A 72089-nucleotide genomic window follows, 5' to 3' on the forward strand; every position below is an offset into this window, starting at 1 on the left:
TGATGAACTTGGGCTGACCACTGTCTACCTAACCTACCTCACAAAGTTGTTGCGAGGATAAAATGTGGGGGTCATGTGTACTTCCCTGAGCTCATTGGACGAAGAACAAAGTTAAAAACCTAACAACCACATGAAACTATCTTATGGGAGACTAACGACTAATGACTCTTAACTGGTAATCACTTTCCAGGGCCTTGTGAAGAGAAAAGTCTTTCTCAAGTCTTTTTAATTTCTAAGCAAGTTTACATAGCATTGCAGCATTATTTGTCACCACACCAGAACATCATCAAAGCAAGGGACCCTTCTCACTGACCGTAGCGTTTTAGGTTTTCAGCGATCAAATAAGGGAATATTTACAGACTGTGCTCAGTTCTGTATCTGTGTGTATTCTTTTGTGCAGCATGGGTGAAAATCTCAAACAAATAAATATCCGTGAGGAATCAGTAACTAAAAATTAGCATTGGCATTTTTATATCCTTAAACCTGACCGAACTTGTCAAGACCTCGTTAATGTGGGCGTTACATTTGGTCTTGCCTCAAACCTAAAAGTAAGCCCAACTACAAGTAACCTGGATTTGCACAAATCCCTGTTCCTTGTCTTTCTATTTCTGCCTTCTGTTCTCTCTGCCAAATTTTTAATTCTAAGTTCCCTAGATACAAGAAGAAACTAGTTTCCCCCTGAATTAATATTATTACACTTTAAAGAACCATGCACATAAATGGTATTACAAGAATCCTGTAACCTTTAGTTGTTTCAGCATCAACTGAGAAGTGTATTTTATTTCTGGGGAAACATGTTCTAGCTCAAACAACCATAAAGATAGACAAATTATTACTGTTTCACTCATCACTTGGGGAAAGGTCATGGCTTATGTATGTGTTTATTATTTATTTAGATATTTACACTCCACTTTTAGCCCCAATGGGGACCCAAAGCAGCTTGCGACATCATTCTCCGCTCTTCCATTTCATCCTCACAACAACTTTGTGAGGTAGTTTAGGCTGAGAAATAGTGACTGGCAGAAGTTCATCTGGTGATTCTGCTCATTGCAGAGTGGGGATTTGGACCTCCCAGATCCTAATCCTTATTCTAACCGGGGCTTTTTTTCAGCAGGAATGCGGGGGAACGGAGTTCCGGAACCTCTTGAAAATGGTCACATGGCTGGTGGCCCTGCCCCCTGATCTCCTGATCTCCACTAGAGCGCTAGAGCGGCGCAGAGGGCAATTTAAACTCCCCTCTGTCTGGAGATCAGGGGGCGGGGCCACCAGCCATGTGACCATTTTCCCCGAGGGCAACCCACTGAGTTCCACCATCTCTTTTCCCAGTTATAATATCCAAGTTATTGCATGAGCAGATGAAAACTTCCAACACCAATCTGTTGTGAATCTACTGCAGATATTAGTTTACACTGATACAGTTTGCAGCCCAAACTGGTAACAGACCAAGGTTCCTTAGAGAGGGTTCAAGCAATGCTGTTCATTGCTGGTAAAACAGGCTTGAATTAAGCTCTTCACAGCTTGTGAAGAGCGGACTTTGTTAGCATAACATTTTGTTGCGTGCAGCTTCTGAGCTGGAGCGGATGGGCACCTGTGTTTGTACTTTCCACATGCAGCTTTTCACATTTGGCATCTGATACAATGATAGTTGTTTCAACTTATCTACTGGCATAATTATCCATTTAGAAAAAAAGTAAACCAAAAGGGATTACTGAGTAAATTTCCAGGTCTCTGTCCCCATACTTCTAGGAGATCCAGCAAAAACTGGAAAGAAACTGCCCAGAACTGCAATGCAAGGCAGGGATAATTAGAAACTGCCCAGAACTGCAACGGGAGGCAGAGATAATTAGAGCAAACAGAAGTGAATGAGAAAAGGGAGGTAGGATTTAAACTTATTAACATGACAGCATGTTAAGCTATAGGATTCAGTTCCTTAAAAAACAGAACAATGGAAACTTATGTCACCTTTAAAAATGAATGTTTCTAAATATACCAGTGGAATAAGTCTTGTGGAGAAGGAACAGAAAGCCCAAGTAGGGTTATTCCAGAGAAGCATCAGTCTGTTTCCAAGCTTTAAGCTTTTGATGGGGTGGGGGGATGTAGATGCTTCTCCTCTTTATGAGTACCAGCTCATACAAGACCAGTATTTTTAGTCCCTTGCACTTCTTGCAAACTTTTGTACATCCTTGTTTGGCTCTCAGACTTAAGATACAAGGTGCCATGATCAAAGTTTCCTGCATACTTAAAAAAATACCGTTCAGGAGGAAGAGTTTGGAGGCTTTGAAATGTCATGGTCTGTGGGAATGGGAGGAGGAGCAAGAATGGAGAATTGAATGATGGGAAAACATGCATGTTGTAACTTCATCAAAACTAATTTTCTTTCAATAGATATGTATAAATTAACAGAATACAAATTTTATTAAAATAAATAAAATACAAATATCTAGCTTATTTTCCATAACTTGCTATTTTCCATAACTTGCAGTTTTTCTATGAGCAGAATCCCATATCTCGGCTTTGAGGTGTTTTATGAGTCATATTTAGACATGGGCACGAACAAAAAAAATTTAATGAACCAGCAGTTCATGGTTCGGTGCCACTGCCGAACCCGAACTAACGAACTGAAACGAACATTTTCTGCTGATGAACTGGTTCGTGGTTCGTGGGCGTCAGAACGGCCCCTGTTGGACTTAGAGAGCCCATATTCCCAGGGACTGTTTAGCAGGCTCTCCTCCAGCCGGCACCCAATTTTGGTCAAGATTGCAATAGGGATCTTGGAGTTATACCTTCTCCAGTCCAAGGCCTCCAGGAAACTCCCATTCGATACAATTAGAGCCACCAGTTGACGTTGGCCCAGTGTACAAGGGGTTGGCTGTCAGAACTGCCTATCAGGGTTTGCAGGGATGAGATTGGAGTGCCCATGGCTACAGAACACCCCCCTTCCCCCTCCCTCCCCCTGGGTGTCTTCTCCCATGTAACCAATTGTAACCAATTTGCAGCTCAATGATTGGAAGTAAGACCTGCCGATCAAGGTAAACTGGGCTTCGATTCTGGTTTCCAGGGTGACAGAAGGAGTGCAGACAGAGTTCAGGCATTCCCCCAGCTCCATTTCCAAGGGAATTGATTGATGGCCTGACTGTCTGGCTTCACGAACCACGGGCGAACGCAACAAACCAGGCTTTCCAACGAACGCTGGTTCATTGGCCATGGACCCTCACGAACCACCGGTTCACGAACAGACGATCAGGCAGTTCGTGGGTTTTTTTAGTTCGTAATGTGGTTCGTGCCCATGTCTAGTCATATTTTCTTACACCTCCTTTGGTTGTCTTGGAGGTAACATGTATCAGCTGGATATTGCATGTTACAAATACCTCAGCTGAAATTTGAGGAACTTTCTTTATTTGTGCAGGACTAACAGCCCAGACATTCATTTCCATGGCAGACAGAAATACTTTAGCTGATAGAGCCTTTTATGTGGTTAGATGGACCCCCTGAATGGCTCAGCCTTTCAGTTCCTTTATTCTAGATGTGTCCTAGAAAACAGTGCAGCTAAATTAGCAGAGAATACAAAACATGATTTTCATGGAAGGAATTTCTTCTAATATCAAATAGCAGAGGAGGTAGCTGTATTATTAAGGAATTGCATGGCTCCTTAAAAGGTTGGATCCAGCCAATTTTTTCACTCTACCGTACCTAATTCCTCTGCTTACTATAATGCTTGTCCCAGATGGCTTTTGCTGAAGAGGTCCCATGATCCTCAGCATAGCCTTTTGGTGGTTAAAGGGAAGCCCCTCCTCTCTTTTTCACCCGTAAAAATGCTGGTTGGATCCAGCACTATGACTATACATTACAAACATCACAGCCTACCATCTTGCATTTCATTGTGTATAGGCCCCATTCTTAGTCTAGGAGAGTTTCTGCCCCAATAGATCGATTTGTCTTTTAACATGCCACATTTGTTACCATAATATAACATTAATGAAAGTGTAGAAGATATTAAGCAAATTAAAAGATTTGACAGTAGCACTTCTGGCTGTTACTCAGCAACCTGAGAGCATTTTTCAATTTATTTTCTTAGTGCATTTGTCCATTCACCGCAATCTCCATGTCTTCCACACTTCATCCACTTAATCTCTTTTCTGGCAAAGTAGGGGTGATCCTCAAACAAGTTTGAGCAGAGGTTCCAGTAACACACTCCAACCTAACCCCATAGCATGTTTAGCAGTGCTATTTATTTCTTTTATTTTACCTCATTTATACTCCACCTTTCTCCCCAGTGGGAACCCAGAGTGACTTACATCATTCTCTTCTCCTCTATTTTATCATTACAACAATCCTGTGTGATGTATGGTGAGGCTGAGTATACATGACTGGCCCAAGGTCACCCATCAAGCTTCCACAGCAGAGTGGGGATTCAAATCTGGGTCACCAAGATTCTAGTCTGACATTCCAACCAGTACATCACATTGGCTCACTTCAGTTCTAAACAGCATTATGCATTTCTAAGTCCATTGATTTCCATGGATTTAGAAGGATGTTATTCTGGAAGAGTTGTTCTGAAAGCTATTTCATTATATGAAACCAAGGTCATTGTCTTTCTCATATACATCCAAATCCAACACATTCAATAGGACAGGTTTTGAAAATCTGGTGAAACTCTTGAACATGTAAAATGAACATCTCATCAATAAAACCAACATTGGGCATTTCCACACATATTGAATAATGCACTTTCAATGCACTTTCGCAATCCGTTTGAAGTGGATTTTGTGTTCCACACATGGAAAATCAGTTTCAAATGTTCACTAAAGAGTATTGAAAGTGGATTATCCAATGTGTGTGGAAGCAGCCATTGTTTTATCTGCTGAGTGGTCCATAAGCTAACTTTGGCAATGGAGCTACGTGTCTGCTGTCTTTAATTCTTTTCTTGCCTTTAATGGTGGCTTCTTCCAAAAGTGGTCAGAACTCAAGGAAAAGCATGCTTCCTTCTTTGACCTGTGTTATCTATGAGTGTAGAGTCTGCTGCTAAACCTAATTTCTCTCATTCTGCTGTCCTCATTGGTTGCTACTGCACTGCTGGGAAATTAGAAGAGAGAATCATCTCCCACATATACACATCATCCCAAAAGACTGAGGGAAAAGGTGTGGATTAGCATGCGGGCTAAGACAATGGGGGAAGCATCAGATGAGAAGAGTACATGACACACTGCCCCAATGCCAGCACTATAAGTGACCACCAGTTAGGTAGTTACAGTGATCTAAAGCAAGATCCAAACCGAAAGCCACATATTACCTTTTATTAGAACTGATTAAAATTACACAAAACAGTGGCTGATTCCGCACACGTTGGATAATGCACTTTCAATGCACTTTATCAATCGTTTGAGGTGGATTTTTTGTTCCACATACAAAAAAATCCATTCCAAATGATCTATAAAGAGGATTGGAAGTGCATTATCCAACATGTGCAGAATCACTCAGTCGTGCAAGCCTTTGAATCCTCCATAACTCCATCTTGCTGGAAGCTGACAGTCTAGTCTCTGACCATTGGTGTATGTGCACCAATTTTCCATGTACATAAAATATAGTATGTGTACCTAAACCTCATTGTTTGTCTTTCCAGACTTCATTCCATTCCCACTCCATTCCAAGATTGGTCTCCCTTATACTTTGTTTTCCCTGAATTGATTGAGACAGTATCCCACCAAATAGACCCCAACAAATTAATTATAATCAAAAATATCATAAATATTGTGATCTCAGAAATATGAAAAAAAGACTTCAGAGATCTCTTTTTCTGTAAACTAGGGGTGATCCTCAAACAAGTTTGAGTAGAGGCTCCAGTAATATACACCAACTGCTAACCCCCCTATTGTGACAGGACAAAAAACTTTGTGAGACTACCAGAGTTTTGTGCATTCTAAATACAGATTTGTTAAATTATGCTAGAGACACACATTCCCAATCTTGTCTGCACTGCACACAGCCAAATGTTAATCCAATGATTCAGTACCATTACACAATGAGAACAGCAATTAAAATTTGGAGATGGATTAAACCAAATTAAGGTTTACTGTCAACTCTAATTTGGGTTAATCCATGTTTTGCTCTCACTTTTTCCTCTTTCTCTTGGCACAAATGTTCCATTAAACTTCTCCCTGGGTCTAGGAATCCAGGGCGCTTTTGAAATCTAAAAAACTGTGTTGGAGGGGGAGGGGATTTGGAAAGGATGCTTTATTAGTCTGCTTCTATATGGAAATAAAACAATAAAGACACTAGAATGATACAGCAGATTCTGCAGCCCCCAAATAGTAATTCAGAGCAGACTCATCAAAGCCTGTAATAAAAAAGGTGGATTTTTGCAGCCCTTTTGGAATGTGATAAAAAATAAGCTAGTCCTGGTTTCCATAGGGAGGTAATTCCCGAGCTTTAGGACTATTGCAGTCAAGGCCCTGCTCCTCTCTATCACCAGTTTTATCCACATAACAAAGTTAGGCCTAATTAGAAAACCTCAACAGGGCTCTTGACTGTGAGAGATGGTCTCTCACCCTTCTGTGCTTGCTACTTCTTTGCACTCCCGTCAGCTAAGTTTCTTCCAATAGAGGAAAATGAGGAAGAAACACACGGGATTCTTTGAAATCATATTATTTTCAAGCACTATTGCTGAGTATTTTCAAGAGGTGCCGGAACTCCGTTCCCCCGCGTTCCCCCTGAAAAAAAGCCCTGCTTTTTTGGTTTGGTTTTGTGTTCCCTCACTCTAGTTAGCCCTCTTCCCTCTTTGTCTGTGTGTTTATATTATATTTTATTTAACTTCTTTAAATATTACATATTTTCAGACCTTTTCAAAGTCTGAAAGTTTTAATATTTACCACCCTGGGGTCCCTGATTGGGAAGGAAAGGCAACCTAGAAATCTTTTAAATGAATAATTCTTTTGTTTCCCATTCACAACCACCATGTGCAGCAGATAAGGTTAGTTAGAGAAGCCCAATTCATACCTGAGTTGCGATTTAAATCCATGTATTGCCTCTAGCACTGTGGCTCAGTTGGCCCAGGCCGCAAGGTATGTTTTTCTTCACAGGGGGAGGGATCTGCTCATTCCAGAAGGTGGGACCCCAGGGGAACAAAAGACCCACAGAAATGAGAGCACTCTGGAGCTAGGTGGTGGTGTTTTCTTGGCTCAAAAGGCTATTAAAATACAGGAGTAGATCTCATACTCTTCAGTCATGAGGTGGAGGCAGAGAAGCCACTTCATGGTCCCTCTGTCTTAGCTTAAATTAAGAAACCACAAGAACTTGCAAGTAACAAAAAGAGATCTGTATCTTTCAGTGTTCTTATTGAGGTGGCAAGCTTGTGCCTGGGCTGCCTCACAAAGCCTCATCATACATAAACATCAATTCCCTCTGACAGAGAAATGTCATGGAAAAGCCTTCTTCCTGACAAGCTAGCTTTTTATGTTGAGGCACTATGGAGGGACTTTTACAGTGCAGTTCTTCCTGAGAGTAAGTCCCATTGAATAGACCTGAGTTGGATTCTTAGTGGACCAGCTTAGGATTGTCCTCTGGCCGTTGGGTTAGAGGATCTAGTTTGAAATCCCTGATCAGTCACGACTCTCACTAGCTGACTTACCTCACAGGGTTATTCTGAGGAAAAAGAGAGGGAGAATAAAACCATGGAGTGCCGCTCTGTGCTCCTTGACGGAATGGTAGGAGAGTGACTACAGCACTTTTAACATACATTTAAGAAGTCAGTGTTCATCATCAGACCTGGATCAGGAGATTTAGGTTAACATTTGGTAACTACAAAGCAGTGGGGGTGGGAAAATGCAAGTCATAGTAACGGAAGGTGCTCTTTCCCCATACACAGCAGGCTTCCAGTGCAACATTCTCTCCTCAGCTACTTTTCCTTTCAATGTTGTGAACCTCTAGATCTTGGGAGGCGGAAGTACCTAAGGTAGAGAGGATTGCAGGGACAAGTGGACAGGGAAAAGGTTATATACTGCTACCTTGGTTGCAGCTGGTACCACCTTCCTACCACCTTGCAGCTGTTTGGCAGCCAACCCATATTCCTATAGTGTGGTCTGCTGCTAAACCTCTAATTTGGCCTTCACAAAAGCTCAGTTTCTGGGGTTTGTAAGGGCACCTATAATGCAGCCAAAGTCATTTCAGGTCACTTTTCATTTTGCAGCATTGCCATGCACCTATTTCAGGATTAATTAATACAGAGTATAAGGATAAGAGATCTCTCTCTTCAAACTTCCTCTCTGGACAGGCAGTGTTCATGCTTGCTGAGGGACAGAGAAAGAGGAAACCAGACAAGATCCTCTAGAACAGTTTAAAAATTAACTCCCATATTAACAAAAGGAGCGGGGGGAGTCAAAAGAAATTCCCTCTAGAACTAGGTCATAACTCCCAATAGACCATTCTAACAAACATTGTTATCTTGTGTGTAATGCAAAGCAAATTGGCCAAGCCTTTCATTGTAAAGTCAAATGGCCTTTGTTCGTACTCTAAATAAGGCTGTTTATTCATCTCTGGCGGCCATCTTTAATCTAAAATGAAAGAACATCATAATCTATACTCAAACAAGTAACTATATTCAGTGGAGTTTATATCCACAGTGAAGTACTTCCCTTCCAGCTTTCAATTACAAGGAGGGGAAAAAAAACCTTTATCCTTATATGAACCATGTATTAAGATCCACCTAGTTCAGATGAGGTAAAATAAAGCCTAGAGGCTGTAAAGGACATTTTGTGGGTTTTAGTCATCACTTAACTATGCTGAACCCAGTGCTTAAAGAAACCATCTTCACCTTTACTTCTGGATAATATTGCCACTTCTCAGAGTTGTCATATTGACTGGGGAAAAGAATTTCTACTCAGAATCGGGGCACAGGATTGCAGACACAGGGTAAAACTTGAGGAGAAAATCTTCACTTAAATGTTTATTTGGGTGGAGGAGGAAAACAATTTAGAGGAAGAGAAAACAACATTTTTGAAGGGAGAAATGCTTATTAACACTTGTGGGGAAAGAACTCTTTGGAGAGGAGCAGCACTTTGGTGGGAGGTGGAAAATTTATAGAAAAGGAAGATTTTAATGTCTGCGCTTCAGTGAAAAGATTGCAGCCAATGGGATCTCTGAAACATGCGTGAAAAAGGAGTCTTGCCTTCCCCTTAGATCCATGGCATGAGAATGTGTACTGTATGTCCACGGGATGTGGGGTGGGGGGGACACTTCCCATCCCTGGAAACTCCGAATGTATTGAAATACGCTGTTTGATGTATGAAAAGTCAGAAGCATTGGTACCTCTACTCATCAGTGTGGATCTCTAAATTCATTGATAGCCAAAGAATTTTAGCAGCTTCTGGGTGGAAAATCCAGCTCCCTGTCTCTACTCTGGGAGAGCCGCAACTGTGTGTGGAACCCGGCATAGTCAGTATTCGTTAACTCTTCTTCTGTTTGTCTCCAGTAAATCTCATGAGGTAAGGATACCAGGGAAGTACACCTTCCTTTATTGCACTTTCATTTTCCTTTTTAGGCTCATGGTAGTGGGCTTGTCACAGGCAATGGTTATTATGTTCTATCTGGAGAGGTGGAACTGGTAAAGGGCACAGAAGAAGAGGAGGAGGAGGAGGTCAGAGCACAGAGGAGGGTGGGTGAGTGGTTCTGGCCCGGGTGCAGGCATGAAGGGAGGAGAAGGATACAGTTTACTGGAACCCAGAGATCCGGGGTGCCAGCTCTGTTTGCAACCCCATTATGTAGAAGGGAGAAAACAACCTGAGGCTAAATTGTAGATCGTGGTTGAGGACATTTCTGGAAACATATTTCCATAAATCTATGACATGTAGTTATGTGGGGCATCCCAATCTTGTTAGATTTCTCAGAGATGAGACATTTAATTCTTAAAAAGACAATAGTTGTAAAATTGCTGGAGGCAATGTGTGTGTGGGGGTGTGTGTTATGCATCTTCAAGTCACTTCCAACTCATGCGACCCTATGAATTAACAATCTCCAAAATAGCCTATCATGAACAACCTGTAAAAAAATGTAGCGGTGCTCAGTTGCCCCAGCCCAAGCCTGTTGATTTCAGGAAGTTAAGACTGGAGTGACTCTGCATTGGATTGAATGATCATCAGCATCATAAAGCACACTGTAATATTTGCTACCGCAAGCTTTGCAAAATGATGTCATCGGAGCCCGAAATGTGGAATAAACACATTTTACTTAACACAGATGGTGCCTTGGAATAATTTGCTGTGTTCCCTGGAACTGCTTTCTTCTAAGCACACACTTCCATTCCTATAATCATTACACACTCCCTGATCAAACAGTTATGCTTCACTGCAATGACTGCATTTGTAGCTACAATGACATCTTATTGCCCAATGGCAGGTTAGGCAAGTCTATCTGGCTTTGCTGCCCGTCTGAAAAAAAAGTTGATAACATTAGATATACAGCTGGCTCCTGGGTGCCCCAACACTTTAGAGAAACCACAGAGGCACACCCAATCCCACCATGCCTGTCCTTGCTGCATAGCACTAGGTTGACACATCAACCCTTGCAGGTACAGCCAGATTGAGAGAAGTCTTTGGAAGGTTTCCAACACCAGCCGACCATCACAGCTTGGGAACTGCCAAATGGAGGCAGCTTGTGTCCCTAAGAGCCGCCATGCCAACAAATAGGAATAATACAGAGTACTTTTGGAGTCTTCATAAACACCAGGAATTTAAAATTGGCTACCTACAGTTATGATATCATATCATTATGTTACCCTGATTGTTTGGGATTGTGCAATCAGGGAGAAGAAAATGTCAACAGAGCAGGCTGTGAACAGCACACAAAAGAAAAAAATTAAATTAGTTTTTTGGGGAACGTTTTGCGCTCATCAAGACCCCCTTCTTTTCACGCAGTGTTTTGTGGACTGAAATTCAGTACAGCCATAAATCTGTTCATTTCCTCAAGCAATGATAATGATCATCCTCTAAAATCTTTTATTGGCGCAGTGTCTCGTATCCTATGATGCTGCTCACCCAAGTTTGAAATCTTCCTCTGACCCAAGGAGCCTTCCTCTTCTGTCACTGGAAGGCTCTTGGGGCTGGAGGAAAGCTGTAAACTCAGCTAGCAAGATTGAACTATGGAATACAGGCTAGTAGATTTCACATCACTGGAGAACTGAAACTCGTCTAATGCCCCTCGTTGAATTTATAACTGAGGCGAGATTTGGATCATATATCCTTAGCCACTGCAATACAGCAGCTCTAAAATTTGCACAGGCTCCTAGTATATTGCAATAATAAAGCTATTCCACACATTATTTCCTCTTCCTGCATGGATATGACCTTTATACAGAGAAAACTGTGTTCACTTCAAAGTATGGAGAAAGTGCATGGGGCACTTTCCACGATGGTTGGGAAGCTGCTGGCCAAAAGCTGCCTCCTAGCTCTATTATTCAAAGATTACTGCCTTTGTATATGGAGGTTCCCTTTACTCACCATGGCCAATAACCATTGATAGAGTTCAGCTCCATAAATCTGCCTAGCCCCCTTTTAAAGCCCTGTATTCTAGCGTCCATCACTACCTCTACCGGCAGTGAATTTAACAATTTAATTTCAGGTTGAGTAAAGGAGGACTGCCCTGACCTGGATAGCCCAGGTGAGCCTGATCTCGGCAGATCTCAGAAGCTAAGCAGGGTTGGCCTTGGTTAGTAATTGGATGGGAGACTTCCAAGGAAGACCAGGGTTGCAGAGACAGGCAATGCCAAACTATCTCTGTTAGTTTCTTGCCATGAAAACCCCTCCAGAGGTCGCCATAAGTCTGCTTTGACTTGAGGGCACCACACACACACAAACACACACACACACACAAAGGAGGACTATCTTGTCCAGCCTGCATTAATTGTTCATCAATTGTCCATCAACATCATTGGGTGCTATCCACGTTCTACTATTATAGAAGAAAGAGAAAAAAGTTGTCTCTGCCCACTTTCTTCACCCTGTGCATAATTTTATAGACCTCTATCATATCTCCCTCTTCCCCCTCCCCTTAGTCATCTTTTTTTCTGAACTGAGAACTTCCTAAGTTTCACAGAACCCAGCGTGCTAAATCTTAAGGCTCTTCCGTAGATTTGGAATCTCATGGTTCACGAGGTAATTGCTCAAGAATGTCTGAAACTTTGCCACAAATTCAAGAAGAGGACCCATTATTGCCGCAACTGTTTACATTAGCAAGAGACAATGGTTTGCTATTGTGTGGCGCTCTAGATGTTTGTTATGCAACAGCCAGACTTCATGAGAGGCTCCATTATAAGTTTTAAACCTATTTCTCACTTCCCAGCTTTGCTTTCTCAACCTATGCAACCAGCTTCTCATACTGTCCGGTTTCCTCTGGATTTACTTAGGAACTGGATGCAGTTATATAGGTTTAAATCCAGAGTAGTAAAGGTAAAGGTAGTAAAGTCCCCTGTGCAAGCACCGAGTCATTACTGACCCATGGGGGGACGTCACACCACGACGTTTTCTTGGCAGACTTTTTACAGGGTGGTTTGCCATTGCCTTCCCCAGTCATCTACACTTTACCCCCAGTAAACTGGGTACTCATTTTACCAACCTTGGAAGGATGGAAGGCTGAGTCAACCTTGAGCCAGCTACCTGAACCCGGCTTCTGCCAGGATCGAACTCAGGTCCTGAACAGAGCTTGGGCTGCAGTACTGCAGCTTACCACTCTGCGCCACGGGGCTACTATAAATCCAGAGTAGCTGATCAGCAATGTCTTCATTCATTAGCAGTTAGTCAAGGCAAGAAAGACAACCTTTTTTCGCTTGGTCACCTCATGGTGGAAGAACCATAATTCAGTGGCAGAGGATACATCTGTCCTGCAGAAACTATCTGGTTCATTCTTCGGCACTGTTAAAGGATCTCAAGTAACAGCTGCTGGAAAAAACCTCTGAGTCTTCAGGGAGCTATTTAGTTATTTATTTAAAACATTTATATAGCGTCTCTTCCAAGATCCGCTTAAGGTGGCTTACAAAATAAGACAAGATAAAATCATTTTAAAAAATCAAATCATTAACATTTGCAACCATTAGAAAGCCAGCCAATAAAAGCCCAGAAGCTTAAAACATTTGGCAGCCTGAATTATCCTCATAACAGTCCTCAGGCAACGGAAAGATTGTAATGATTTAAAAAATCAAATTCCTAAGTTCAAAGCCTGGGTAAAAAGAAATGTTTTGGCCTGGCACCTAAAAGAGAGTAGGGTAGATGTCAGGTAAATTTCAAGTGGAGAGCATTCCAGGAGACCATGGTGGAACCACCACTGAAAAGGCGTTGTCTTTCGTCACCACCCACCTCAGTTCTGCAGGCCAGGGCACAGAGAGCAGAACTGGCGAAGAGGATCTTAACTGGTGGGTTGGATAGTATAGGAGGAGGCCGTTGTCCCCTGTCCCCAAACCTTTTAGGGCTTTATAGGTGAGAACCAGCATTTTGAATTGTACCCAGAAACAGACAGGCACAAGGTGCAGCAGATCTTTCAACACAGAGCTCATTTGCTCTCTATAACCTGCCCCCTACAATAGCCTCCGTGTTCCCCAACCCAAATCGCAGCAGATTTAATTTGGGCTTCTGCATGATAGTCGTGCTTCTGCTGACCTTCCGCCAGTTCTCCCCAGCATTGCTGTAATTTTTCTCAAACCTGCTTTGATGCAATCTTTACTGGAGGGTTTTGCCCAAAGTGAGTTAGGGAGAGTGTGCAGGGGGAGACGCCACAGCTGGCAGGCACCATTCTCCCCCCTCCCACACATACACACACCACTACCACCAGCCTTTTTTGCTAGACTTTTGAAAGATGATCAGTAGTACTGTTTTAACATTATAGCAAAAGTAACATTCGATTTACATACCACCCTTCAGCACAACTTAACAATCACTCAGAGAAGTTTACAAAGCATGTTATTATTATCCTCACAACAATCACCCTGTGAGGTGGGTGGGGCTGAGAGAGCACTGAGATATATATACTGCCAATAATTTTTCTTTAAAAACCTGGTAATAAATTTCTTGGGGTGGGGGAGATTGAAGGCAGCAGGAGAAAGCAGAGCATAAATTCTCTGCACAGAGGCACTTTTGCTGCTGTGAATACCGTTGCTTTCTTAGCAGCCATCAGAGCAACACAGGGAATCATCCCTGTGCGGAAGCCACTTGTGTGTGTTAAAGTGCATGTGTACACACTGGTCCCTGGCTTCTCTTTTCTGGTTCTGGTCTCCTCCCACCTTATACCTCCTTTACCTCCTCAGCCAACGGGGACAACAGAAGCTACTCAGGTTGCATTCCCCATGCAATCCAAAGTGCAATGTCAGACACAGTTTTTGAGCACCAGCCATAACAAAAACCGCTTTTCAGAGAAATCCTCCTGACCTTGTTCATGAGCTGAAACACTGAACTACAAGCCAGTGCTCGACACTACAGGATTGCAGGTGACTCAGAGGTTGTGTAACAGAGGTTCCGCTCTGAGGATTTAACACACAGTTTCACAAAACAGTTTGGGTAACTATTTCGGCCTTGCAATCATGTTCTCCTTTGCTGGGGGTGGGGGTGACCTTTGGAAGCTTAGAGGTGCAAATACAAGGAACCCACTGGACTGTAGCTGCTTTTGCCAACAACGTCCATTCAACGTGGACAGCACACACATCACTGTTCTGTAAGAAACCATGTTGCCAGGTGTTAGAGCAACAGAGCAGTGGAAAATTTTCGGAAGAAGGGAAAGCATGAATCATATCATCCCTTCCAACATTAAGCAGAACTCCAGCAGCATCTGAAAGATTAACCCAGGGATCCCAAATCCTTTTGCTCTTATAGATACATTTGGAATTCTGACAGCGAGTGGTGGGTGCAGCCACAAAATGAATGCCACAGGAGGTGGAGCCAGCCATAAAATCACAGGGACTTAGGTTATGCATATCTCTAATAGTAGCTCTGCAACATTTCAAGCTGAAGCTCTGTTTAACAGGATGTCTAAATGAACATATTATTTCAAAATATTTTCTTCCATACACACAACTTACCTTTAGTCTCAGTGAAGATCTTTGTGCTGCGGTGGCAGCTGCTGTCAAAGCAACATTTTTAAAGATCTGCACAGGCAGTCAGCTGTCCAATAGCCAATCAGAAACCCTGTTGGGCAAAAGCCGCATCTGGCCCTGCCCGCTTTCTAAAAACACTTGGCAACGGCCAGGAAAGGTGTTGGTGGGCACCATATTGGGGAAACCTGGACTAAGATTTAGTCCACCATAAGGTTTTATGAATCAGAAATCACTTCATCAGATACATGGGGGTTTACGTCCACAGGGTAGGTGTTTAATTTTGCTGCAGCAGATTAACACAGCGACTGCTCTGAAATTGCTTAAGTGTATAATAATAAAGTTTGACCAAGTGGTATAGACAGCAGGAGGACCATCTCCTCATTATGTGAAATTCCATGCAATCCCCCACCCCAGTATTTTTTTTTAATGAAATGCAATCGTTGGAGGCTGTAATTAGCATAAAAACAAATGTGGGCAAGAGTGAGGGGAAATGGCCAACGAGGAAAGTCCTCCTTTCCTCTCTTCTTTTGGATCACATTGCAGACCTCCGCAGCTTTCCTTGAAAAATCCATCAGAAGAAAATTAAACAGAACTCTAGTCATTTGACATGACTGGCAGCGTGTTAGATAGGCATGTACGCTTCCTTAGAACAAGAGATGCTTTGAGAAACCTTGATTTGTCCCATTTTTTAAAAAATGCAGTTTTTTCAACTGTGTTTGAAACTTTCACATGCTTTAAATGGAAGAGATTTTTTTCCAGCTTCAACCACTCCTTGGCCGTTTCCAGACGGCTTACCTTCTGCCGCTCCATGCCGCAACATCATGGCTCGTGCCGGAGAAAACACGAAATAGCGTGTTTTCTCGCACGAGTTTTGCGCAACATCGTGCAAAACTCGCGTGAGAAAACGCGGTATTTTGCGTTCGCCCCAGCACGAGCCGCGACGTTGCGGCATGGAGCGGCAGAAGGTAAGCCGTCTGGAAACGGCCCTTTTATACTCACTCAAAAGACAAGAACTCCTTGCAACTACCCAAAGAGTTCCTACTTGATGGATATTTGTAGATTAAAATTTCTGGCCCGAACGGGATGCCCAGTTCCTCTGGAGAACTAAAAATCATACATTAAACATAAATTTCAAAGATATAACACATCATCTGGGTTATCTTAAAAATACAAGTAGAGCCTGCTGAATCAGACCAGTGGCCCATCTAGTCCAGCATCCTATCTCACAGTGGCCAACCAGTTACTCTGAAGGGCCAACAACAGGGCAGAAGGGCAGAAAACTTCCCCTGGTGTTGTCTCCTAGCAGTGGTTTTGAGAGGCAACCAAACGTGGAGGTTCCCTTTAATCACCACTTTAGTAGCCACTGATACATCTTCCAATGCACATGCGGAGCTCCCCCTACTGGCAAGGAGGATTGCTTACGCCTCCCTCTCCCCCAGTATGCTCGTCTGCCTCCATCAACGCAGATATTTAACGGGCAACTCTCCATCTGGCCCTGAAGTGAGGGGGAACGTTTTACCTGGTAGGCATTTGTTTAATGTGCAGATGAGTTCTATACAAAACTTTGCCAGGACTGATGTGTTCATTTCAATTAGGGAATCTAATCCACATACAGCTGAATTTTGTAATTTCATCTTTAAAAAATCTACCTTTTCCCATATGATCAAATTGCAATTGGGCTCCCATTGCATACAACAGCACATGTAAAATCCAGACCAGGAAGTTGGGATACACTCATGCTTCAAAACACAGAAAACTAAAAATGGCCGTCATCACACATAAATTTAGCGCCAAACTAGCGCCATCTCCCACTGAATGCTCACCTTATTCCGTCTCTCTTGCGATTTCGCCATTCTCCCCAATTCATGCCTTGTGACTCTTTATGTCGTCTTTATCCACTTCTATGTGAATGTCCTGGATCGACTATGAACACTTTGCAACACCAAAACGCTTACTCTCCCCGATCATCTGTCTCACCAGCACTGATTCTCCTGCCCTACACTCCCACAAGCCCCAGCGCAACCCGCAATTAAGCCTCAAAGTAATTTTTTAAAAAAACGTCAGCCTTATAGCGCTATAGCGCTATAGCACTATTCTGCCATGAGCGGGATACCTCTGCTACCTATTACGGTTGGCTTTTGGGTTGGCTCAGCACAACATTGGTATAATAGAAGAGTGATATAGTGCAAATATGCAAAAAAAAAAAATTTAAGGGCGGGATTTTTAGGGCCCCGTTTCCAGAGGCACTTTGACTGACTGTCAAATTGTGCTTTTCCCTTTTAATATGACTGACTGGAAGCACAAGCAGTCATCAAAAGATGGGAGAATCCGTTCTAATAACGTTAACAGAAGAAACGATTTCGAGTGCAAAACTGATGAAATTAGGGCCCGTGTGATGATGGCCAATGGCTTCAAATTCTTCCATCTGCTCTTTGTTGGTGGGAGTTAGTTAATAGAACTAAGTACATTATTTATCCTAGCTACAGTTCAGAACCATATACAACATCTATTAGCCTTTTGTGGGGTTAGGCAATGTAGAATTTCCTTTGCTGTCAAGGTGGCCTGGCATGTAGTTCCATAGGCTTTTTAAATCCATTTCTTTTTAACAGAATGGAGCACCTTGGTGGTTGCAGTTTAACACGGAAGATCAGCAAGGGGGGGACCTTTTCTCTTTGGATCATTTTTCAAAATTGCCACCCCACTGCTTGCTGGGAAAACCTATACATTTGTTTGTGCATCGTTTGGGAGATTATCTGTTTCCCCCCCCCCCTGAGTTGGTCTCTCCTTCAAAATTGAAACTGCAACAGTTGCATTCTGTTTACAACAGGATAAGAAAACCACAACAGATCATACGGCTCCACCCTCGGTGGTGGGACTTATCTGTAACCCATTGGCTGTTCTTTACCTGCTTAACCAACCTCTTGCTTGAGAGGTCTAAATATGGCAGCTTACCAAGTTTCTGCACTTAATGGAATTTCCTGAATTTTTATTTATACATTTATTTACTGGAAATATTTATACTTTCCCCTTCCCTAAAGCTTAAGGAGGCTTACAGTGTAAAATAAAAATAAGTGTGCACAGCAAACTGAACAACATCTTTAAAAACCGCTAAACCAAATCAGATAAATGGCGTCCAGCCCTAAGTTTATCCTTCTCATTTACAGGGCTGTAGGGCAATGGTTCTCAAACTTTTTGAAATGGGATGGACTTGTAAGCTAACAGTGCCAGCCGAAGAACATTTTCCCCGGAGTAAGGGCCACGGAATAGACCATAGCAGGATTCTGACTAGACTTCCTTAGGATTGCTCTGATATAGGAGTAAATATCATTGAACTTAATGAGACTTGCTTTTGAATAGACATTACACTGTTACTTTGCAATTGGGTCCTGAAAACGACAATAACTCCATGTTCCTTCCTCCTCAAAATAAAATACAGGAATCTCCAAATAGTTAAAACATGGAACAAATTTATTATTTTATTTTTCATGTTTCATCTTTATAAATATATACCATTATAGTAGGGTTGCCAGCTCCCTTTAGTCCCCCGGTGGGAGACTTGGAGCCTGGCACTTACCCTTTGGCTTTGGAGTCTTCTCTCTCTCTCTCTCGCACTCCCGGCGTGCATGATGACATCACTTCCAGGAAGTGACATCATCACACGAGACAAAGGGCAACCCGGGAGCACTCCCACGCTTGCCAAAGGACTGAATCGGCCCCCCCTCGCGGGCTTGATTCGGCCCGAAACAGGTCTGTTGTGGGGTGTAGGAGCACGCTGTGCTGCCCAGGGGTGCGCTGCGCCACTGCGGGTGCCCCGGGGTCGTGCCCCCTGCTGGCCAGGTAAGTGGGGGCAGGAGGGAGGAGGTGGGAGCAGAGGATCCCCCCATCCCCGGTGGGGGAATGGCAAGCCTACATTGGTCAGGTGCATTGACCAAGGCCATTTCAGATGTTCTGCAGAAGTAAACCTAAGTTTGCCATCCAGCCACTCAGAGCTTCCTTTCCCAGCCCATCCTGTTCCTCTTCCTCCCTCTTGGCCTTGCAATCCACCCACAAGACAGTTGTGACTCACTTCTGGGGCCTGGCTGCAGTTTGAGAAACACAATTGCAGAAAACCTTTTATTTATCAGACAACAGTGGATTACACTAGCACTTAATCTGTATGGAATAAGTGCAATTTGGTCTAATATGTATTATTAATAAAATACATTCTTTAATTAAAGGATCTTCATGAAAATGTAAAAAACATTTTGCATGACATGAATAAAATATGGCCTAGTTCAGGGGTGCTCGATATTGTGCCCAAGGGCACTATCGCTCCTTCTGATACCTTTCCTGGCACCCACCAAGTATTTTAGAAAGTGGGTGGGGCCAGGTGGGGCTCTTACTCAGCAGGGCTTCCGATTAGCTATGCAGATTTCAATAACATTGTTTTGGCAGCAATTGCTATCACAGTGTTTGTTTTATTCTCTCTCTCATGCCTTTCCCCCAGAATTCCCCAGATAATTAAAAAAAAAACTCCCCTTCTCCCCTGCACTTAGGCTTCCTCTGTACGTGTGCATGGTTCCACCTCCCACAGCAGCCATTTTGTGGTTTGCTCTGCCTCCTGCAGCAGCCATTTTGTGGTTGCTCCTATCACCCTATGTCGGAATTCCAGAGGTGCCCACAGACTCAAAAAGGCTGGGGACCCCTGGCCTTGTAGGTAAGTATAAGTCATGTAACTTGATACAGAGCTGTATTTCTCAGCATCTAATTTTTATGATCCCACAAAATTGGATAAAGTGGGAGGGGGGCATCCAATTCTGCTGATGAATGTGCAATTGCCAATTCAAAGCTTCACTGAGGGCCAAGCTACACATGACGAATGACACTTGAACGGCAAGTGGATTGAGTGGCGGGCAAGTGAACAGGGAGAAATACACTTGCTGTTCAAGTGTCATTCGTCATGTGTAGCTTGGCCCACAGAGTCATCAGACCCGTCCTTCAAGCTGTTCTTGAGCTAAAGCTGGTGCTGTTTGCCTTAACAGAGATGCTATGAGCAATCTCAAGTCAAAGTTGTTTCTGTCACACTGAAAAGAAACCCCAATATATATTGATTATTGTTTTACACGGGGCTTTTTTTCTGGGAAAAGAGGCGGTGGAACTCAGTAGTGAAACTCAAGACCGCACAATGATGTCACTTTGGGTCAGCTGGAACAAGGGGAGAGTTTTTAAAATCGGCCTTGGCGAAAGTGGTCACACGGCCACTGGCCCCACCCCCTGATCTCCAGACAGAGGGGAGTTTAGATTGCCTTCCACGCTGCCGAACGGGGCGGAGGGCAACCTAAACTCCCCTCTGTCTGGAGATCAGGGGGGCGGGGCCACCGGCCATGTGACCATTCTCAAGAGGTGCCGGAACTCCGTTCCACTATGTTCCCCCTGAAAAAAAGCCCTGGTTCTACAGCCTGCCTCTCCTCCCAAGAGCTCCGAAAGCCTGCCTCTCCAGCAGTCTCCTGCCCACTTAGTTTTGGCATTCGGTCCACCTCATGACTTCAGCCCCTCCTCTGGACTATTGCCAAGTTCATCACCGCCACTTATTTAAGTGGATGTGATCAGACACATTAGGAACATTCAGCACTATCTTATCCATCAGACCAACGTGCCCGTTCAGGCGGATCAGAGCCTCTGAGAATTCACCAGACTCGATTTCAAGCATAGACAGTAATAACTCGCTCCTTACATCCAACCAAGTGGTTACTCATAAGCCCTCTTGAAACTCTGCAATTAACAAAAGTTCATTTGAACCCAGCTGCCCTGCAGGGGGTCTTGGCTTCCTTGCGTTTGCCCTTACAATTTGCTTTCCCCAGCATGTGTCCTTTGTTGCTGCTCCACAGGGCAACCCTGGCCTTAGGTGCCTTTTCCCCTTCATTTGCCAAGTCTTGGCAATCTCCTCTCTCCCAGTATGAAAAACGAGAGCGCCACAATACATTTTAAGAAGAGCCAACACTAGACTTCCACTGTGCCCTAATTCGAACATCTCAAAGATCCATCATTATTAACAAAAAGGACTCTGATGGTTATGAGCAGAGGCAGTGGGTGACTTGATCTCTTAATCCCATTCTCCTTTGGTTAAAGTCACGGAGCGGAAGTGGGTGAGACTCTGTCATCTGTGACTGCAGGCCCGGAAAACACATGAATCAATGCCAGCACACAGTTACCATTCACAGAGACACTTGTGAATGACGTGCTATGCGAAAAGCCGCTCAATTCACTGCATTGGTCGGGAGACTTCATGCCAAAGGGCTGCACTTGCTGGCAGACAAAACAGCCACAACAGTTTGGGCAGCTCTCTCCCCAAGTCCTAGGCAAGTGTCCAGCAAAGCACGCGCCCGACTGGTCACAGTGGGGAACGAAGTGATTGTTTCATAGTCCTTCTTGGATAAGATCTGCCGGGAGCGCAGGACGTCCAAGATGTGGTTCAGGCGCCCTTCCGTCATAAAGCTCAAGATGGTTTCTCGCCCACAAGCCAGGATGGTACAGCAGCTTCCTTGGCAGCACAGATCTGAAGCACAGAGGAATATAATGAACCTTTCCTACACTTTTTGGGGTCAAACACTCACCCCATTCCCCTGCAGCCATACCACTGTATTCCACATATTGCTGCATAAATAAAATGGGGCAATTCTGACTTGTTTCTGCCCAGTTTTTTTAATTGAGGGTTTCATTAAGAGGGCACTGGAGTAGGGTCAAGCTACAAGTGACGAATGACACTTGCCTGGCAAGTGAACAGACTCACGTGTATTCCTCTCTGTTCACTTGCACTCCACTTGCATTCCACTCGATCAAGTGAATGGCAAGTGAACAGGGAGGAATACGCTTGAGTCTGTTCACTTGCCAGGCAAGTGTCATTCGTCACTTGTAGCTTGACCCTTAGAGCCAAGCTACAAGTGACGAATGACACTTGAATGGCAAGTGAACAGACTCACATGTATTCCTCTCTGTTCACCTGCACTCCACTCAATCCACTCTACATGATCAAGTGGAGTGCACGTGGAGTGCAAGTGAACAGGGAGGAATACACGTGAGTCTGTTCACTTGCCGTTCAAGTGTCATTCGTCACTTGTAGCTTGGCCCTCAGACTTCAATTAAGATAGTGGGGTGTGTACAAGAGAGAATGAAGCTGTAAATCAAAGTTCCTAGGAGGTTTAAATTATGGAAATTCTTGTTTAAAAACACAGCAGATGTTTTATGTTGATGCAACTATCAAAGTATGGCGAAATTAACCAATTAGGGTGTTTTTTTAAAAAATTGTACTCCTAGGAGACCTAAAAGTAGAATCCTCAGAGGTATTAACACTGGTGATGTCAATAGACACCATAAATAACACTCCTGTACAACTGGATTTCACGGCTATAACACAATCCTTAATACAATTTCATACTTTTATATAACTTGAATGACCGCAACTAAAGTAATCGAGCTTCTTAAAGGACAAGTGGGATAAAAAGTGGGAGATTTCATTTTTCTTTCGAAGTGATAAAATTGTGGTTTATATGAATCTATCATCTGATCTGTAAAATGTTGGATTCATTCAGAGGTCCTAGCAGTGAGAAAAAAATTAGTAGATGGTTATTCTCAGATATGCCACACAAGCATAGAAATTGCTACTGGGCATAAGAGATACTCTCTCTCCCCCCGCCCCCAGGCTTGAACAAAGACTTGGGTTTTCTCACTCACTACAGATGTTAATAGTTTAGCATGATCCCCCCTCCCTAAACACTGCTGTTAATTAGTTCTGCTTATTTTGTTTCACACTGTGCTTTCCTTGACTAGATTTAATTAACTGATTTCTCTTTGACTGGTTTTGTTTCAAACTGGCCTCTTTGTAACATCTCCCACCACCTGTCCATTTGTTGCTCGTAATTGTATGTATAGATAAGTACTGAGGATGTACACTCCAATGCATCAGATGAAATGAGCTCTTTCTCACAAAATGTTGGGATGATTTTCATTAGTCTTTAAGGTACCATTAGACTTCATTTTTATTGTGTTGCTTCAGATTAACACAGCTACCCATCTGGCATCAATATCAGAAGCAGCTAGAAGTTTTCACAGTTCAATAACATGTTTGTTTACTTGGAAGTAAACCCTACTCAGTTCAATCAGACTTGCTTCCAAGTCTGCACAGGACTGCAGCTTCCGCTGGTTCTCCAGCTACGTTTAAAAGCGAAACCAATTTGTCGTTGGCCATTTCCACACGACTTACCGGCTAATGAAACGTTCCGCAAAACACCCAGAAGATAGCGTCTTCTCACGCAAAGTTGCGCCAGGAAGACGCTACTTCACACAAAACTCCTGGAGGAAAGTGTCTTCCTGGCGCGATTTCGTGCAAGAAGACGCTATCTTCCGGGTGTTTTGCAGAACATTTTGTCGGCCAGTAAGTCGTGTGGAAACGGCCATTGTTCCTGTGACTTGGCTCTTTCATTTTGAATGAAGGTTCTGGATCTTATTACTTGGACCTAGTTTCAGGTGGGTAGCCATGTTGATGTGCAGTAGAATAGCAAAAATTGAATCCAGGAGCACCTTGAAGACCAACAAGATTTTCAGAGTATAAACTTTTGAGAGTCAAAGCTTCCTTTGTCAGATACCGCATGTATCTGACGAAGGGAGCTTTGACTCTCGAAAACCTGTACCCTAAAAATCTCGTTGGTATTTAAGGTGCTCCTGGACTTGAATCTTACTTGGACTGAATAGCCCATTCTCCCCCACAAGCTGTATTGCTTATTTCTCTAGCACAAACCACAGCAAATCAGTAATAGGTGGCAGTTCAGGATGGATTGATTCGAAACAGGGTTGGCTCTTCCCAATGAATGGCTTTTTAAAATTCATCTGTGAATCGACATTCAGGCCAGGTGCTGGAAAAGTTACCTTGGGAAGGGCTGTGGTGGGGTCCCTGCAGAGGAGGTGGCTGCTGCCAACCTTCTGACTTCCTGCGAGAGGGAAAGTTGACTTTTTTACTTGGATCCGGTGTAAGAAGAGTGGGTAACGAACGGCGAGGGTTTGATCCTTTGCTGCTGCCAGCTGGCTGACCTGCAGAAATTAGTTCAAGAACTGAATTGCAACAAAAAACTGGAACCAGGTAAAGATCAGCAAACCACACAGAATCTCCAATGAGTCTAGAGACTGCTTCCTTTAACTAAAACACTGTGCTGTCATTAGATCTTCTTCCTGAGTGAAGTGGCAAGAGCTTTTTCACAGAATCAGCTGCCCATGTAATATTTTTAAGATGCTTGTTTATAAATGATTTTGGAAAAAAGTAGAAGCGTTCAAAGGCATTCAGAATCAATACCAATCCAATACAGCAACTTGTATTTATTGTCTCTACTTTACTTTTCTCTTCAAAGTAGTTCATAACATTGTTCTCCCCTCCTCCATTTTATCCTCACAACAATCCTATGAGGTAGGCAGGACTGAGAGTAACTGGCCCAAGATCACCCAGTGAACATCTGTGACAAAATGGGGATTCAAACCCAAGTCTCCCAGATAATTTTGTTAGTCTTATAGGTGCTACTGGACTCTTGCTTTTTTCCACTGCTACAAACAAACTAGCACAGCTACCCATGTTGATATAGATACTAGTTTGAAACTCAAATTACTACACCAGTGTCAGTGTTGCTCTTATAAGGGGAGGGTTCTTTGCACATAGACTCTCAAATGGACAATGAAACATAAACAGCAGTAGAACACCACCCAGGCAGGAATTACCAGAAACTAGGAGCTCAAGGACTGGCCCTGCTGCTAGGATACATTCCACTCTTGGGTTAGGGCAGGGATTCAGGTGCAACCTATCATGTCTTGTGTCAACAGAATGGCAACAGAAATACCATCTCAGCAGACAAGACTTCATGCATTAGAAAGGTTTTTTGCCAGTGTGCCACCGCAACCTAGAGATCACCCAAGAAGGCTAGCTCGCATTAACACTATTCGCCTCTTCCAACTGGACTGCTCAAACACCTGAGCTGCTCTTAATTTTGAATTTTTTAAAAAATAACTTTTTGTTGTAATAATGCTTAACAAATAAAAACAGGACTAATATTGGGGTTCCGTTATAGTCCAATGCTCCCCTCAATTTAGCTACCACAAGGATCTTTTTTCTAATGTTCCCATCCTGAAATGTAGCTATGATGTCTCTGGGGAACTTTTTCTTTCCGTTGTTCCGCAGACCCACTCTATAAATGTTTTCTATTTTTGGAGCCTTTTGGAGCCTTGTCCTCTTTCCACTGCAGCTGCTTTGTTAGCTAAGAAGCCAAAAAGTTTGATAACTTTAAATCCTCTAAATTTTACATTTCTCTGTCTTGCTGCCATTTCCAATTTTAATAATCTTTCATGAAGATAAGTGTTTGTACAATGAAGTTCTTTGACTTCCATCTGAACTGCATTGCTGATTTCCACAGCTTTACTAGCATTTTGAGTTGCCTTATTTCTGTTTTCATTTCAGCGAATTGTGCTGTAAATTGTTGCAATAGCATTTTCATATTGTCAGGCAAGTTTTGTTCCATTTGCTTTATTAAATCAGTAAGATTGTTTCATTGGGAGAGAGGGGTTATGCTGGTGATTTTAGCTGCGTCCGCCATTTTGTTTTCCTCTCCCTGCATCTTCCCTGATGCCACTACTATTTCCCGGTTCGGAAAGAACTCCTGAAAGTTTTTTACCGCTTTTACCTGATGCTTCTTTTTCTTAGACATCTGCTTCCCCATACTTTATGAACTTCATTTCGTTATGATTATTTTAAACAGGATGTTGGGGTGGGGAGGGACGGAGCTCTTGCATTAAGCATCCTTCCTCCTCTGCACCGACACCACACACCCCTTAACTTTGAATTTAAAACTCCTAGAAACAGTTCTGTACTCGTGTCAATGCCTGCACTGCCAAGAACTGCTAAAATATACCCTGAGAGAGGCCTCCCACTCAGCCAGAGAAGGAGCAATCCAAGACAGGAAGTGGGGGAAGCCCAGGTGTGCAACCAGAAGTGTTTGCCGGCTCCTAAGTAACTTTTAGGTTCCACTTTTATTTTAAACAAGGCTGCATGTATTCTGTAGTACATTAATTAAAATTCAGCATCAAGCTAACTCAATTTTGCAACGTATTTAAATTGTGCAATTTTACACAGTTTGAATCATCTTTGATTTTGCACTGTTTATTGTGGCTTTGCTTATCAAGAAAAAAGACACCAAAAGCCCCACTCACTGGAAGTCTTATTCTCTACCCAATAACAAATGTTGTTTTCTCTGTACCACCACAGAATTGCAGAACACGCGTCCTGCCTTTCTGATTTTCAGTGTTCATGATTTTAAAAAATAAATAAAAGGGGTTAAAGCCCTACTACTTCGGCCATGTTTAAACCTGGGCAGAAAAAAAAATCCTTCCATTTTTACATAAGGCCTTCAAGCATTCCTACTGGCTCATTAATGTGCATGAAGCGAAGCAGCTGGGATGAAGAGCTTGAGTTGCTAACAACCTGGAGGGGAAAAAAGGCTTTTCCCTTTAACGGAGGCTTGATGTGTGGAAACGAGCAGGCAAATTCTTTTATGGCATGGAGGTCAATAACATCCCATTAAAGGAGTAGGACACTGGGCAACCCTGGGGAGAACTCCACTGATGCTCTCTGAAACACAGATTCAGAGGACTAGCTTTGGAGAGAGTTATAGAATGCCATTCTTAACTTCTTGCATTTTAAGGATGTTCTGCTTTCCCAGGCTTTCCTCTGTACATCTTAAAAACAAAGTAAGTGGGAAGTGGCTCTAAGATAACCTTCAAACTTTAGACTTGTTTGTTCAGACTTGTTTTGTATCCTGCTGACCTGTTAGCAAAACACTGCTCTGAGATTTCAACTAGACCTAGATTTTGGCTGTATACTTAACTTTTGGATTGGATGTATGCATATTTTTCTTCCCTCGGATCAACTGAGCTGACTAAAGAAGAGCCAGCAGTATCTGGTCTGCCAGAGGAAGGATGACGGAGTCAGTAGCCATTCATTTGGTTAGAATAACTGCATAGGACAGGTCCCAAAGCCGTGCGTTTGCTGGATGATTGCTCAGTGATTTTTGGAAATGCATCGATCAGTAGATCCACCAGTGGGATAGGGATATAGGAGACATAAACCCTTCTGAAGTCTTCCAGTTGCGTTTTGAATATAGCTCTTTGCAGGGCTTTTTTTCTGGGAAAAGAGGTGGTGGAACTCAGTGGGTTGCCCTCGGAGAAAATGGTCACATGGCTGGTGGCCCCGCCCCCTGATCTCCAGACAGAGGGGAGTTTAGATTGCCCTAGAGGGCTATCTGAACTCCCCTCTGTCTGGAGATCAGGGGGCGGGGCCACCAGCCATGTGACCATTTTCAAGAGGTTCCGGAACTCCGTTCCACCGCGTTCCGGCTGAAAAAAAGCCCTGGCTCTTTGGTTCCACACCAGCAGAGTGCTGCTGACCATAGAAGTGGGAAGCACAGAATTTCACAACCTGATTGGGGTGGGGGGGCAACAGAGTCCCTACTCATTGCTGTGCATATCTTTCCAATTGCTGTGCATATCTTTCCAACCTCTCTGCAAACAGAAGCAGATGGCAAAGGCTCCCAACTATGGCATCACAGACATGAAAGCAGGAGCATGTTCAAAGAGCCAGCTGGGATGTATGGAGCCCTGCTCACAAACCTTAAGCACAGCTGTCTTGTAGCCAACAGGCACTTTGGCAAGCTATGCGGAAGGATGCAGTTTTGATCCTTCACACGTGCAGGGATGGAAACGCATTACTCTGTGCCTTAAAAAGAAGGGGAGCATTTACAGAGGAGAAATAGGGTGCGGAAGGAGGGAGTCCTTATTCCTTGCCAATTCTTCCCCCCAAATCCCCTCCCAATGTTGTTTTCCCTCCAACTGAGGGCCAAGCTACAAGTGACAAATGACACTTGAACAGCAAGTGAACAGACTCACGTGTATTCCTCCCTGTTCACTACGTGATCAAGTGGAGCACAAGTGGACAGGGAGGAATACACGTGAGCAGGGGTTATTTCGTAGAAAAAGCTGGAGGAACTCATTAGCATAACTCATTAGCATATGCCACGCCTCTTGCCATTGCCGGAAGTGTGTCATTAGTATAACTGATTTGCATATGCCACACCCCCTGACATCAGCTATTCTGCCTGTTTTGGACCCAATCCTGGTCATTCAGGGCCGAAATTGGGTCAGTGTGACCTCATCAGACATAAGGGTAATTTTAAATAGTAATTTAAAGATTAATTTTGAAAAGTTTCTCATGAACTACTGGGCATTAGCAAAAGGGAATTCTGTCTAAGTATGGATGTTGGAGCATGACTGGCAAGTGGGATATGAACTAAGTGAACCCTGAATTGGCCACTTATTGACATTTGGGAACCAGAGATGCACACGGAGAAGGGAGGGGAAAAGACAGTTAATAATAATACCTTTTTCCAAGGTTATATTAGGAAGGGTGGCGAATGGTATCTGCTTAACGACCTTTTCTTGCCTGTGTGTGTCGCTTTCAAGGTGGGTGCCTGGCAAGCATTCTGGTTTCAGAGTAATCTGTTTGGTGGGCCTGTTGTGGTTCTGGGGATGAATTGCCTGCAACAAAGAGGGAAACCTACAATTATTTAATATAACAGCAGCAGCAATGTTGGTCTTGCCCTGATGCAGCGATACCGTGGACTTTGGGGCAAGCGTATGTTCCACCCCCTCACTCCCATTTCCCCTTGATTAAGAAACAAAATTGAGTCCGGCAATCCCATTAAGCTGTTTGTTATTATATCCGGCTGGGAAAGAATGCATTTGTTCCTATCTCAAATGTTGAGTTGTTCAATCATTACCCCCCCACACACACACCCAATTTCTTTATTAATGATTTCAACATCTGCTTTCCGTATTTTTTTTTTTGCCTTGAACCTGAAAACAGATGACAAAAATTCCTTTTTATCCAAACACCATGGCCCTTTTCACACTACTTACCAGGACGCGCAACGACACGGAACATCGCGCTACAAATGCGGAAAATCACATTTTCTCACGTGAGATTTGCACGACATCGCGCGAGATTTGCATGATGTCGAGAAAATCTCGCACGAGAAAATGCAATTTTCCGCATTTGTAGCACGATGTTCCGCGTCGTTGCGCGTCCCAGTAAGTAATGTGAAAAGGGCCAATGACAGGCTACCCAAGAGAAACCCCCAAGTAATGTAAAACTATGCTGACATCCACGTCACATCTCCCCCTATAGAACAACCATATTCCAACATTCTTACAACAAGGCATACTTCTAAGACTTCCCAGGAAAAATGAGAACCCAGTTCTGTCTGTGTCCACAAGTAAACATATATTTTGGTCTCTGGCAATACCAGCCTTAGCAGACAGCAGCCCCGTACTCTGGGAGAACGTCTCAAACCAAGTGAACATGCTCACCTCCAAATTGCGCAAATCTGTTTCAAGCCCATGAGAAACCGGGCTTTTTGCAGCATCTGTAGCACAGTCCTGGAAAAGAGAAGCATAGCATGAAAACGCCTGTCACTAAAAAGGGCAAACATTTACAAGGGTATCACAGCAAGAAAATGGACCCGAGTCAACTGCCAGGAATACCTGATTCTTTCAAGGAATTCGGGGGCAGGGGAGGAATCCATGACGTGGTCAGCCATGCAAAGTTTATGTTTAAGCCACTTCACATATTAGTTTTCAGTCTTGGGAGAATTCCATAGCATATGAACCAACAGTCAGCAGGGAAAAAACCCAGCACAGGTATTGGGGTGGTGGGGCCCATCTGTCCCATTTTCCTTCCCTCAATGTCTTCTGTTCACACCTTCGTATGAGAAGAACCTTTCTCTGCCCATTTTTAAATCTCTCACACTTCTACCCAACCTCTCCTCCAAAGGCGTTCAAGGCGATTTACATGGTCCCCTCTTCCTCCAGTTTATTCTTACAACAACCCGAAGAGGCAAACTGGGCTGAGAGAGATGACTTCTCAGTTGCTACACTTGAATGTGCATACGAGGAGAGAGAAGACATGCAATCCTTCCGATATGCACAATCCCCATTTTTTTTTAAGTGCCTGAAAATCTGAACTCAGAAAAATCTGGTTACTGATAACACATGTACCAAAGCTGAAAAGATGCACCCTTTCAGACAAAATGGCTACTGCGTGTATGGGTGGATTGCTTGAAGCACACGTGAGTTGGTGGACTCTCAGAACACATTATCATAATGAGTGAAGAGGGATAGAATGACTGGCCCAAGCTCACCCACAAAGCTTTATAACCGAGGGGGAGACTTGAACCCAGTTTATCCTTTAAACCACTACCCCATACTGGCCTTTGTCTTCCTGTGGCTTCAACAGCAACCAGGGAGGAGGAAAGAAAGGGAGAAACCAAGCTTGACAATGTTCTTAGAAACCACCTACTTCCTCTGCTGACCACTTTCCTGTTGAGCAGGAAAGGATAAAGAAATAACCCATGAAAAAGGGGGCGGCAGATAGGCACACTGTTGCTGATTACTCTATCATCATTATATAGCCGTAAGTAATTAGGGATTGCATTAGACAACCTTCAGGTTTAGTCCAAGATCAGTCTTGGGCCGGACACCTGGAATGTGAGAACTGGCCCTTAAAGCAGCAAAGACATTCACAGAGGTGTGTATGATGTATCAGTTCCAGATCATTTGCATTCTGTAATACCCTAAACCAGGCTCTCGTACGTCACCGGTGACTTTTCTGAGTACCATTCCCCACTATGGCATCTACTCCATGTTTCAGGAACGTGGGCAAAGTCCGTACTCAGTGACGCTTGTGGTTGGCAGGTAGCTCCCCACCTTGAAACAACCACGGCTAGAGGAACGGGCAAGCTGTGAGCCTCTCTGAGGATGCCAGGGTAAATACGGCTCTTCTGGTTGATGGCAATTGCAAATAAGACTTTCCACAAGCTGCAAAGTGAGTTCCAGTGCCCTAATAATTCTTCTGGCTTCCGCCATTGCAGGTGAGGGTTACTCTGCAGCTGACTTGGTTCTTTTTCTTGCCATTATAGTTCCATTTTCTGCAGGTTTATCCAAACTCATCCAAAAATCTTTTCCCGCTTTTCTAAATCTTGAAGGACGTTGTGCTTCCCAGTTTCAAAGGGGTTCAGCTGACCCTTGCTAACTCAGTTAAGAGCCTGGGGTTATACTGGATCCAGCACTGCTGCTGGAGAAGTGAGTTAATGTAGCTGCAAAAAACACTTCCCCCCCCCCATCTTCATTTAGTCTGGAAGATGGCTCCCTAACCTTGACATGACCACTTGGATCCACACCAGGGTAACATCGACTAGACTACTGTAATGCTCTCTACATAGGTCTCCCCATGGAGACTCCAGCTGGTGCAAAACGTCATAGCTAGGTGACTATCAGTTACTAGACGGATTATCAGGAACTAGATCAAGATGGATAACCATGTTTGTTTGTAGTAGCAGAAAACAGCAAGAGTCCAGAAGTTCTGAAGAAGTGGGCTCTTGTTCTTTTCTTCCATCAGGAACTAGGTGGAAGTACTCCCATTCGGCAGTCACTCCATTGGCTGCACATCAATTGCTGGGCTCATTTCAAGTATTGACCATAGGCCTGAGGTTTACCCTGGTGGTCAGTAACCAAGCCTTTTATGGTGTGGCAGGCAGCCGGGGTGGCGTGCAGGCAGCTTCCCGTCCCTCCCGGTCAGCCGCCCGCCCGCTGCCACCGCCAGCTCTGTGGTGCGCGCCCCCACCCCTGGTGCTCCCTCCGACGCCTCAGCACTGGAGGCGATCACTGAGCTTGCCTCAATGGAGGCACCGGCCCTGCTTGGGAGATAAGTAGGGTCGGTCACAGTCAGTCCTTGAATGGGAGACCACCAACAAAGACTAGGGTTTCTACATGGAGGACGGCAAACCACCTCTGCTCATTTCTTGCCTGAAATGCCCTATGGATAGGGTCACCATGAGTTGGCTGCAACTTGATGGCACGTCCTTCTGAAGCTCATAACCCCAAAGGTAAGGCAATACAGTCACGTGAGATATCAACCCACCAACGAGTGTCACTCACCTTGGCGTGAATCAGACTGTAGATTGCGTCAGAAATCATCTCCTTCCTAAACATACCAAGAACATCCTGTAGCGATGCTGTGCAATCTGTAGGGAGTTGGGGAGAAGATGCATGAATATTTATGTGTGCACGGTCAGCGTCCCTGTGTTATTAGAGTTCATTTATGCACACACACAGACACTCCAACTGCACTCGCTTTTAAACTCTGACATTGCCTTCACATGTGCTCCAAAACAACACAGAGGCTGTTTCCACAAGGCTTACCTTGTTCCAGAAAACAGCAAAATCTTGCACGAAATCACGCAAGAAGATGTGGCACGAAACTGCGTCTTCTCGTGAGGTTTCGTGCGAGATTTCGCTGTTTTCCAGAACAAGGTAAGCTGTGTGGAAATGGCCAGTCTTGTGGCACATTAAAAATGAACAGACACAGGCTTTTGCGAATCGCAGCCTATCCACCTTAATCTCCTGGGACGCTGCTGCCTCCAACATGGCACCAACAACAGCCCAGACTTCCACCCACATGGTTCATCCCAACAGTACTTGCGTATCTCGCAACTGCTGCACCTCCTCCGGGGCTGAGTGTCCTCAGTGCAGTATGTAAATATGGAATCAAGAATCATCTATACCAAGTGCAAGGGCCCTTTAGTAGCATGGGAGTAAGTACAGAGGCAGTGGCACCGGCACTTATGGAGTAAGAGGGAAAGGGGGGTGGAGAGATAGCGATGGAGGAGGTAGGGGTTGGCAACCGCAGTGGGTCTGAGTAGTTCATTTCAACCAGCTATGTCTCACAGCTGAGTCTTAAGTCTCTGCACTGGTAAGATCAGGGCTTCCACCTTGTGGAATGGCCTATCTAAGGGGGACAGGCAGGGCCCCCCACTTCTGCCATTCTGAAAAATGTGCAAAACAGAATTGTTCAAAAGTGCACTTTAATAAAAGGCTATAGGTTAGGGAATGGGTCGAGAAGGCATTTTTATAAAGGGAATCAGGACTGTAGTTTGTGACCCTGTTTATGGTATGTGTAATCTTCTTATTGTATATCCTTCCCTATTCTTGCTACACCGTTTCCTACTTCTGTAATTCTACACTCCGCTTTGTTTTGACGTATCATGTCCGATACTTCTTTACATTGTTTGTAATAGTTGTAGTCCTAGCCCTATCGCATTGCCGATTAAATGTCTTGTGCTATTTGACTGCATTGACTTGCGCTGTGTAATCCGCCTTGAGTCTTTGTGCAGAAAAGCGGGCTATAAACAAAGTAACTATGAAGTGTTCCCGCTGCCATACAAGCACAGATATCAGAAGTTGTGATGCTGCACTAATGTTTCAGAAAGTTTGATAAACCAGGAGGTGCATATGAGGAGATGCAAAGAACTGGAGTGCCAGTCACAGAACAACATGGACCAGCAGATGATCAAAATGATGTGCAGCGGTGGTCTTCCCTGCATCCTCAAATCCCAAAACAGTTTGTGCAAAATCCATATATTTTGTCAGAGCCAAGCCAACATACCTGCAGCCTGCGGCCTGTAACTGGGCTCTTGGTGCCAGCAGAGAGCGATGAGCTGCAGCAGTCTGCTTCGATGAGGGAGGTCACAGGGAATAAAAACTGGGTCAAGGCCAGGGCGGACTCCGCTGCAGATGCTAGTCACAGCTTCGAGCAAGGTCTTCTTGCCTGGGGAAGCCAAAGAAAATGTTCCTTAACAGAACCTGTTGATGCAAGCCTTGCTGCTGTGTAAGTTTCATGCTGGCAATGCATACAAAGCAATCTTAAACAAAGTTGCACCATTCTCAATTCACTTTCACATGCAATTATACAGACAACACACATACACTTGACCACTAGAGGGCAGTACACACCACCCAGACTTTTAACTAGGCAGGATACAGGAGTTTTGTAACTGGAATGCCCAATGTCTTTTGGCTCTTAAAAGCAGCTGGGGAAGTTTGGTCAGAGCAACAGCACTCAAGTTCCCAACTGACTTACGGTAAGCCCCCTCAAGGGCTTTTCAAGGCAAGAGGCTAAGGGCCAAGCTAGAAGTGACGAGTTACATTTGAATGGCAAGTGAGCAGACCCACATGTATTCCTCCCTGTTCACTTGTGCTCCACTCGATCACTTCTAGCTTGGGCCTAACAGAGATGGATCTTGGACTTCCTTGGTGGTCTCCCATCCGAGTGCTAACCCTTCTTAGGGTCTCTCTAAATGATATGTTTCAGTACGGGCATGCATTGGTTTTAATGTGCTCCCTGCACATCAGCTGAAGGGAATTGCTTCTTTTAAAAAAGGAGCTCCGAATGGCTCCCCAAGGGGAGGGGATGCTCCTGCCTTCCCTCAAGCCATTTTTCTGTACAAAAACAGTATGGGGTGGTAGTGGTTGTTTTGCTGACTTTACTGCTCCATGTGGAGAATCTGTGAAATAACTCCCCTCACACACAGAGCAGAACCACAAGTGACAAAAGGCACAGGTTGGACACTTGCCAGCTTCCCTCAAGTTTTGATGGGAAATGTAGGCAGCTTGGCGGAATGTTGGACAAGTGACAGTTGAAAAGTCCCTTGGACAGCAGTCAGAGAGCAAAGCTGCGAGACCAGGATGCCGACATTTCCCATCAAAACTTGAGGGAAGCTGACAAGTGTCCAATCTGTGCCTTTTGTCACTTGTGGTTCTGCTCATAGTTTTCATGTGAGAAAATAGCATTGGGGAAGGGCGCGAGCCTTTCCTCCCCCTGTGGAGCTGTTCTTTGACTAAAATTTTCTTTATTTAAACTATACACACCACAAGACAATAAACAATAAGCATAGAGAACAAGAAAAAACATACATTTCTAAACATAACACACTAACAATACATATATCTATAAAATTAAGAGGAAAAGAAAAAAGAAAATAAAAAACACCTAGATTACACTACACTGGGTTCCAATTTTCTCCGCCACAAGTATATATCGTTTCTAGAGTCCCACTTATTCTGAGTTAGTCACAAACCCCCTCTTTTTTCTATTGTTCCTGTTTCTTAATCCATAAATCCAGATGTCATCAAATCCTTGTTATCCATTTCATGCAAAAAGTCTATTAGCGGTTTCCATTCAGTCAAGAAGTTAATTAATGTCCTTTCTCTAATTAATGCAGTAAGTTTTGCCATTGACACAAACTCCAAAACTTTTGTCAACCATTCCTCCACTGTAGGCAATGTTGTAGTTTTCCATTTTTTTGCATAAAGTACTCTTGCTGCTGTTATAAAGTATAAAAACGGCGTTCTAAAACTTTTTTCCAACTGGCTGTCACCCCTGTGGAGCTGTTCTGAGCTCATCTAAGCTCTCCTTTTTTAAAAAAGAAGCAGTTCCCCTCAGCTGTCTGACTGCAGGGAGCATGTTAAAACCACTATATGCCCGCACAGAAACATCCTGTTTAGAGAGACCCTTCGCTTTCAAGAGCCAGCGAGACTGGGCTAGGCTGGGCCGTCCAGGTCAGAGCAAGACTAGTACTCTATACTGTGCCTGCATTTCCCCCTACTGGGGCTTAAAACAGCCTCCCCAAAGCTGCCATTAGCCCTGCGGCGGAGTTTATACCAGCTCAGAGAAGGGGGATTTAACTCTCCCTGTATTGTGTTGCTCCCGGCGATTTGGCAGCGCTGTCCCTCCCCATTGATTTCAATGATCTTAGACTGGAATAACTTTTCTTACAATTGCTCAGTAAGCCTGAGAACAGCCTTACTGATTTGGGAGCCACCCAGCTCAATCCCAGATAATTGCCTGGAAGACTCCTCTTACAAGAAGCAAGGCAAAGAACCAAGGAAGCAAGGCAAGACAACCTAAAAGGAGGCTTGGTAAAGCTTTGGTGGTTCCCACATATTCACAGTGACAGGGGACGTAACCACACTACTTACATAAGTTTCACAACAGAGCCAATGGAGGCTCCGTGGAGGGGTTTGAGGACACAAAAACTGGGAGAGGGGGGATACAGCTGCTTCTCCCTGCATGCAGTTGTCCCAAACAAGCTGCAAGGGATATGGTAGGCACAAAACTCTCATCACACATATGATACAAAGGCCTGCTAGTGTTCCCCAACAGACATGATGACTTCGTCATGTGGAGCCTTAAGATCACGGATAAAGAGAGGGTCAGGTAGTTCCTCTTAGTTTTGACACTTCAGCCGAACACTCAGAGCAGCAATGATGCTTGTGCAACAGTCAAAGGTAGCAAGTTGGCAAGCTTGGACGTTGGAAGCAGGAGTACTTGGGAATGATGCAGGCCACAAGAGAGCCAGGAAGGATGGAAGAACCAGCAAGTGGCATTCCTGGTAGAGACAAGATTTGGAGAAATAATTCCTCCACTCTGTATCTTCCCTACCAGGAGGCAGCAGATGCATGAAACAGGAACCTAAGCCATGTCCTACAAATAGCATGCCTGGTACATGACACCAGCATCCTTCCCCCACACTGTGTACCCCATACAAACTAGAGGAGGCACAGGAAGGCCACAGAAAGCTGGTCATGCAGGCTAGCTAAGTTCAAGATCGGCACTAGTTCCAAGGACGAGCCAAGCCTTTCCAGTGCTTCCAAGCCCAGATGTTTAGCCCTTTCTCCATATGCGTGAAGGGAGATACTCCCAAGAAGAAGCCACCCAATCTGATGAAGGCCCAATTGATGTGTTAGGTTGCAGGGTGCTTCAGCATTTCCCTGAGGATGCTATTCAAGGTCAAAGCAGTAGAGGAAGGCCATCATCCGAAGCTCAGGAACCTGCCTTCCACAAGACCCCCAAGCAAACAGCCAGCAAGATTTAGTGCAGTGGGTTGCTCTGGACTTTGGTGACACATAAAAAGAAAGCGCACATACGTGCAATGGGCATACCCTGTAATTCCTTTGATGGGATTCAGCCATACATCTGCAGCTGATCATTAAATAGCCCTGTCACGTCTAGTGTAAGGAAAGGGCAAAGAGGAAAAAAAAGGAGGGGTGACCAAGAAAGAACTGAACTCTGGACGAAAAAGCAGGAGACAGCAAGGTCAAACCTACAGGCAAACAGAGGGAGTGTAAGCCTAGTTCTGGAGGTGTGAGAAGATTTATCTAGGACTCCAGATTTGGAAACAGGTAACAGCTCATACCTGAAGGGGTGGAGGTCACGGCAGCTCCAGCTGCAAACCGATATTCTCCTGTAGGATCAGGTTGCAGTTTAAGCCTGGGGACGGAGTGCAATGAATTCTAGCCACAATCAAGTTGCTCGCTGTCAAGATCCTGGATTCTCTCCAACAGGGACCCTAAGCAGCTTACAACTTTCTCCCCTCCTCCATTTTATGCTCACGCCAACCCTGTGAGGTAGCTTAGGCTGAAAGAGAGTGACTGCCCCAAGGTCACCCAGCAAACTCCCATGGCAGAAGGAGGGGGATTTGAACTTGGGTCGCCCAGATCTTAGTTTAACAATGATTCCATGCTGGCTCTTATGACTACCTTCTGCTAAGCTATAAGATCATACCCTCGATTAGGAATAAGACTCCGTTCTCTTGTATTCTGCGCATTTTAATCGCCTTGTTACTGAACCTATAAACATGCTGCTTGTTGATACGCATTACTGATGGACTAAGAGAGCTGCGTAGCTAGGATTACGCCTCCTGAAATCTTGTGGTATTTAGAAAGCTTTGAGAGCTTATGTGTATGACTGGATTTCCCCTTGTTTGATTACTCAACAATGGACGGATGGCAGTTAAAAAGTGTGAACTGACACGGCTGCAAAGCACAGTTTTGCACGGGATGTAAAGGCGTAGACACATGGGAAAATCAGGCTCAGAAAAAGAAGATCAAAAGAAAAGCTACAATATGGACAGCCCATGTGAGCTACTGCCTCTACGTGCCGTATTTCAATGGCTTTGAAATGGATTGAACTAGCATGATTTCTTGTATAGAATTCTAGGAACTGTCATTTTTGGACAGAGCAATGTTTTGAGATGCCTCTCTGGTTATCTGTCACAGGCACAACAACGTATTGGTCCCTTTTCACCCCAAAACTGAACTACAGCAGGGCACATTTGAAAAAGATCAGGAATATTTCCAAAGACGCTCCTTCTGGTCCTAGAAGCACGACTATCGTCAGGAAAGTACCAAGCCAGAAAGAAACAAGAACAGACACAACCACAGGATTACATAAAAGTTCTATTAGGGGGAAAACGAAAGGAAAAGACTAGAAATGGAACACAGATGCCTACCTTCCAACGGCTTCTGTCTGCTTATGGTTTCCCAACACATCATTCCAAAGCTAAGCAAAAATATCAGGGGGAAAAGATGTATTACTTTGGAGTCGCTGCTATCTCAACTAGCAAATTCACAAGTCTAAGGTGCCGTTTCCATAACATACATTTCTCTTTACTGACAGCCTTTCTATTCTGAATATTTGGGAACAAGTACTTTGGGCCCTTTGCTCCAAGGCTTTTACAGCTTTCCTGATATCAAATGTCATCTTTCTCCCCAAATTTCCTCTTTTGGCAGAAACTCAAGGCAACCTGTATTCTTGTTCTAGTTGGGCAAACAACAGCTTGGGAGGGTTGACAGGGAAGATATAGACCACTGCCCTGCCTGCCGCAACATACATCCAAGCCACATTCCCTAGTTAGCAATAACAATGCTCTGGAAATCTGTTCACAGATCTTTCAGCATCTGGCTTGACTCTCAAAGTCCAGATGTTGAGTAATTTGCCCAAGGCCAGGGGGACCCCAACATGGTGCCCGTGGGCACCATGGCACCTCCTGGCAGCTTTCCTGGCACCCGCTGAGTGTTTTCAGAAAGTGAGTGGGGCCAGTTTGGGCTTTTGCTCAGCAGGGCTTCTGATTGGCCACCAGAAATCTGTCATATTGCCAGATGGTTGTTTCTTAGCTAAGTTAATAAGTATACTTGTGCTCGCGAATATTTTATCTGGTCTCCATCTTCTGTCTGATTTTGATAAACTAAATTTTATACTTTCAGATACAGACCCTTTTATTTTGAACAAGATGGCCCTCTATGCCCCGGCTGCTAGGAAAATAAGGGCAAATGTGGCAACCAGGAAGGAGAGTAAACATCTGATATATTTATTTTATTTATTTTATTTATTTATTCAATTTATATACCGCCCATCCCAGGGGCTCTGGGCGGTGAACAGTTAAAATTGATAAAAACAAAAACTAAAATCAATATACAAATAATAAAACAAATTAACAAGGTGCAGTGGTGGGGAGAACCTTCCCCACCCCAAAGGTGGGAGGCCGACATGGCACCGCCCCCTTCAATCACCAAACGCCTGGCGGAACAGCTCTGTCTTACAGGCCCGGCGGAACGATAATATGTCCCGCTGGGCCCGGGTTTCCATTGACAGAGCGTTCCACCAGGCTGGGGCCAGGACTGAAAAAGCCCTGGCCCTGGTTGAAGCCAGGCGGGCTTCCTTAGGGCCGGGGACCACAAGTAAATATTTATTCGCTGATTGGAGCGATCTCCGGGGAACGTACAGGGAGAGGCGGTCCCGAAGATATGCCGGTCCCAACCCACTCAGGGCTTTAAAGGTAAGAACCAACACTTTGAACCTGATTCGGAATTCAACTGGAAGCCAGTGCAGCTGGCGCAGGACAGGTGTGATGTGTGACTGGTAAGGTATACCAGTCAGGACCCGTGCCGCCGCATTCTGGACCAGTTGTAGTTTCCGGATCAGGCCCAGGGGTAGCCCAGCGTAGAGTGAGTTACAGTAATCTAGCCTGGAGGTGACCGTTGCATGGATCACTGTAGCCAGGTCCTGGGGCGTCAGGTAGGGGGCAAGTTGCCTGATCTGACGAAGATGGAAAAATGCAGACTTGGCAACCGCCGTGACCTGGGCCTCCATCGATAGGGAGGCATCCAGGAACACACCCAGACTCTTTACCACTGGCAAAGTTGCCAGTGGTGTCCCATCCAGGGCAGGGAGCTGGATCCCAACATCTGGCAGCCCCCGTCCCAGCTGCAGGACCTCCGTCTTCACTGGGTTCAATTTCAGCCTGCTCTGTTTCAACCATGCCGTCACAGCCTCCAAAGCTCTGGCCAGATTGTCTGGGGCCGTATCTGGCCGGCCGTCCATCAACAGAAAAAGTTGGGTGTCATCCGCGTATTGATGACAACCCAGCCCAAACCTCCGCACCAACTGGGCGAGGGGGCGCATATAGATGTTAAATAACATTGGGGAGAGTATCGCCCCTTGGGGAACCCCGCACACCAAAGGGTGACGGGCCGATAGATCTCCCCCGAGCGCCACCCTCTGTCCCCGACCCTGGAGAAAGGAGACCAGCCACTGTAAGACTGTCCCCCTAATCCCCACGTTGGCAAGGCGGCTGGCCAACAAATCATAGTCAACCGTGTCAAACGCTGCTGTGAGATCAAGTAACACAAGCAGCGCTGACCCGCCTCGATCCAGATGCCTGCGAAGGTCGTCTGTGAGGGCAACCAAGGCTGTCTCCGTCCCATGGCCAGGACGGAAGCCAGACTGGAATGGGTCCAGGACTAGAGCATCATTCAGGAATTCCTGCAGTTGTACCGCCACTGCCCACTCAATCACCTTGCCCAGGAACGGGAGGTTCGACACTGGGCGGTAACTGGACGGGGCGGTGGGGTCCAAAGATGGTTTTTTCAGGAGGGGCCGCACTACCGCCTCCTTTAACACTCCTGGAAAAACCCCAGAGCTCAGGGAGATGTTAACAATGGCCTCCAGATGGTCCCGTAGCCCCTCTGAGCTGGCCTTCACCAGCCAGGATGGGCAGGGGTCCAGAGGACAGGTGGTTGGCCTCATCCCCTGCAGGATCCTGTCAACATCGTCCTGAGAGAGCAGGCTGAAATGGTCTAATACGGACCCAGAAGACGGCCAAGGGGTCTCTAGTTCCCTTACTGTATCAACAGTGGGTGGCAGGCCACGGCGAAGGGACAAGATTTTACCCGCAAAATAGCTCGCAAAAGCCTCGCAGCCAATAGTTGAATTAAGAATTTGGTGGTCTCCCTGAGAGAGGGAGACCAAGGACCGAACTGTTTGAAATAATTGAGCCGGGCGTGAGCTAGCGGATGCAATGGAAGCAGCAAAGAAATCCCTCTTTGCTGCTTTCACTGCCACCTCATAGGCTTTCATAAACGTCCTATAAGATGTTCTTGCCTCTTCGTCGCGCCCCCGCCTCCACACTTGCTCTAGTCGTCTCAGAGACCGCTTCATCTGGCGAAGCTCCTCGGTAAACCAAGGAGCTACCCGTTTGCGGGCTCGGAGAGGACGGCAGGGGGCAATAGCGTCGATGGCTTCGGAAAGACGGCCATGCCAATCATCCACCAGCTCATCTAACGTACTGCCAGGGGGCATCGGATCCCGCAGAGCCACCTGGAAACCAATTGGATCCATAAGCCTCCGCGGGCGAGCGTAAATCCGCTCACCGCCCACCCGGGAAAGGAGCGGCATGCTCAGACGAGCCTTCAGAACAAAGTGATCTGACCATGGCACTGCATCATAGGCATCCAGGACCACCATCACCCCTGCCCCAAAAATCAAATCCAGCGTGTGACCTGCTTGATGCGTGGGAGCCGAAACAAACTGGGAGAGTCCTAGGGCCGCCATGGAGGACACCAGGTCAATGGCCTGCATGGAGGCATCGTCGTCAGCATGGACGTTGAAATCCCCGAGATCCCCGATTGTCTTATAAGCTGCTGGAAATTATTTGGTTTTAATGTTGTTAACTTTTACATTTTAGGCAAAATGCATTTTATAATAATTTTATTTATATGTATGTAATTATATCTGTATTCTTGTATTTTTTTTTGCTTTTAATGGTTTTGGATTGTATATTGTATATGCCTATGGCCATATACAATGAATTCATTCAAGTTGGTATACTTGTGTTTATGAAATAACCATATGTTCATTTGGAAAAGTATCCTGTTAAACAGTGCTTCTGTTGGAAATACTGAAGAGCTACAGTCAAGAGTTATGTCTAACCACACCCTCTGATGTTTTGTGGTTGGCTCCGCCTCCTGTGGTAGCCATTTTGTGGTTGCACCCACCACTCTGTGTCAGATTTCAGGCTCAAAACACTGGGGATCCCGACCAAAGATCTTGGTGAACTGCTGCCAGTAGGAATAGATAGGACGAACATCCCTGCACTTTGAGACATTATAAGGCAGCGTCATCTACCAGAAAAATGGCAATATGAAAGCCCTATTCAAGCCTGGAAGTATCAGCTGACGAAATTCTGCTTGGAAAGAGGGAGAAAAAAATGGCTCACCTGTAAATATCACTTTCTTGAGAGAAGTTGCCTCCTTGGAGTATTTCAGGGGAGAGGTAAAGCAAATCCCAACAACTTTTGTTGCAGTTCTGTAGGTCAGACATCAATTGCTGCCTTCGCCAGGTGGGGAAGCCATAATCTGATACCTGGAATCGAGGAAGGAAGGAACCACTTTAAGGTATAAAGCACGCCTTGGCCAAGCCCTTCTGTGTATTTTAATGCTTGTTACATCATCTTCTTGAAGCTTTCTTTTAAATGCATTTAATTCTAAGCTAGAAGGCAATGGGGGAGGGTGGCACTTTTACAAACCCTACCTTAGCTCTGTACTCAAGATCTAGGAGGACATTGGAAGGTTTCAGGCTGCGGTGAAGGATGGGGGGCTCCAAACTGTGTAGATGGCTGAGGCCTTCTGCTACATCTGTCAGGATCCTCATGCACAAAGGAAGAGGCAGATCCGGATAGAGTTCATGCTAAAAAAAATAAAAATCCAAATAACACAATCGTTTCATTCTTAGACTATTCTTGATTTCTATCCCGCCTTATCCCAAAAGGTTTATTGTGAATTTGGAAGCTAAGCAAGGTTAGTACTTGGATGGGAGAGCACCAAGGAAGCCCAGAGTCGCTACGCAAAGGAAGGCAATGGCAAAACACCTTTGCTCATCTCTTGCCTGGAATGCTCCATGGATGGGGTCACCACAAATTGGTCGTGACTTGAAAGCTTGAACAGTTATAGCTTGAGCTCGTCAGAGCTTGGAAGCTAAGAAGAGTCCACCCTGTTTAGTACTTGGATGGGAGACCACCAAGGAAGTCCAGGGTTGCTATGCAGGGGCAGGCAATGGCAAACCACCTCTGCTCATCTCTTGCCCTGAAAACCCCATGAGGGGTTGTGACTTGACAACACTTTATTATTATTATTAATTATAAGGTCATTGGAAAATAACGCATACTGTAAAAATACTAAATTTAATAATCTGACTGAAAAATGTAACAGCCTTTGGTCATATACAATGATTTTTTACTTAAAGGTAAAGGTGCAAGCACCGAGTCATTACTGACCCATGCGGGGGACGTCGCATGATGATATTTTCTTGGCAGACTTTTTGTTACGGGGTGGTTTGCCGTTGCCTTCCCCAGTCACCTTCCCCAACTGAAAAAGAACTCAGTAGGCCCCACCTCAATTATCTGCATAAGAAATTGCTCTCCCTTTTGCATACCTCATGGATGAGGGCATGGAGTGATCCGTTGTGCATCCATTCAGTAACCACCCCGAGAAGTCCTTGGAACTGGTAGATGCCAATGGAAGGCATGAGTCTTTCACAATGAATCTGCTGGATGCCAGCTACCTCTTCAAGCAGTGCCTTCAGGTCTCTGAAAACACATTCATAATTACAGGCAGTGATTTCATTCACAATGACTGCTTTAAATGAAATGAGGAAGACTGGGACTACGGAAAGGAAAGGGGAACTATGTGGTCCTCTACTGGTAGGTTCATCGTGGCTCGCTCAGCCACTTTCCTCCAGGGCTGAGCTCGACTGTTTTTGTTTGCACAATCAAGGCCAGAGTCAGCACATGGTGAGGTGGGGCCCGTGGCTTTGGGTGCGGTCTGCTGGTGCTGACTCCCTCCCTACTCATGCGTCTCCTCAGATGCTGCCATTCACACCCTTTCCATTGCCTGTCTGTGAGTGCTTTGTTCCAGCTGCATATGCTGCCTAGTGCTACTGGAGAAGGGCATGTGGGTGGTGCATAAAGCGTCAGCATTCCTGGTGGCCACGGCAGTGGCACCCACCACCCAGCACCACCAGGGAAAGCTGTGTCTGCAGTGGTGGGACATCTTGCAAACGGGCAAAGGAAGGCCCCACAGGCAGGTGGGGGTAAGTGAGTGAGACGGAGTTCCCAGGTGCCCGTGGGTGGCGGGCAAACTCCCAGAGGTTTGCCCCATTGCCCATTGATCTGCCAGTATTTGGTAGGAGCTGGCAAGCCACCGGAGGTTGCCCACCACTAGCAGGCACTCTGGGAACACGAGCACTGTGCACACTCCTGCGGGGCATGACGATGTCACTTCCTGAAATGACATGGTTGCGCAGGCCGCAGGTGTGCTTCTGCACTTTGCTGGGGCCGATTGCGGCCCCAAACAGGCAAGAATTAGCCCCACACAAAGGGCAGGAGCATGCTGGAGTTCAGTGTGATGATGTCATTTCCCAGAAGTGACATCATCACACACGTGCTGGGAGTGCGCACGTACAGGGAGGTTAAGTGGACCTGATAACCCTAGAGTGGGATGTCAAGAAGGGGAGGCCAGCAGTGGGCCTAAGCCGCCCCCTCCAGAACTAGAACTGGTCCCGTGTACAAGACAAGGGGCAAGTACCTTCTCTTGGACTCTGAGGTCATGTGGGAAGGGCTGACAAGGCCTAGATCAAGTAATAGCAATGCTGGAGGTTTCCCAAGGCCCCAGAATGACAAAAAGCCCCCAAAGCCCCAAAAGTATCAATGCCAACATCAGGAGAAGGCCTTGTCCTCTATGCCCTTTTGGTTGAGCCTCCCGGGCAACAGACCGGCCACTGCATGAGTCAGGATGCTGGACTAAATGGATCCCTTGTCTGATCCTATAGGGCTCTTCTTACGTTATGCAGTTTTTGTCCACATGATTTTTGCACCATCTCCAGCATAGCCTTTTCGGTAGCTGAAAGAGGTCCCTCCTCCTCCTTTCATCAGCAGAAGGGTTCTTATAATCCAACTCAAAGGTTTTAAAATAGAGGAGAAACCAGGGATTTTTTTCAGCTGGAATGCGGTGGAACGGAGTTCCGGAACCTCTTGAAAATGGTCACATGGCCGGTGGCCCCGCCCCCTGATCTCCAGGCAGAGGGGAGTTGAGATTGCCCTCCGCGTTGTGCAGCACGGAGGGCAATCTAAACTCCCCTCTGTCTGGAAATCAGGGGACGGGGCCACTGGCCATGTGACCATTTTTGCCGAGGGCAATTTAAACTTTAAAAAACAACCCCCCCCCTTGTTCCAGCTGACCCAAAGTGACGTCATTGTGCGGTCCTGAGTTCCACCACTGAGTTCCACAACCTCTTTTCCCAGGAAAAAAAAGCCCTGGGAGAAACCAATGGTAAAGCAATGCTTGGTGAGTAAAAAGTTATAGGTTCAGTTCCTAATATCACCAGTTTAGTAATCTTAGAAAACTTGGCAGAGAACAACTGTTTCCTGCTCAAGACCAATTCCATGTTCAAGACCTGGAAAGCCATTCATTTCCAGCCAGCATAAACCATTCTAGGCCAGATGGACCAATGGTCTCTCTCAATATAGTGCAGTTTCTTATGTTAAATACACAAAGCTGCTAACAGTTCTCCTATACTTCTGCTTATAGCATTGGTCCCCAAAGTGGTACCCATGGGAGCCACAGGACCAGCCGACACCTTTCCTGGTGCCCGTCAAGTATCTTTCAAAAGTGGCTGAAGACGGGTGAGGCTTTTGCCAAGCATGGCTTCTGATTAGCCATTGAGCTGTGCAGATATATTCCATATCCAATTTATACAGCCTCACTTGAACAGGAAAAGAGGGAAAATAAGAGGAGGGACGTGTTCGATGAAGACTGCTTTCTCCCTTCCTCTCTCATAACGCTTGGCAGGGCTTTTTTTCAGCTGAAACACGGTGGAACGGAGTTCCGGAACCTCTTGAAAATGGTCACATGGCTGGTGGCCCCGCCCCCTGATCTCTAGACAGAGGGGAATCCGAGCGGAGCAGAGGGCAATCTCAACTCCCCTCAGTCTGGAGATCAGGGGGCGGGGCCACCGGCCATGTGACCATTTTCTCCTAGGGCAACCCACTGAGTTCCACCACCTCTTTTCCCAGAAAAAAATCCCTGATGCTTAGGTATGGTCAAAGGTTCGGCACAAGCTGAATGGCAAGAGTAAAAGGGCTCTTAGTACCATAGCTTGCACCACCTGTGACTTCAAACAAACCAGGCAAGGAATCCAGGACTTCCCTGAGATGTATTCGTTTTGATTTTGTATGCTTGACTGTTTGATCTGCAGTGGTTTACTTAGGCATTTTTCTTGCAAATCATTTTAGTCCTTCTTTGGAGAAAAGCAGGATATAAATACTTAAATAAATTTTGTGTATGCTCCCACCAATAAAAATCAAGTTTCAACCCTAACGCTTGCCCTGGAGCAGGAACATGGTGGTCTTAGATACAGTAGTGAGACTATAAACAAGACTTGGAAGCACTGCTTGCTGGGAGATGAAGTAGGGTAGGGCAGAAAACAGGAGATCTGGCCAGGGCCTAGGCTGACATTGAGGCAGCAGTTGTTACGCCTGTTTAAGACCACCAATAAACCTACTTTGGGATATAAATTGTATTCAGTTGCTTGATACAAGGAGCCGCTGCCATTTATTTGTCACCCCCCTCCCGCCTCTCCCCAGAGGCTCACCTGTCTGTTGGGTTCTTGCAAGTCAACAGCTTCAAGATGACATCCGTGTTCCGAGGTGTGTGGAAAGCTTTGAGAATGAAGCCAGAACCTGTCCTGGTTAGGGCGATACTCTCCAGATCCTCTGGGGAAACGATGGGTACCCGACTGGACATTTTTGTGATGTTTAGCAAGGAGAACTGAAAAAAAGAAGTTAAAAAAATTATCTCAGCTGCCTAGGTAGGCTTCACAGCCTCTCTCTTGGTTGCCCACTGCCACTCAGCAAGAGAGAAAAGTACCAAAAAAGTAGCATTGCTGCAATGAGACAACACCATTTCTGGGTATCATGTTACTAATGTGACGTTCTAGGATTTGGACAGAAGTCTATGGTAGAACTACGGTAATAGACTGATATATTAAAGCCATAGACTTTTGTCCAAATTCTAGAGCATGTCAGCAACATGACATAACTTTCAGATATTCATCGGAAATGACGTCTTTCACTGGGCTCACGGTTTCAGCAGAAGTCTGAGTCTGGATTTTCTGAAGAAAATGCTGCGTTCCCAAACATGCCCTTTGCTCAGTTTATATAGAATTCTTTGTTGAGACATCATCAATTGAGCAAGTTCCTGAAATCCTAAACTGCCTCAGCAGAAATGGAAGTTTCTGTTGCTCTGGTTAAGGCTCAGAGTAAAACTTAAATACTGATTTTAAATGAAAAGCAAGTTTGTATAGGGCTGAAAACTTGGTGGGGATACCAGCAGGGAGAGGAGAGGCTGGCGCGGGGCTGCTTAACTTTCTCCCTCCAGCCATTTATAGCTACTCTACCCACTTCCCCCTTTTCCTCTCTATAGGGCAAACACCTAACCACATTGTTTTCTCTGCAAGCGGGAAAGCAAATTTGCTGGTTTGGAACAGGGTGGGAGTGGAAATAGCCCAAAGGGGAAGAGATAGGAAGCTCCTCCCCCTTACAAAAGCTGCATTCATGATTTCAGCCTCCCAAAGTTCTTTTTTATATTTTAAAACAAAATACAGTTGAAAGCCAGTTGCATGCCAGGTGTTTGCAGGCGAGTGCTAAGTGGGGGGAGGAGAGCGGGGAGGGGGCACGGCGATAAGAAACACACGGACACAGTGCTGGAGGTAAAGAGGCCACAACTTTATTGAGATTACAGCTCAGGGAGCAAAGGCGCGCATAGGGCACAGATCCGAGCATCGGCTGACCCGCCTGCCAAGCCGATGACCCACACGCCCCCTCAGACCTCTGCTGAGGGGGGGGAACCATGGGATGACAGTCAGTGGGATGCCAGGTGGGTGTATACCCGCGTGGATTATCCCGTCACCTGGGAGTGAGGCGGACTGACAGCCCCCGCCTGGGCATGCACCGGCTATTCCTCACTCCCTAGACCCCTTATGGGGATCCCCATAATAGGGAAACTGAGCCTGAGGCCCTGTTTTCCCCCAAATGGATCGGTGCCCAATGCCCCAATCCGCAGCCTGCTCACTCTGAAGTTGTGACAAAAGGGAGTGCTGGGCGGGATGCTGCCACGGGCAAAGTGCTGAGGGGTGGGGATCAGCCATCCGACCAGGGCCCCCCCCAGGATGTGCCTGGGTGGAGTCACCTGGCCCCTGGACACTCCCCGCCCCTCCACAACACGGCGGCCGCCATGCCGCTTCCCCGCTTGCCTCCCACTGCATTGCCCACAACTCAGGCCCCCAGGTGAGTCTGGGAGCCGTTATTTCTGAAGAGGTGCAACGGAGTAGATCTTCCAAGGAAAAAGACAACCTGTGCAGCAGTTGTTGACAGAAGAGCGGCCACTTTCTGGAGGGAGCCTTTTCTGTTCCTCAGCTCTTATAGAACTTTGGTTGTGAGGAAAAGGTAAAGCAGCCCCTGCCCACACACACACACACACACACACACACATACTGCTGGTGCCCCATGCCAAGTTTTCAGCCCCATGCAAACTGGCTTTTCACTAAGAATCAATATTGGGGCAAAGTTACAGACACGTGAGGGTCTCATGGACCTTAGCTGAAGCAAGTAAAATGTCAGTTTCTGCTGAGGAAGCTGTCCTGTTAGAGATGCCATTTACAAGGGCTGCTTCCACACATGTTGGATAATGCATTTTCAATGCTCTTTAGTGATCATTTGGAACTGGGTTTTCGTGTGTGAAACACAAAATCCACTTCTAAAGGATAACTAAAGTGCAATGAAAGTGCATTATCCAACGTGTGTGGAAACGGCCAAGGCTGGGGCAGGAGAGCTCCCACCCCCAGCTCCTTTTGCCTGCCACCACTCCAATGGCCAGTGGGAGAAAAAAAATTAAATCACTTTTGGTGCAACAGTGGTACATAATTTCTGAGGGAAACACAGAAGTAATGTCATGCCACTCTAGGAATCCCCAGAAAAGACTGTTTTTCCACAGTGTTTTGGCTATTTTTAGAGTGGTGTGATATCACTTCTGTGTTCTCCCTGGAAGTGATGTAATGAAGTTGTGCCAATGGTATCCCCAAATTCCCACTCCATCTGACTCCCTCCAAGTTGCCAGCCACTGCTTGGCAACCGTATTTGCAGTAACTTGTTCATTCCACAGCATCTCGGCAAAATATTCCATATTAACACAGCAAAGGACATGTCAGGAACTCATCTTTTTCTACTGCAAAGCCAGACTCAAAACTCCACTGAAAAACAAATCGTTGCCTGTGAGCACAGAGATAGGTGTGTGTGACTCAGTGTGCAGCAAACAACACCCACGCAGTGCTGGTGAGGATGAGTCAGGCAGCATTTATGAATGCAAGAGTCCTAAAAATAGAGAGGAATGTAAGCTCTATAATGCTTGCCACTGAAGGAACAACACAGACTAGGTACAGCTAGTGCACAAAAAGAGAAGGAAAAACAAGGCGTTGTTACTCTTGGAAAAAAGGGCACATGAGCACACACTTCTATGAGTATTTCATGAGACTGGAACTTTAGGTCCAAGACATTGCATGGAGAATGCTTCTCCACAACTCTTGCTGGAAGAACCAAGAAAGTGAATGTCTAGGGCTAGAGAGCCCCTGCTACCATGCCCAAGCACTGAACCGACAGCTACTTGGAACTCCTAGCGGCCTTATGGGGGTCTAGTCTAGTTTGAGACTCCTCAGCCTCTGGGTTTGTTTCTGAGAGTAGAGGGACAGATTCAGACAGTAACTCTTGACACCAGAAGGAAAATATATTCTGTTTATTAAGTAGGTTTAAATTAAATTAGGAAGAGTGTGTGCAGGGCAGGAATCACTCTATTAAAGCATAGAACAATAGGCAAGGAAAATAATAACAGCTTGTCTATGCTGGCTAACTCTGTCTAACTAGACATTTAAAAAAGCTTGCTGTCTTGCGTCTCTGAAGTAGATGTTGCTCATACTCATAAACTCAGAGCCAAGCTACAAGTGACGCCTGACACAGGTTGGACACTTGTCAGCTTCCCTCAAGTTTTGGCGGGAAACGTAGGCGTCCTGGTCTTGCAGCTTGGCTCTCCGACTGCTGTCCAATGGACTTTTCAACTGTCACTTGTCCAACATTCCACCAAGCTGCCTAAAGTTTAAATCACCCTAGGCAAAAATGGTCACATGGCCAGTGGCCCCATCCCCTGATCTCCGCTGGTACGGAGGGCAATCTAAACTCCCCTCTGTCTGGAGACCAGGGGGCGAGGCCACTGGCCATGTGACCATTTTCAAGAGGTGCCGGAACTCCATTCCACCGCATTCTAGCTGAAAAAAAACCCTGCTTATGTTTAACATAGAATAAGCAAGACTTTGAAAACAATATATATTTGTAGCCGAGAAAATCAGAACTCAATTTGTAGTGTAGTTTTTGTCTTTTTCTTCTCTTTCTAAACTGTATTTTCTTTTTATTGTTATTAGCGGCTTGTCTTGTTTGTTATTTCATGTTTATATGTATTGTTAGTGTGGGGTTTTTTTTTTAGATTGTCGTGTTTTTTTATCTTTTATGCTTACTGTTTATAGCTTTAATAAAATTCGTAAACGAGAAGACTAGCAGTACAGAAGCGTCAGTGAAAGACCACTATTCCTCTGTCACCCATTTTGCACTGCAATGTGCAGTAAGAGAACACCGGGTATGTTCTAGCGGGCAACCCACAAGATAAAAATGTTCACATAGGGCAACATTTAGGCCCAACAGATCTGACCAGTAGGCTTGCTTGAATGGTGTATGCGCCACTGACCCAAAACTCTCTACAAGGCATGGGGGATTTCCATGCCAGATATGTAGAAATCCTTGATAGAGAGGTCAATGCAACAGGACAAATTCTGAAACTACGGGCTTTAAGTGCAATCTCTAAAATGTTCCATCCAAAGCAAACAAAAAAGAATCCTACACAGACATTTCAGGAAGTGTGTGTTCTCTACTGCGTAAGCCATCCCATGTGATAAGCACAGATCTGTTCTACTTCAGGCAGACAATGCAGAAATTTTGTTCGGGCTGTGGTTCCCAGTGGAACAAACACCCAACAAAACAAATCTTTATTTTTCCATTTCATTTGCATCTATACCGTTTTTCATGAAAGAAAAGGTAGCACACATTTCTATATGCATTTATTAAAAAGTGGCCGTGTTCTGCTTTTCCAAACATGTTCAGCACCACGACAGTAAACATGTAACACAATTCAAAAAACACAGCCCATTATACAGGATTTCCAACTGGCCTGGAGAAAAGTCCTTTAGCAGAGACTTCACAGCCATTTTCACACATCCTAACCGTAGCAGAAAATTACGCAAAACAGCGTCTTCATGGTACAATTTCCTGTCATGATTCCATTTCATGGCGCAATTTCTGACGTCGTCGCGCCATGAAACCAAGTCATGATGGGAAGTCAAGCCCTAAAGATGCTGCCGTTCCATGAGTTTTGCATGATTTTGTGCGACAGTTAAGACACGTGATAACGGCTTCCATGTAGAAATGGACAGCAGAAGCTTTTCATAGCATGGAGATAAAGAATATTGCCTGGTAAATAGCATCCCATTAAGACTCTGTTAAATGAGTAAGACTTTTTTTCCCCAGAGCAGCTGGCAACCTTAAGCACCTAAGTTACAAATAATTGCTAAAACTGCAAGTCTAAAAGGGTACATCTCAAACAACATAAACAGCAGAGGAGGCCAGCCGATTTTCACAGTAGCTGGTAAAAGCTAGTATTACGATATTAATAGTGGAGGCAGAATCAGCAGGTTTGTATTCTGCAGTCCCTTTCCATTTGACTAAGTGCTAGGGTTGCCAGCCTCCAGGTAGTGGCTGGAGATCTGTCGGAATTACAACTGGTCTCCAGGCCACAGAGTTCACCTGGAGAAAAGGGCTACTTTGGGGGGTGGACTCTATGGAATTATGCCATGCCAAGGTCCTTTCCCTCCCCAAACCCCACTTTCTCCAGGTTTCACCTCCCAGATTTCCAGGAATTTCCCAACTTGGAGCTGGCAACCATACTAAGTGCTCTTGAAGAAATATAATTTTGAAAGGAAGATGGCACTAAATTATTGACAGAGTATCCAAACCTTACCTTCCACTTGCGCACACTCTAGCACAAACACCACTGCAGCAGCCTGCAGCCCTGTGTGACAGATCATTGTCCACGGCACGCATGGAACAGCATTCCGCCACCCCCCCAAAACAGAAAACTCACTTTTAAAATACAGACATGACTTTGTTAACTTTGAAATACGACACACACACACTGCTTGCACAAGCTCCTGCAGATCAACACCAAGTTCAAGTTCCACTGACGTCTTGTTGGACACCGGCCAGCAACCAGACCCAAACCTAATTAGCTTCTGATAGAATCCTCCTCCAGGTACCTGCGGAGCATACCTTTGAGAGCACTTAGATCCAGGTATCCTTATCATATCTGAATGTGATTCTGAGAGGAAAATGCATTTCTTCATATAGAAGAGAAAAAGGGGTTTCAAAGGAGAGCACCGATTTTCTAACTGGCAGCTCTCCTGTGAACAAGACAGCAGGGCAGCAAACTGGCAAATGGGGCAACTCAATTCACTTCCCAGCTCTGCCACATACAATCCTGGGTGACCTACCTAGGATCACACCATTTCATTCACTTCCCTGTTTGACACGGCTGGGATGACGACATAAAGGCTGCTTCCACACACGTTGGATAATCCACTTTCAATACTCTTTAGTGAACATTTGGAACTGCTTTTCCATGTGTGGAACAAAAAATCCACTTCCAAAGGATTGCTAAAGTGCATTGAAAGCGCATTATTCAACGTGTGTGGAAACGGCCAATGTTTCTGAGCATCGGTGTACAAATTCTGCAGCAGTATCCTTGTGTGTATTTACACCTCCCTGGAAACCAGAGCCCCAACTGTGATGGGAGCCTCCAGACCTTACCCTCTTTACAAATAATATTGGGGAGGGAAGGCAGCATGGAATCGATCTCGTCCGATCTCGGAAGCTAAGCAGGTCGGTACTTGGGTGGAAGACCACCAAAGAAGGCTCTGCAGAGGGAGGCAATGGCAAACCGCCTCTGCTACTCATTTGCCTTGAAATGCCCCTTGCTGGGGCCACCATGTGCAATTTGAAGACACTTCACACACACACACACACACACACACACACAATACTGATCCATAGCTCTAAGAGTCAGCAGCAAGAAAAGCAGCAGAGTTTTAAAGGCTTAGAGATTTTAATGTGGCAGAAGCTCTCTCACACTTAAACCCAGTTCATCAGATGACAAAATGAACATACGAAGCTGCCCAGTCAAACCCTTGATCCATCGCAGTCAGCACTGTCTACTAAGCCTGGCTGTGGGGCTCCAGGATCTCGAGTAAAGGTCTTTCACATCACCTCTTACTCATTCAACTGGAGATGTCGGTGATTGAACCTGGGACCGCCTGCATGCCAAACCGATGCTCTACCAGTGAGCCCTAGCCCTTCCTCTAACAACTCAATAGGGTCACAAAAATGGCCACAGAATCCAACCAGGCTCACAGCCAGTTGGGGATTACTGCACTTCCCTATATAACTTTCAGGAACAAAAGAGGTTGTTTTCCTGCCCAAAGGAAGGATGCAGAGAGAGCGATCTTTCCTTTGACATGCAATGATCTCATGCTGGCTTTGCTCAGTTCAGAGGAAATATTAGTAAAATTAACTGAAGGAAATATTTTGGACATGCTAGGAGGATCTAAAGAGACAGACCGCAACATCATAAAAACTTAGTAAGATCCACCCCGTAAATGCTTCAGGCTGCTGGAAGAACTTTATGGTTGGTGCCAGGGCTTTTTTTCTGGGAAAAGAGGTGGTGGAACTCAGTGGGTTGTCCTTGGAGAAAATGGTCACATGGCCGGTGGCTCCGCCCCCTGATCTCCAGACAGAGCTCAGCGGCGCAGAGGGCAATCTAAACTCCCTTCTGTCTGGAGATCAGGGGGCGGGGCCATCGGCCATGTGACCATTTTCAAGAGGTTCCGGAACTCCGTTCCACCACGTTCCAGCTGAAAAAAAGCCCTGTGAATGTTACTCCACAGCACAGCTCTCAGACTTTTGAACATTGCCATGCTAAAGAATGGAGTATTTTTAACACCTCATTTTTTAATTGAGTAAACTCAACCCCAGTACAAATTAGAACCATTCTAAGCGCAAGGTTGGGAAATAGGACGCCTTCTGGAAAGTAGGTTGCTAACTTCAGGTTGGGAAATTCCTGGAGATTTTGGGGACAGAACCTGCAGAAAATGGGGTTTGGGGAGGGAGCTCAGCAGGGTATAATGCCATAGAGTCCACCTTCCAAAGTGTCCATTTTTTTCCAGGGGAATCTGGAGATCAGTTGCGAATCTGGAAGATCTCCAGGCCACACCTGGAGGTTGGCAGCCTTACTGTCTGGTTTTAATGTGGCCACTGCAAAAAAAGAAAGCAAGTTAACTTTCAACATGAGTAAAGCTGACAAGGGAGGGGGGAGGAGATGAAGCAAGAAGAGGCTGGGATCCCAGAGCAAGGAATTGCGGGAGTTTCAAGCAGTGAACCTGGGACGGGGAAGAGAACAGCATGGGGGAAATCTTCGCTAAGCCAGGACCTGGTATTTTTGCTCACTCGTCCAATCCAGAGCAACCCACGTACAAAATGTCTTATATAGTCAATGAATGATAAAGTGAAGAGTAGCAAGTGAATCATAAAACCCTAGTTAAATACAGTGTAAATATAAAAATGCAAATCAGCAACAAACCCAGACAGATGGAAACGTAAATAAAATAAGAAAGCGGAAGCCCCTCTTCACCAGTGGGGAGAAAAGCTCCTCATACTGACCACACAGTCCCCAAAAGTGCCCATGTCAGCATCAGAGGCTGCCACGATTATGGGCACTTACTATAGCCCGCTCTATACAAGCAAGCTCTCCACCAACTGGAAATGCTCACACTGGCAACGCGAGCAGCACCCAGCAGCAGCAGAGGAACCAAAGAGCAAGAAAATAGCTTTCTCCCATTTTCTCCCAGAACTCCTCCCCTGCCAGAGCCCTTACAACACTGCAGGGGCTTCTCGAGAAGTTTCCTGGAGGCAGCACTAGGGTTACCAGGTCCCCTGGGGCCCAACCCAGGGGATGGGGGAGTTGTGGGGGGTTGCATGGGGCATGCAAGGCGGTCTCACCTCTTGCACGTGCACTCCAGAATTCTTCCTTATCGTTCCAGGAACGACATAATTCCCAGTGTGACAAGGAAGGGACCGCCACCATTGGGGGGGGGGGCTGATTTGATGAAACCAAACATCACATCAGCCCTGTGCAGGGACCTTCCCATCTTTGTCATGCTGGGAATGAGCTCCTGGGCCCAGTCTCTGCGCTTCCCCCCTGCCGGCCAGGTGAGTGTGGCGGGGGGTGGGGTGGAGGACAGAGGCTGGGAGCGGGGGATCCCCTGCTCCTGTTGGGGGACTGGTAACTGTAGGGAGCACAGCACCTCCCTCTGAAATCTGCTGGCACACCTGAGGTTAAAATGATTACAAGAAAGTAACATACCATCACCCCTCCAGTGTAGCCAAGGAGGGGGCCGTGGTTCAAGGGCAGAACATCTGCTCGGTACCCAGATTCAACCCCCGGCAGCTCCAATTGAAAGGACCAGGCAGTAGACGATGTGAAAGACCTCTGCCTGAGCCCCTGGACAGCCAATGCCAGTCTGTGTAGACAAAACCAACCACGATAGACTGACAGCCAAGCTACAAGTGACAAATTACACTTGCCTGGCAAGTGAACAGACTCCTGTGTATTCCTCCCTGTTCACTTGCCATTCACTTGCACTCCTCTTGATCAAGTGGAGACCAAGTGAATGGCAAGTGAACAGGGAGGAATACACGTGAGTCTGTTTACTTGCCAGGCAAGTGTAATTCGTCACTTGTAGCTTGGCTCTGAGGGTCTCATTCAATATAAGGCAGCTTCCTGTGTCCACAATGAGGCAGGAGATGGTGGGAGAGGCAGGAATTGAACCGCATTTGGGAGGAGGAATGGCCCATAAAATCTGCAGATGGCCATAGATGGTGCAGGAGACAAGGTGATTCCTAACCAGCACTGACAAAATCCCCAGCTCTCACCCACATTCTCCTTAGATAAGAGTCATCTAACGGAAAGCTGGGATGATTCACAAAGCTTCTTCATGTCCTCTAGAAAATAGGACTGGATAAAATGTGAGTTTCCTATGAAAGATTCAGAGCGTAAAGAGAAAGCGAAACGTTAAAAGCCCAAGCAAAATGTCAGGGACGGGTTTATTGGATTTTAAAAGTATTATTTTCCAAATATTTTTCTTACAATGTTTTTCTCCAAAAATAATTGTTATAAATATGCTATAAAGAGGCGGGTGTGTGTGGGGGAGAGAAAGATATGGCAAACTCTAATGAGATGGAGCAGGATGTTGCTTCTGGGAAAACATTAAGCGATAAAAAGAAACGCTGGGGAGAGGAAAGGGAGCAATCACACAAAGAAAAAACATGGCATGAAAGTTAGAAGAAGGGATGCTAAATATATTTAAACAAATCAGATTTCTCTCCCTTCTAATGTCCTATATTCTGAGAGGTGGACAGTGAAATGATCGCTACCAGGGCTTTTTTTCCAGCAGGAACACGGTGGAATGGAGTTCCGGCACCTCTTGAAAATACTAGGCAACGGCACATGAAAATATTATTTCAAAGAAACCCGTGTGTTTCTCCCTCATTTCTCTCTTGAGAGTTCCACCACCTCTTTTCCTAGAAAAAAAAACCCTGATCGCTACAGGGTAGGATTACTAACAGCCCTTGAGAGAAATGTCCTGTCCCTTTAAAGTATAGAGATGGGTAGCTGAAGCTTTTCATGGCATTGAGTTCAATAACATCATCTGATAATAACATCCCACCCAGCCTCTATTAAAGGGACAGGCATTTCTTCTCCAGGCACTCAGAGCCAAGCTACAAGTGACGAATTACACTTGCCTGGCAAGTGAACAGACTCACGTGTATTCCTCCCTGTTCACTTGCCCTCCACTTGCCCTCCACTTGATTACTACGTGATCAAGTGGAGCGCAAGTGGAGGGCAAGTGAACAGGGAGGAATACAAGGTCAGTCTGTTCACTTGCCAGGCAAGTGTAATTCGTCACTTGTAGCTTGGCTCTCAGTAACCCTAGCACAAGTAATTTAGAATCCTCCACAGAACACACTGTAAATTAAACGGTGCATCCTGCCACTTTTTAAATATGCGCATGAACAAGGCTGTTTTTTGTCTTGTAATAGATGCTGCTCCCAAGATGCGTTCTGTCTCTCCCAGGTGGTGGTACCAAAGTCCTTGAAGACAACCTAACCAGTTACTGCATCCCATCTGTGTGTTAGGGCGAAGAACAACCACAATATTTTTTTAAAAAATACACCCATCTTGATATCGGAATAGCAAGCCCTTTAACAGCAGATGAAAATGCAGGCCAATCCACTCATTTTGCTCTCAAAACAGAACTAGAGAAAGTGAAACCACTGACTTTGGTAACTTGACTGAAACAGGAACCATATCAATCCACAACCTCAAACGCCGCCTCTGAACAAAAATGGTCTCAAAAACCAGCAGTCACCCATTTTCACCACCGTATTGCTCTCAAGGCATTCAAAGGAACTTTCTATAGAAAACAGGGTTCACCCTCTCAGAATGTAAAGTTTATCGCAAAAACCTTGAACTTGTATAAATCAAGAATTTATGCTGCTAGAAGTCTATTTTTAAAGGAACGGATCTAATTATGCTACTTGCATATGCCCAATTCTATTATTCCAAATTGGGTTAACAACTGAAATTAATAAAATCAGTGCCTCTTTTCAATTTAGGATGGCACATTTCACAACAACTTTACTTCAGCAGAATGGAAAACATTTAACAACTATTTTCTTGAACATTAGAAGCCGTTCAGATACAAAGGCGCAAGAGACCCATTTCTCTCAAAGCCCTTTCCTGCGAATTTTTTTTTATTGTGATGCTCCTGAGAGTATGCAGGGAATGCATTTTAAAATCTCAAAAATGCTTCACTTCATAAACCATTAGTCCATGTTGCAGGCTGTGGCATCGTCTGTTTACAACTTCCTGCTGTTGAAATTAGCAAAACGCCACCTGATAAATCTGGAAGATGATCCTTCACAGGAGAGGTTTGTAAATTGTTCAAAAGCAGCAGCTTGGCAGGGCTGATCTATACCCAAACCACTTTGGACTATAACCAGAAGGCACCTGCGGGAAAAGGGGGGGGGGGAGAGAATTCCTGCAAAGGAGCCTTGGAACTTACCTCTCTGAATCCCCGCAACGAATCCACAGAACTGCGTGTGTGTGAACTGCTCGAGAAGCAATCGCCAACTGCTACAGCAACCAGAGCTCTGCTGTTTATGAGTCAGCTGTTTTGCCAAGCTCCTCCTTTGCTGTCTGCTGACTAGGAACAGAAATTCCCAGGGGCCGTCCAAGCCATGCCTCTTCCCTGCCTGCGAAAGGCCTGCAGGCTTTCTGAGCCAGCCATCGTGTATTCCTCCCTGTTCACTTGCCTGTCGCTTGCGCTCCCCTTGATCAAGCAGAGAGCAAGTGAATGGCAAGTGAACAGGGAGGAATACATGATGTGAGTCTGTTCACTTGCCGTACAAGTGTCATTCGTCACTGGTAGCTTGGCCCTGTATTTCAAAAGATGCAGAGCTGGGAAAGGTACAGAAGAAGGAGACCAAGATGATTACAGATCCAGAGGAGTTAGCAGGGCCGGATCGACGGGGGTGCAGGGGGGTAGTCTGCCCCCAGTGCCGCCAAAGAGGGGGTGCTGGGCGCAGCTGCCAGCCCCGGGAGCGTGCCTGGGGAAAGGCGAATGGTGCGGGCGGCCTCTCAGACACCTGCACTGCCTTTTGCCTGCCTTGGGAGGCTGGGAGGCTGCCCGCGCTGTTCACCTTTCCCCAAGATAAGGGGCACGCGGCAAGCCAGCCGCCCCTTGTCCTGTGGGAAAGGCAAAAGGCAGCGCGGGTGGCTGGGAGGCCGCCCGCGCCGTTCGCCTTTCCCCAGGACAAGGGGCGGCCGGCTTGCCACGCGCCCGTTGTCCTGCGGAGCAGGTGAACGGCGAGGGCAGCCTCCGAGCCACTTGCGCTGCCGCCGCCAGCTCTGCAGCATGCTGGGACAGCCAGCTTGCTGCGGGGGTGGGGTGGGGCCCAGCGTGATGATGTCACGAGAGTGATGTCATCACACAGCGCTAGGAGTGCGCGCGCACTATGCGCACGTGCAACTAGCCTGACTATGGTTGCCCTGAGTGCTGGCAACCGGAGATCCGGCCCTGGGAGTTAGCTGTGTTAGTCTGTGGCAGTGGGGATTTGCAGGCACACCAAGCTGTGGCCACCAGCCTGGTCCTCATTGGAAATGGGGGCTAGACGGGCAAGAGGGTGGGTGTTCGATCCGGACCTTCACTGCCACCTTTGCCCCCCTCCCTGGCAGGGATGCCTGCTCTCCAAGGGAGGGGGCTGTTGGTGGTAGCAGGGATTGCGGCCTCCCCATTGGCTGCGCCGCTACTTGCCCCTTGTCTGCCTGTCAGGGGAGCGGTGTGCGAGTGCTCCTTGTGGCGGCCGCTCCTCACCTTGCCGTGCTCGGGACTCTTTTGCAAAAGTCCATAGCGAGCCGTAGAGTGGTGCCCCATTTACGTTGACACACGAGCGACTACGCTGCCTTGAGGCTTAGGATTGAGCTGCCCATCACTTAAGTTCCCATACAACATTTCTGATTACCCTATTCAAGATGATAAGAGCACATTAATTGTTATCAAGCTCCCCAGCAACCAGCTTCTTCCTCAGCTGCCTGACTCCGCCCTATTGGGCTAAACCAATTAGATCATAGAGGTTACACTGACATCAGGGCTCCACCCCCTTTGGAGCCCTACCCCTCATGCCTACAAAGCAGGGCGTTCCCAGTTCCAATTTGCCCTCTGCTATTATCTTATTGGTAGCCTTTGACAAGACCCTCTCTCATTGTTTTAGCTCGAGTTCCCCATATCTATAACAGGTGAATAACACTGACCCAGCTCACAGTGGCTTTGTGAGGATTACAAGCTCATGTATGCAAAGTGTCTCGAACACGAAAGTGTATAAATAAATAAATAAATAAATAAATAAATAAATAAATAAATAAATAAATAATGTATTTACTTACTGAACTATTTTACATACTGAGTTCTCTGTTTAAAAGTCTCATAAAGTGACTTAACAGCAAACAGCCAAAAAAAAGGCCTAGCACTGTCAATAAACTAAAAGGATAAAAGCAGCCGTGTAAATTAAACAATAAAAGCATTATAAAGCTCACCAACAGTGCAGCATAAAAACAACAATTTCCAGCCCATAGTGTTTAAAAGAAAAAAAATCAGAGCAGTAAAGTGATAGGGCAGAACATGAGAAATCACAAATATTAACAATGTTATTTACCACACACAAACAATGCCTGGTGGTTTCTGGATTGATCAAAATCTGTGTAATATTTACATTAAAGGACATCCAAGTGTACAAAAAGACTTCCCTTCTTCTGAAAAAGAAAAAGTGCTTCGTTCCTACTTAAAGACCACACCCTCAAAACAACAAGCCGCACGCTTCCCTCATCTTAGGATCAGACCTTCCATGATTCATAAAGAGCACTGTGACTCCACCTTGCCCTTTCCTGGTTTCTAGGAAGAGTAGGGAGATAAACGACAAACAAAATAGCATTAACTTACCGGCTATTCTAACTACACATCTATACAATAATCTTTGTGCATACCATTGGGACATAGATGTACTCACCTACTGACAGAAATGTGAGCTGAGATGTATTAGCATCTGAATACAGGCAAGCTGAATTCGGTGCCACTAACTATTAAAACTGCATTCATAAACGAAGAAGGAAGAGGAGGAGACGGTCATATATAAACTAAAAGAAAGCGTGAAACTTAAACTGAAAACCACTTTCTGCCTAGGTGACACATTCAGGTATACTTTTTTTCTGTGGAGGAACCCCTAAATTAAATTTTCAAATCCCAAGAACTCCTATGAAAATGTTTACATACCAGACAAAACTGAGGGTGGGGATTGCGGACCACAATTCAATTACTGCTAAATTACTGTCAAGAAAATGTGTTTGTAAAGAGCTAAGAGAGAGAGAGAGAGAGAGAAAGGTGTCTTTCAGCAAGTCAGTTGAAAAAGAAAAAAGTGAAGCATTTTCTCTCTTTTTCGTGCTATTTTTTTTCAAATATCAAATCAAAATAAAGCTTACTTAAACAGCAAAATAAAATTCACATCCAAAGCCAATGTAAGGTTTACTCAGTATGGTATTTGGGCGTGTGTATTTTTGCACAAATGCTGACTCCATGGCTGATTTCTCACGAAACTGCTGGCAATTTCTTGTGTAACCTCAGGGGTTCCACAGAACCCTGGATGGGGAACAATGAGCTAGAGACTCAGGGCCAAGCTACACATGACGAATGACACTTGAACAGCAAGTGTATTTCTCCCTGTTCACTTGCCCTCCACTCAATCCACTTGCCGTTCAAGTGTCATTCGTCATGTGTAGCTTGGCCCATACTTTTTATAAAACCACGAGAGCTAGGAATTCAGAGGACGTGATAAACAAATTGTTCTAATGATATGTCAATTGCCAATTTTTTTAAAAAGCACTCAAGTGGCAGAGGAAACAGCCTTGATGGGGGACTGGGATTGGAAAATGTGGGAAACCTGTCATGTGCAAGCCCTTTTGATGCCCTTCTGTATTGCCAAACAATACAATTTTATGTGTACATTGAAATGATCCATTTCATGTTGTTAAAACAGGAAAATAAGTTTAAGCTTGATAAGAAAATGCATAGCATGGTGTTGTGAACCCTTGGATCCACAGGACTGCCACTCTCTATCAGCTTCACCCATTTGAGCAAAGGGCCAAGCTACAAGTGATGAATGACACTTGAATGGCAAGTGAACAGACTCACGTGTATTCCTCCCTGTTCACTTGCCCTTCACTTGCCCTCCGTAGTGGCAAGTGGAGGGCAAGTGAGCAGGGAGTCTGTTCACTTGCCATTCAAGTGTCATTCGTCACTTGTAGCTTGGCCCCGAAGGGACCAGCCTGCAGATCAGTAAGATTAACAACTGCCTGCTTACGTGATTTCTCTGCTGTGGCTCCCACTCTGAGGAATGGCCTGCCTGCAGAGGTCAGGGATGCTCCCACACTTCTGTCAATCTGCAAACTGTGTTAAACAGAATTGCTCAGGACGGAGGACATTTCGAGAAAGGAAAGAAGACTGCAGTATAATGTGATGAACGGTGGTCTTATAAGGGGAACATTCTTGTAGTCTGTTCCATTTTTATTGCATGTACTACCTTGAAGTTGTTAGAAATACGTCTGTGTACACAGAAGGCAGAAGACAGAATACCTGCAGGGGGCAGCAAATCTGACAGAAAGGCTGCTTCCTGTTTCTTCCCGGAAGTCCCTCCTCTCTGTGCAGTGAGGCAATTATTATCTATTCTGTTGCTCTGCTTTCTGTCAAAGTTGCAGTTCCTGAATAAACTCTCTTCATTCACTCCTTAATCAGACTCAAGATCATTCCTAAAATATACCGGAGCCTACAGAAGTTATACTGCATTCCTTTCTAGTTTAAAATTTCATTCTTTACATTGCTTGTGACATATCAGATCTGATCCTTTTTTGCATTGTTTCTAATTTTGGTAATCCTGGTCCTATAACGGTGTTTGTTGGATATATCATGCTATTTGCATTGTTTGACGCTGTGTAATCCACCTGGAGTTGCAGCGAGAAAGGTGGACTACAAATATATTTTAATTTTCCTCCAAACTTTCCATTAAAAAGGAGACTCCTCCACCCACACAGATTTGAAACGTGTGGAAATTTTACATCACTAAACAAAAGTCTAGAGCAATTTCTTCGTGATCAGCTGCGAAATGACCAAAAGTGAAGTGGAGATCGGAGGGTGTTTCCCAAGCAATGCAAAGCAGCCCAAAGAAGCCAACAATCTGTTTCAACTCTTAACACAGTGGGTGTGAAATAAAGGGACAGTCCCTATAGTCTACTTATACTTCACTGTCTAGTTTTAGACAATTAGAAAAGCACATTTTTTAAAAGAGGGTTTGTCCACACTCTTTTTAGGCCAGCTCAAGTCATGCAAGCTGAGCTGGGCTCAAAGGCTGTTGGCTTAGTCGAAAGCCCAAAGGAAGCTCAGCATCAGGTGCTAGTAGAGAAGGTCACGAGAAACCCACATGAGGTCACCTCCTCCCTACCTGAAGTGAAGGGCTGCCCCAGGAGAGCTTCTTGGCCCTTCTGATTCCCTGAAAAGCCCAGTGGATGGAACCAGGATTCCTCACTTTGTAAAGAGTGGAGTAGATCCAAGCGTCCTTCAAGGAGTGTCCCTCCAGCCAAAGCAGCCTTCCTCCAAGTGACTCTTCCTCCAATGGAAGTGCAACTTAATTTAGAGGAAGGCACCTTAAATTGAAGGAAGCCTTCAAACCTGTTCTAAAAGGAGAGGTGGAGTATAAATATTTTAGTAAACAAAGTTTGCTCCATAGAGCGGTAGGATAAGGGTAAGATTCTAAGGAACCATTTTGAATTTGAGCATCTGCCTTTGTATAGAAGGGGTACAGTGTTCCTCTCCCTCCCCAAGGCATCACAAAATCCAACTGGGTAAGTTCAGACAACTTCACTGTCACTCCGCGCAGCAGTGCGGAGGGCAATCTAGACTCCCCTCTGTCTGGAGATCAGGGGAGCGGGGCCACCAGCCATGTGACCATTTTCAGAGGGCGATTTAAACTTTTAACCCCCCCCCTTTGTTCCAGCGGACCCAAAGTGACATCATTGTACCATCCTGAGTTCCACCACCTCTTTCCCCAGAAAAAAAGCCCTGTCTGACTCCCACAATCATCTCAAACTCAGGAGATTGATGAAGAGTGAGCAAAAGGCCCAGAAAACATCAGTGGGGCCACACAAACCCTGCAGATGCTACAGAGCAAAACACCAACCATAATGGTTTCCATATTGCACCCTGGCCCCAATCCCAGCGAATCCCAATTGGTATAAATCTTACTCGATAGCTGTTGAAGTGTCAACCCCCCCTTTCCTGCTTGCTCACCTCCTAGGGTTGGCAGCTCCAGGTTGGGAGATTCCTGGAGATTTGGGGGTGGAGTTTGGGAAAGGCAGTGTTGGGGGAGAGGAGAGACCTAGAAGTCTATAATGTCATAGAGTTTACCTTCCAGTTCGCCATTTTCTCCAGGACCCAACAATGACACATTTGAAATTGGTAGAAAGTTCTTTTTTAAACTGCTGATGTTTTCCTGAATGCAAGGACCAGTTTCTTTAGAGCAATGAGAATGAAGTGCATTAGGAACCTTGACATAACCTGAAGCTAACAGTGCATAACATTCAATACAGTAATTACCTTAGGGCCAAGCTACACATGACGAATGACACTTGAACGGCAAGTGTATTTCTCCCTGTTCACTTGCCCTCCACTCAATCCACTTGCCGTTCAAGTGTCATTTGTCATGTGTAGCTTGGCCCTTAGAGGCCTTGTTTGGCCTAACTCAGGGCCAAGCTACACTGGACGAATGACACTTGAATGGCAAGTGTATTTCTCCCTGTTCATTTGCCCTCCACTCAATCCACTTGCCGTTCAAGTGTCATTCGTCATGTGTAGCTTGGCCCTTAGAGGCCTTGTTTGGCCTAACTCAGGGCCAAGCTACACAGGACGAATGACACTTGAACGGCAAGTGTATCTCTCCCTGTTCACTTGCCCTCCACTCAATCCACTTGCCAGTTCAAGTGTCATTCGTCATGTGTAGCTTGGCCCTTAGAGGCCTTGTTTGGCCTAACTCAGGGCCAAGCTACACTGGACGAATGACACTTGAATGGCAAGTGTATTTCTCCCTGTTCATTTGCCCTCCACTCAATCCACTTGCTGTTCAAGTGTCATTCATCATGTGTAGCTTGGCCCTTAGAGGCCTTGTTTGGCCTTACTCAGGGCCAAGCTACACAGGACGAATGACACTTGAATGGCAAGTGTATTTCTCCCTGTTCATTTGCCCTCCACTCAATCCACTTGCCGTTCAAGTGTCATTCGTCATGTGTAGCTTGGCCCTTAGAGGCCTTGTTTGGCCTAACTCAGGGCCAAGCTACACATGACGAATGACACTTGAACGGCAAGTGTATCTCTCCCTGTTCACTTGCCCTCCACTCAATCCACTTGCCGTTCAAGTGTCATTCGTCATGTGTAGCTTGGCCCTTAGAGGCCTTGTTTGGCCTAACTCAGGGCCAAGCTACACATGACGAATGACACTTGAACGGCAAGTGTATCTCTCCCTGTTCACTTGCCCTCCACTCAATCCACTTGCCAGTTCAAGTGTCATTCGTCATGTGTAGCTTGGCCCTTAGAGGCCTTGTTTGGCCTTACTCAGGGCCAAGCTACACAGGACGAATGACACTTGAATGGCAAGTGTATTTCTCCCTGTTCATTTGCCCTCCACTCAATCCACTTGCCGTTCAAGTGTCATTCGTCATGTGTAGCTTGGCCCTTAGAGGCCTTGTTTGGCCTAACTCAGGGCCAAGCTACACATGACGAATGACACTTGAACGGCAAGTGTATCTCTCCCTGTTCACTTGCCCTCCACTCAATCCACTTGCCAGTTCAAGTGTCATTCGTCATGTGTAGCTTGGCCCTTAGAGGCCTTGTTTGGCCTAACTCAGGGCCAAGCTACACTGGACGAATGACACTTGAATGGCAAGTGTATTTCTCCCTGTTCATTTGCCCTCCACTCAATCCACTTGCCAGTTCAAGTGTCATTCGTCATGTGTAGCTTGGCCCTTAGAGGCCTTGTTTGGCCTAACTCAGGGCCAAGCTACACTGGACGAATGACACTTGAATGGCAAGTGTATTTCTCCCTGTTCATTTGCCCTCCACTCAATCCACTTGCTGTTCAAGTGTCATTCATCATGTGTAGCTTGGCCCTTAGAGGCCTTGTTTGGCCTTACTCAGGGCCAAGCTACACAGGACGAATGACACTTGAATGGCAAGTGTATTTCTCCCTGTTCATTTGCCCTCCACTCAATCCACTTGCCGTTCAAGTGTCATTCGTCATGTGTAGCTTGGCCCTTAGAGGCCTTGTTTGGCCTAACTCAGGGCCAAGCTACACTGGACGAATGACACTTGAATGGCAAGTGTATTTCTCCCTGTTCATTTGCCCTCCACTCAATCCACTTGCTGTTCAAGTGTCATTCATCATGTGTAGCTTGGCCCTTAGAGGCCTTGTTTGGCCTTACTCAGGGCCAAGCTACACAGGACGAATGACACTTGAATGGCAAGTGTATTTCTCCCTGTTCATTTGCCCTCCACTCAATCCACTTGCCGTTCAAGTGTCATTCGTCATGTGTAGCTTGGCCCTTAGAGGCCTTGTTTGGCCTAACTCAGGGCCAAGCTACACATGACGAATGACACTTGAATGGCAAGTGTATTTCTCCCTGTTCACTTTCCCTCCACTCAATCCACTTGCCGTTCAAGTGTCATTCGTCATGTGTAGCTTGGCCCTTAGAGGCCTTGTTTTGCCTAACTCAGGGCCAAGCTACACTGGACGAATGACACTTGAATGGCAAGTGTATCTCTCCCTGTTCACTTGCCCTCCACTCAATCCACTTGCCAGTTCAAGTGTCATTCGTCATGTGTAGCTTGGCCCTTAGAGGCCTTGTTTGGCCTAACTCAGGGCCAAGCTACACAGGACGAATGACACTTGAATGGCAAGTGTATTTCTCCCTGTTCACTTGCCCTCCACTCAATCCACTTGCCGTTCAAGTGTCATTCGTCATGTGTAGCTTGGCCCTTAGAGGCCTTGTTTTGCCTAACTCAGGGCCAAGCTACACATGACGAATGACACTTGAACGGCAAGTGTATTTCTCCCTGTTCACTTGCCCTCCACTCAATCCACTTGCCGTTCAAGTGTCATTCGTCATGTGTAGCTTGGCCCTTAGAGGCCTTGTTTGGCCTAACTCAGGGCCAAGCTACACAGGACGAATGACACTTGAATGGCAAGTGTATTTCTCCCTGTTCACTTGCCCTCCACTCAATCCACTTGCCGTTCAAGTGTCATTCGTCATGTGTAGCTTGGCCCTTAGAGGCCTTGTTTGGCCTAACTCAGGGCCAAGCTACACAGGACGAATGACACTTGAATGGCAAGTGTATTTCTCCCTGTTCACTTGCCCTCCACTCAATCCACTTGCCGTTCAAGTGTCATTCGTCATGTGTAGCTTGGCCCTCAGCCCAATACACAACATTACCTGAGGATGATATCCTCCCTCTACCACAAACACATGTTAGTTGTGTGAGCAAAAGCGCAGCCATTTTTCTCTTAACATACAATTCTAAGCAGCTTGCATAGCCTTGAGCATGTAGCTACGCTTGAAATAGCTGAACCAGCAAGACAATAGCTGCAAGCAAGAACTAGTTTGAGCTAGAGAGATGAGAAGGAAAGTTCCACTGGGGCAGAGGAGCAGAAGGAGATGGGTGTTCCTCAGAACAGAGCAGGGTTGCCAGGTCCAGGTTGGGAAATTCCTGGAAATTTGGGGGCAGAGCCTGAAGAGGGTGGGGTTTGGGAAGGGGAGGGGTCTCAGAATGACATAATGCCATAGAATCCACCATCCAAAGCCGCCATTTTCTCCAGGGGAACTAATCTCTCTCATCTGGAGATCAGTTGTAATTCCAGGAGATCTCCAGCCACCACCTGGAGGCTGGCAACCCTAGAACAGAGCCTTGGTCTCAGAAAGATGCAGGGTATACAAGATACGCCCCGCCGTATTTAGGTGGGCTCAGAGTGTTTTTACTTGCTGAAATCTGTCCCCTTATTTCATGAAATAAAAATTTTTCCTCTTCAAAGTTGTCCAAGTTTTGGTATAAATAACAACAACATTTGATTTATATACCGCCCTTCAGGACAACTTATTGCCCACTCAGAGTGGTTTACAAAGTATGTTATTATTATCCCTACAACAATCACCCTGTGAGGTGGGTGGAGCTGGCTTCACCCAGCTGGCTTCAAGCGGAGGAGTGGGGAATCAAACCCTGTTCTCCATATTAGAGTCCTGCCGCTCTTAACCACTACACCAAACTGGCTGTCATTGGGCAAAGCACCCTCACTATTTTTGCAACAGTTACGAGTGTATGAGTATGTGTGTGTGCATTTTTTATACCTAGAGGCAACTTGTGTATAGCACAAGTCCCAAATGATTTTACTGTGTTTCTGTGACCTTTCATTCACATTCTGCTGTGAATTCACAATGAACTAACCTATCTGGAATTTAGAACGCTGGAGCAACATTCTTGCTTCACTTTCCTTTTTTCAAAAAGGAAAAATACATGCTTGAAAAGCAGAAGCAGGGCCAGCTTTTTATTTAGTTAGTTTATTGTAAACATTCGTATGCCAACTTTCCACCCAAAACATGGGCCGTTTTCACGTGCCTGTAAACCCCTCCGAAAATCACACAAAACTCGCAACAGGACAGCGTCTTCATAGCATGATTTCCCGTTTAATGGCGCCATGACGTCAGAAATCACGCCACTAAATGGGAAATCATGCTATGAAGACGCCGTCGTGCCGTGAGTTTTGCGTGATTTTCCGGAGGTTTTAGGCGTGTGAAAATGGCAATGGTCCCCAAGGCGGTATCTACTTATTTAAATGTTGCAACTGCTGGAAGCAGTGTACACAGCCTAACTGTTTAGGGATATTCCCCCTTACAGGAACTAAAGAAGCTATTCACTAGGTCAAATGGAAAGTAAAAAAGAAGTCCAGCAGCACCTTAAAGGCTAACAACATTTATTTGCATGAGCTTTATGGAGCTATATGGAAATAAATGTTGTTCGTCTTTAAGTTGCTGCTGGACTTTGGTTTTATTTTGTTATAACCGACTTACACAGCAACACCTTTATAAAGGCCAGATAGAGTTGGGTTGCCAGGAGGATCACGTGAGAAGGTTGTGTAACCAGAGATATAGGATTCTGCTCAGAGAACTGCCCCAGAAGAAGAATCCTAGATTCTACTAATAGAAAAAAAAGACTATGCAAACAATTCATTTCAATGAAACCTTTCCATATACACGAGATCATAGAGGAAGCTTTTTAAAAAGATCGTGAACAAGAAATGTTTCCTTGAAAAGACATGCTTTCTTTGGGTAGATCCAGAGAAGTTAGCCGTGTTAGATAGAAAAGATAGACAGAAAAAATAGAAAAGAGTCCAGTAGCACCTTTAAGACTAACCAACTTTACTGTAGCATAAGCTTTCGAGAATCACAGTTCTCTTCATCAGATGCAAGACGAAGAGAACTGTGATTCTCGAAAGCTTATGCTACAGTAAAGTTGGTTAGTTTTAAAGGTGCTACTGGACCCTTTTCTTTGGGTAGTGAAAGATCAATGCTATGATCTTATCAGCAGGGCAGGAAAACAAGACAACCACATACAAAATTTGCAGGGGACTCCCCCAGGTATGCAGAAAAACACAGAGCTCATAATTTAAAAACAACAACAACCAGAAAACAGGTGCCAAATGATGAGCATGCCCTCCAGAACTCTCAACATTTTGAGGGCAGCTGAAAGACTAAAGAAAAGGAATCACTAGAGGCAAGGAAATTGGCCTACACAACCCTCTAGAAATTAACAACACCTTAGAAAGGGTGAGATCTCCACACCCATTCAAACTCTACTCCTGTGGGGATGGGGGGGGGGTCCTGCACCAGGTTTTTGCTCCAGTATAGCTTCTTGACTACTGCCGTTTTCACACTGTCTATAAATCGCTCGAGGCGATTTTTGACGCCATCTGTTTACAAAATGGCCACAAACAGTGATTTACGGCGTTTTGTAATCGGATGGTGGATGGTGTTAAAAATTGCGTGAGGAAGCTGGCAGCCTTCCGTGAGTCTCGCGCGATTTATAGACAGTGTGAAAACGGCCTGCATCAGCTTTTCCCCATCCTTTAGTCACAATATCTGCCAGTTGTTGCTCTGATTATTTTTAATTTTTCAAATATGTTTTCAGACCCCAGCAAAAGTGGTGCAGAAAAAACCCCAGGAAAAACTCAAAGGAAAAAAGATAGCAAAAAAAGATATTGCGTGTAAGGGAGGGGAAAACTGAGACCATTAAGAGCCACGCTGGCTGGAGCAAAAACCCAGTGCAGAAATAGTGAAATAGTGGGAGGTTAAAATACCACCCTGCCTGGACTATAGCTAGGGTTGTAGGGAAATTCCTGGAGATTTAGGAGCCAAGCTACAAGTGACGCCTGACATAGGCCGAATCCACACTACCGTTGTTCTTGCGGCAGTTTTTCACTTCCGCAGCGCCATTCCTTCATCTGTTCACACGCATCGTCTCTGAAGCCGTCATTAATTCGGCATGGTGTCGCCACAGCCCATTGCACTTTCGCCGCGGGTTATCTTTTGATGAATAACTGCCCTCAGTTGAATTCCGAGCCTCTCTTGACCCGCCTCCCAATTAAGGAGTAATTCTCCGCCTTTGTCCCCACCCCTTTTTTTAAAAAATAAAAGAGTACCGTGTCGATATGGCGACATCTCATCATATTAATCTCATTTTAAAAAAGCGGGCAGACCTCAAATATCAGAGGAACAATTTCATATGTTAATTCAATTTATATATTGGGGGGGCATCCACATGATACTGAAATCATGGCTCATGTTACGCCCCAACACGGACTGTGCCGACGAGTTAGGCACAGATGTCAATTTTCCAAAGACAAAATGAAGCTCTGCTGTGGGATGCTGCTGTAGGTGATCGTGACCGCTCACCCATTCCCGGATGATTTCAACCAGCATGCAGGCTGTGATGTTCCGAATGCTCATTGTAAGTGTCTCGGGTGATTTTTTAAAATATATTATATTAATGGTGTCGTTGTACCATTGAACCAGGATGCTTACTCGTCGATATAGCGTCAATTTGTCCTTTAAAAAAAACAACAACACGGGGCCGTTTGGATTTTTCCCGCCCCTTTACCCGTCTTTTTGAAAGGGGATGTGATCAACAGATTGCGCAGGAGAAGCGCTATTCAAAGGGTGATGTGGACAAACAAGCAAAGAATGCGCAATAACAGATGGAGCAATCATTGCACAAGAAAAGCGGGAGCTAAGGTAGTGTGGAATCGGCCATAGGTTGGACACTTGTCAGCTTCCTTCAAGTTTTGATGGGAAATGTAGGCATCCTGGTCTTGCAGCTGTAATGGAGAGCCAAGCTGCAAGACCAGGATGCCTACATTTCCCATCAAAACTTGAGGTAAGCTGACAAGTGTCCAACCTGTGTAAGGCATCACTTGTAGCTTGGCTCTAGGAGTAAAGCCCAAGGACCATAAAGTGTGGAGAGGCAGAGGGACCTCAGTGGTGATATGGTGCCATAGAGTCTGCCCTCCAAAGCTGCCATTTTTTCCAGGGAACTGCTCCCTGTCTTCTGTCTTCTGGAGATAAGCTGTAGTTTTAGGAGACCTCCAGCCCCAGCCTTGCAGATGGCAACCTGAGCTGTAGCACCCATTTCTGGGGCAAGATCCTCTTCCTTACCTAGTCTTAGACGGCAGTCAGTGCTGTAAGCCATTGTGTTACACTGCAGGACTGCTAAACTGCCTTGTACTCTTGAGGAAAGGGAATTTCCCCAATTACTTGCCTCCTCCCCATGACACTTTGTTAGGTCCCCAACTTGTATCTGCATATTTTCAGAATGCAAAATATGAAGAAGTTGATTGGGAAAAGGGAGAAGGCAGAACAGCCACTAAATAATGTTTTAGAACTAAACGCCTCCAAAGCCTTCACCCAAAATTTTATTCAGGAGAGGGTCAAAATGTGTATA

The 72089-nt window shown here is 45.5% G+C and overlaps 1 protein-coding gene across 1 annotated transcript; it reads right to left on the minus strand.

Annotated features, from left to right (window-relative positions):
* Positions 1-18511: 18511 nt before the first annotated feature.
* On the minus strand, positions 18512-58575 carry LOC129344328 (receptor-interacting serine/threonine-protein kinase 2-like). The gene is made up of 12 exons (XM_055000921.1): positions 58518-58575; positions 46785-46960; positions 43569-43722; positions 42669-42824; positions 42355-42500; positions 38311-38360; positions 33627-33788; positions 32120-32205; positions 29495-29563; positions 28507-28663; positions 23966-24127; positions 18512-21599 (listed from the first exon to the last, which is right to left on the minus strand). Exons 2-12 carry the CDS (start codon positions 46934-46936, stop codon positions 21328-21330), a joined length of 1566 nt encoding a protein of 521 aa, XP_054856896.1. The 5' UTR covers positions 46937-46960; positions 58518-58575; the 3' UTR covers positions 18512-21327.
* Positions 58576-72089: the final 13514 nt, after the last annotated feature.

The sequence above is a fragment of the Eublepharis macularius genome, chromosome 16 (genome assembly GCF_028583425.1).
Source record: "Eublepharis macularius isolate TG4126 chromosome 16, MPM_Emac_v1.0, whole genome shotgun sequence".
In the NCBI taxonomy this organism is placed as follows: Eukaryota; Metazoa; Chordata; class Lepidosauria; order Squamata; family Eublepharidae; genus Eublepharis; species Eublepharis macularius.

Coding starts and splice junctions, on each gene's coding strand:
- LOC129344328 (XM_055000921.1), bottom strand. CDS start 46,936: ATGTCCAGTCGGGTACCCATCGTTTCCCCAGAGGATCTGGAGAGTATC. Junction 38,361..42,354: donor CAAGAAAGTGATATTTACAG/GTGAGCCATTTT, acceptor ATTTTTGCTTAG/CTTTGGAATGATGTGTTGGG. Junction 21,600..23,965: donor CCACCACAGCCCTTCCCAAG/GTAACTTTTCCA, acceptor TCTGTGCTTCAG/ATCTGTGCTGCCAAGGAAGC.